This window comes from Thermobia domestica, chromosome 11 (genome assembly GCF_964235325.1).
Source record: "Thermobia domestica chromosome 11, izTheDome1.hap1.1, whole genome shotgun sequence".
Taxonomy (NCBI): domain Eukaryota; kingdom Metazoa; phylum Arthropoda; class Insecta; order Zygentoma; family Lepismatidae; genus Thermobia; species Thermobia domestica.
This window is the reverse complement of record NC_137464.1, coordinates 57,496,534-57,568,622: the sequence shown is the minus strand read 5'-3', so window position 1 is coordinate 57,568,622 and position 72,089 is coordinate 57,496,534. Positions and strand designations below refer to the sequence as shown.

Genomic DNA, 72,089 nt, shown 5'->3' with positions numbered 1-72,089 from the left:
CTATTTGAACAAACTTCGGGAACTGATTTCTGACAAGCAAAAAAGTCCTGTGGAACTTTGGTCAGTGAGGGATAGTTTCAGCGATATAAGGTGCCGAAAGCGTGGGGAAAATGAACTTCAGAGGGATGTAATTCAAAGCCAACACAACGTAAAGAGTGCGGTTTAGAACATAACACTCGAAGACATACCTGCTCCGCAAGTATACTGCAAACTTCTCCAAAGGAACGTAGAGATTACTTGCCAGATTATAGGAGATCCCTACCTTCCTTTGGGGAATTCCTCACACACATGTTGCGGAGGTTTGAAGTATACATTTTTTAATCTAGCAGGTATGACTTCGAGTGTCATGTTCTAAACCGCACTTTCTACGTTGTGTTGGTTTTGAATTAGAGCCCTCTGAAGTTCATTTTTCCCACGCTTTCGGCACCTTATATCGCTGAAACTATCCCTCACTGACCAAAGTTCCACATGACTTTTTTGCTTGTTTCGGTGTCAGAAATCAGCTCCCGAAGTTTGTTCAAATAGTTTCCTACCACCCTTTATATATCTATATCTATATCTATATATCTATATATATAATGTGTTCCATAAACCTTCCGCCATATCGGAACATGAACTTTAGGTACCTCTTGAAACATTAATGGTTAACAGGAACATAAGAACCAATATGCGAATGTACAGAAGTATCCTTTCCCTACTATATATCCATTAATATTTGTGTTTAGTCTCTTGGCAAGTGTTCTTCTTATCTGAAATATGGAGCGGCAAAAAACATTGAATCGTGAGCTCCTGTGTAAGTTTCAAACTGAGACACACAACACGTGATGCAACATGAAATATCTGTGCGGATAAAGGAATCATGCAGCAAAATTGGTAGGTAGAAAGATTCAGAAAGGATAACTATGAATGTTCAGAAAAAGAACGTGCAGAAAGATCACCTACCTTCAATATGGAGGCTGTACGCCAAAGTATGGAGGCAAATTCGAGCACCAGCACTCGAATGTTGGTTGTCGAGATGGGTATCTCAAAACAAGGCCACCGTTGGCAAGGTCGATGTCGAATTGTCGTCAATGATCTCACTCCTGAACAGTCACAACGAAGAGTGGTAAGTGTAAACCACTGTTGAATAATCCCATGACCTGCGTTTCATTAAAGGAATTGTAATAACCGACGAAAAATGGGTGTATTTTCGAACTCCAGTATCAGAATTCAATGGTTGGACCCAGACCAGGAAGTAGGACCCGTGAGGAAATAGGGACTGTTTGAATACAAGTCATGCTTACTGTAAGGTGGTATTTTAAGGGTTCCATGAACTGGAAACTTGTCCTTCATGGTCTTGCTATGAATGCTAAGCTGCACTGTGAGGAACTAGAACGAAATTATCAAACTGTGTTGCAAAAAATCTACATTTCGTCAACCTCAAACGTCTGTTGGTTGACAATGCTTCCTTCCATAGGTCCCGTGTCAAACAAGAAAAATTCCGTAACTTTGAAGATGCTGCACTGTTACCACATCAAGCGTACAGACAGTCCTAACTTCAGCACCTTCAGATTACCTCTTATTTCGTGCACTGGTAATCTTCCTTCCTGGTAAAAAATTCGCCAATGAGAATAATGTCCGGAGTGGGATGCAAATGGTTTTCAACTTGAAGTCCAAGAAATGGTATACATAGGGACATTAGCAATTTGGTGGAAATATGAAATATCCACCATACAGCACAATAATTTGTAGTTTGCAGAGTAAAATATCTTCTACACCGTTTTCTTGTATTTTCGTTTTCCATATGGCGCGTAGCGGAAAACTTATGGGACATCCTGTTGTTTATACATCTATTAGCTAATATTTAACAGTAGATGAATAAATAATTTCTTAGAGCAAAACAAAACTGTTAATTATTATTGGCAATTCACGACGTATTATTTAGTGCCTTAATTTTCAATTTTTCCCATTTTTCTTCAAAAATTGAGCATGAAAATGTACTGCCAACATATAATTTTGTATAGTTCGATGCGATCTGTCGACTGAATGATATATATATTGTCTTTCAACAATATTTAGTGAACCCCTTGCGTACAAGTTATATCGATGTCAATTTCATGAAAATATATCCCTTATTAAGGGTCTATTAATCCTGGAGATGCTGAAATTTGTTAGTGGATGCAAGAAAGAATTAGTTCTACCATTTCTCCTTAGATGACAGCATCTTACTGACAGAAAAAGACAAAACAAAGTGTTGTCTTAGTAGATGGCAGGCCTAAGAGAACATTCAATTACAGCACACATGTGTTTGTTTTGACGATAAACAATTAGCAACTTTCAGATCTATTTCGAAATCGGATAAGGTATCAGTGTTGCCAACCTGGAGCAGCTTAAAATCCCTTTAGAACATCAGAATTTCAATTTTTCAGTGCAAATATTCCTCAATGCAAATACAATTGTTTATTATCAGTAATGTGAATGCTCTCCTTACAATAGGTATGCCCTATACAACGGTCTACACAGTCTTTTAACAGTAAATGAAAACGGTATTACAGCAGGCACATATACGATTTAAACTTTTTGGACTACTTTTTTTTTCTTTTTTCGTTAAATTCTAGTTACATTGTTGAGTAGACTCTAGTATTATATATGACTTCGTTAAACCAGCTTCTGAAAATAGCAGTGGAGATAGCGAAGTTTACCCCAAGTGGAAAACTATACTATTTTCTATTTGGATGAACTAAAAAAAAAAAAAAAAAAGCGGATATATCTAATTGTAAGTAATTCTGGAGACGATTGAAAAATAATGTAACCAGGCCCGTGCTGGCCCACCGGGACGTGTCCCGGTGCGCCCTCCGAAATATCACACTATAAATAATGGTACAAGTTTTTAGTAATACATTCTTACAGTTTTATTGGTAAAGAACCCGTGAAAGGTGCAGTGCGCCCTTTACATTAGGCGCCCTTCCGAGACCACATCAAAGATGAACGATTTCATTTACTCTTCTGTATAGCACAGTTCTGTACAACAAATACAGACAATTACTGTTGGCGAAGAACCCGTGAAAGGTACAGTGCGCCCTTTACATAAGGCGCCCTATGAAACATCACATTATATATAAGTCGTTTTAGTTATCCTGTATACCAGCTTTGTTTAATACATTCAAATACTGACTGGTAGTACAGAACCTGTGAAGAATACAAGGCGCCCTTTACATAGGATGCCCTGCGAAATATCACATTATTATTTTTATTTTATTCTTCTGTATTTCAGTTTTGTATTATAAATTCATACAGTTGCTATTGGCAGAGAACAGGTGAAGAGTATAATCACTTACAAAAATATTATAAAGTTATATAGCTATAAAACGAAACAATGTGATACATCAAGAATAGTTCGGATAGTCAAACGTACGATGCATTTATGTAATACTATATTGACACTAGTCTCTAATTTACGATTTTTACGGCATCGATCTATCACAGTCTTAATATGCATCCATATATCCGAGCATATTGATTGTTCCTGTGTGTTTTAAAGCAGTGTTCGGACAATCAGTACCTGTTGTATTTCTGAAATATAGCTGTATTAATTTCCGTAAAATGTGGTCTTCTTGTCACCACGGCACCGCGCGTCCTCAGGTTGTGGATCGAGGAGAAGGCCTCTGGGATATAGAGATTAGCTGCGAATATACTGAGTAAGCAGTCGCGGACAGACAAGGGGTGATAATCCAGCTTGAGAATTTGGTGTGAGGCTAACAACCTCATCCTGTAAAAAAAAAAAAAAAGGATTGTTCAGATAAGTTCGCAGAATCCTCTGATCAGAACTGATAACTTGGCACGAATTCCGCAAAGTAAAATCGACATAAGATTTGGAACATGAAATGTAAGAAGTCTCTATAGGGCAGGCGCGTTAAAATTTGTAAAAAAGAGTTTAGAAATAGAGGTTGGACCTAGTGGGATATCAGGAAAATAGATGAAAAGGAAATGGAGGAGTCAAGTCGGGAAATTTTACGTTCTTTTACGGGGAACAACTTAAAAATTACCAACTAGAAACAGGGCTTTACGTTCACAAACGAATATATAATATCAGCAATTACATAGATTGAATTTGTTAATGATATATTTTCTTTTACTTCTCTTAAGGGTCGGTGGTGTAATATTATTTTAAATGGACATGCCCCAATAGAAAATAAGGATGGCGATTAAAAAATACGTTTTTACGAAAGAATAGAATGGGTATTTGATCATCTCCTGCAATACCATATGAAAATTCTGTTAGGTGGTTTCAATGCGAAGGTAGGACCAAAGGGTATTTCCAAACCGATTATAGGGAATAAATGTTTGCATAAGGAAGGTTGTGACAATGGCGTTAGACTCGTGAACTGTGCAATATTCAGAAACCTTATCGTGAAGATTACAAAATTCCAACATCGCGACATTCATAAATATATTTGGACTTCATCAGATGGAAAAACACATATTCAAACTGATCATGTTTTAGTAGACAGAAAAGAACAGTCTAGCACAACTGATGTTCGGTCGTTCAGAAGAAAAATGAAATGAAATCTTTAAGTTTAACGTCCCACGGTTATGGTGGTTAGGCTAAAGGAGACGGTGAGAGTGAGAAATGAGCGAAATGGTGGAATGAAGAAAGTGGGAGAAAACGGGAGAACAGCGAGCACGATGTCTGTCCACCACAAAGTCCACACGGCGCGAGCTGGGATCGAACCAGGGACCCCAAGCACCATAGGTGAACGCTCTACCACTGAGCCACCGCGCTCCCCTAGGTCGTTCAGAAGAGTTGATTATGATAGTAAGAGACAGACTATCGTTGCATAAAGGAAATATTCAATATCTGAAAACGAAGCTGTTTATTTTTTTTTAATAGAGGAGAGTCAGGTGAGAGGGGAGCCAGATTGAAGTGTCGAATAGATTCTCGGTTTTAGAAGGTTCGGAGTGCACTAGTGTTCACGATACTTAGTTGAAATTAGAGATAACATTAAAATTTCAGCAAAAGAAATATTGGAGCACGCAGAAATACGTAGCACGCATTCATGGCTCAACCAGGAATGTACTAAAGTAGCAGATAAGAGAAAACAGAAGAAACTGCGTTGGCTACAAAATCCGAACGAAATAACTCATAAAATTTCATTGTCATCTGGCAGTGACTTCTAAAACTTCTAAAACTTTTAGAACAAAGAAACGCGACTTTTGAAAGTTAAAATTAATTAACTTGAAGATAATAGTGAAAACAAAAACATTCGGGACATGTATAAATGCATCAACGAACTTAAGAAAGGCTATCAACTTCGTGCTTATATATTAAAGAAACCTAAAGGAACAGTTCTCACTGATACAGATAGCATCTTAAATAGATGGAAAGATTTCTTTGACGATTTGCTTAACACATAGCCAAAAACTAATGCGCGTGGAGAAAGTGAAATGCATGCAGCATAACCGTATATTCCAGAACCTAACCAGACAGAAATAGAAATCGCTATTTAAAAAAATAAACATACATCTCCGGGTGTAGAAATTCTGGTTGACTTAATTTTAGCTGGAGGGGAAAAATTGTAGAGCAAGATACACAGACTCATTATCTGGAACAAGGAGGAATTACCACAAGATTGAAGAGAATCAATCATTGTTCCAGTTCAGAAGAAAAGCAACCAAACAGATTTAATAGTTATCGAGACATTTTTCTTCTGTTAACATCCAATAAATCCTCTTAAACATTGTATTAGCAAGATTGACTCCATACGCAGATGAAATTATTGGAGATTATCAGAACGGATTTAGGTAAAATCTATCAACTATCGACCATATATTTACCATTCGACTAATACTTGAAAAGAAATGAGAGAATACAACATCCTGGCACATCAATTATTGACTTTAGACTCTGGTAGGAGGGAAACATTGTACAACATGCTTACAGAATTTGCAATACCAAAAAAAGGTAGATGAATTAAGATATCTTTAAATGAATCCCTAAGTAAGGTTCGAGTAGAGAAATTCTTGTTCACGAACTTTCACATTGAGAATGACCTGAAACAAGGAGATGCGTTGTCGTCATTATTATTTACCTTTGTTCTGGAGAACACGATGAGAAAAATCAAAGACAGCAATCAGGTCCTAGAGCTGAATTGTATTTGCCAGGTTATAGCGTATGCTGATGATGTAAATTTAATAGGTAATGATAGAATAATAGAAAGGAATGCAGAATTCTTAATTAACGCTTGCAGGGATATAGGCTTACAAGTAAATGCAGAGAAAACTGAATAAATGGAAGTTTGTCGGGATCGTAATAGTGCATTTTATTGATGCGTTAAAATACCAAATAATATTTTCTTTCGACAAAGTGGATATTTTCAAATATCTAAGATCATTATTAAGAGACCTAAACCATAATCACTAAAAAATTTGAAGTCAACTGAAAGCAGGGATTTCGTGCTATTATTCAGTTAAAAATCTTTTGTTGTCGCTAATTCTGTTGAGGAATTTGTAGCTCAAAATATAAAACGATAACCATGCCTGTTGTGCTGTATGGTTGCGAAACATGGTAACTGACTGAGGGTAAATCGCAGACTGAAAGTATTTGAAAACAAGATTCTTAAACCAATATTCGAACTCCAAAATGAACGGGAATGGAGAAAGGCGGAAACTTCATAAGGAGGAACTGCATAATTTTATACCGTTTACCAGACATTGTTAGGGTCATCAAGTCTAGGAGGCTCAAATGGTCATTTTATGTAGCCAGAATGGAAGAAATTAGAAACGCTTTCGAAGTTGTAACTGGAAATCCAAATAGGAAAATGACCGTTAGGAAAACCGAGGCGCAGATGGGAGGACAATATTAAAATGGTTCTCGAAGAGATTGAAATATAAAATAGAAACTGGGTTCAGTTTTCTAAGGACATAAATCAATGGAGAGCTTTTGTAAACGCGGCAATGAGCCTCCTGCGTCCATATGCGTGCTATATTAAGTTGTTGATACATTTAGCTTCTTTTTATTTGACAGAAATGTTATTACAGGAACTAAAAAGTTTTTCTGTAGTAAAGAGGATTTCGATTCGGGGTTAGCTATTTACGTTAATACTAAACCAAATTTGGTGGTGATTTTGATATAAAATGGCACCCATACTTTCTTTCAAAGTCTCTCTCTCTCTCTCTCTCTCTCTATATATATATATATATATATATTCCCGTTTGCATAGGCGCCCTTTTAGTAGACTTGTCCACCGCCCTCATTAGTATCCCAGCACGGCCCTGAATGTAACGATAGTAGAAATAGGAGAATGATCAGTTTTAAGAAAAAGGAGGAAGATCTGTAATAATAATAATAATAATAATAATAATAATAATAATAATAATAATAATAATAATAATAATAATAATAATAATAATAATAATAATATGTGCCGACCAGTGCGTATGTGATGGAAAAGTAGAAAGAAAATTACGAACTATTGAAACAAATCATAGAGAGAGAAAAACAAGCAGCAGTGTCACGTGTACACCACATAATGGAGAGTTTGGTTTTGTATGGCATGATATTTCTGATTTGATATTGAAACCGGAAGTGGTAGTAAATTTCTATCTATTCTAGCTTTAACAAAGAGGTTAGATTAAAAATGGAATACATTCTCGAAACACTCAATTGAATGCAGGAATCTGCTTCTAGCTATCTATTACCGTTTTGACTCTGTATATGATGACAACTGAAAGGCATGAGTGCCAAAAGCCAATGGCCACGAAGGGTGAAGTGACAAGAGCTTAGAACTTATAATCATAAAATTTATGTATTGAAATAAACTAATTTTAACGTAAAGCATACAGATTCTAATTATATGTTATTAATAGATAATAGAATTGCTATTAGATATAATTAATAAAGTCAATCGCTTAATTCACGTAATAAAATTTAAGATTAACATGTGATAGTCTCAGGTCAGAACGAATAAATAATTCATTTTCCGTAGAACCTTGCATCAGAATACGTACTGCACTTTATTACTCTTAATATAATATGTATTTCGTTTTACTTACTAGGATCATGATAATCGTTCCTACCTACAAGATTATACATACCGCTACCCTTTTGTCTATTCGTTTGTTGAGCTGAGACACTACGTCTTGATCAAAACTTAAGTACATTTAATACCTCAGTTGATATTTACGGGCAACAATGGCTTTAATATCGACTATTGTACTACAGGGTGCGGCACGTAAAACCGGCCCGTCGTAATATTCTAATATATTGTGTTTTTGGCAACACTTAAATAATCTACCTTCCTACCAAGAGATGGCGTGTCGAGGACACTTACGTGACCTGCAACAGTCACGTGCAGCCGCAGCCAGTGAAACTTGTCGAAACCAGTTGAGAAAAAGGCCTCGTTGTGTTAAGCCGGGTGAGTGTCAGTGTGTGATAATGCCGTATTCGATACCCGAGCGTGTTGCCATTGTTGAAGGGTTCATTCTCACTGGATCTTTTGTGAAAACAAAGAATTTGTTTCGGGAGAGATTTCCAGGACGTTCTGTGCCAGCAAAAAGCACCATTCAGGAATTGATTGAAAAATGGCGGCGTACAGGATCGGTTCAAAATGCTCCCAGGAACAGACGACCATCTGTCTGCACACCTGAATTAAAGATGCAGGTGGAGGAGATAATGACAAGAAGTCCTCGAAAGTCAACCAGGAGATTGAGTCAACAGGTTCATGCGAGTGAGAGAAGTTGCAGACGTGTTTTAAGGGGACTGAAGTTAAAACCGTACCGGATAAGTGTTGTGCAAGAACTGAAGGAGCCTGACCTGCAGAAGAGGGTGCATTTCTGTTCATGGCTGTTGAGCAATGTTGCCAGTGGTTTCTTGAATCCACTAATGCTCATCATGAGTGACGAGGCGTGGTTCCACCTGTCTGGGTACGTAAATTCCCAAAACAACCGGTATTGGTCGACAGAAAATCCACACGCAATCCACCAGGTACCCTTGCATGATGAGAAGATTGGTGTTTGGTGTGCCATTTCCGCCACACGCGTTATTGGGCCCATATTCTTTGAGACGACAGTGAACAGTGACGTGTATATGGGAATCCTGGAGGAGTTTTATACACACTTGACCGAAGAGGAGCGTCAGTTATGTTACTTTCAGCAGGACGGTGCAACATGCCACACATCAGCTGCATCATTGTCCCTTGTGCATGAGATGTTTACACCAGAGAGGACAATCAGCAAAGGCTTGTGGCCTCCTCGATCACCAGACTTTTCCACGTGTGACTTTTACTTATGGGGACTGTTAAAGGGAAGAGTATACGAAACAAATCCACACACAATTGAAGAACTCAAGACCAGGATCCAGGATGTCACCAATAGCATTACAACACAAGAACTGACAAGGGTATATATGAATCTCCTCAATCGTGCTCACATGTGTGTTGAAGTGGGCGGAGGACACTTTCAGCACCTGCTGTGAAGGTGAGTAGTCATATTCAATACATTACATTTCATTTATGTGTTGTAGTTAATCATATTCAATACATTACATTTCATTTTATGTGTTCACTTTGCGGGCCGGTTTTACGTGCCGCACCCTGTACTTTACATATGTGTACCATATACAAAGGGAAAAGTCTTTCTAGTGGACATATATCATACCTGAATGGCCATGTTTCACTGGGAATAGCCACAATGATTAATGACTGCTTCATCGACTAACATAATTTTTATTTATAAATGGATGTTGAGTGTGATTGTGGTCACTGTCTTTTCGAACATTATGTATAGATGTTATTGTTTTTTATGCATATTGATGCATATATTGGATATTTGTCTTCTTTTCTGCCATACTTCCATTCTTTCCAGGCCCGTAGCAAGCCCGAAATTGTAGGGGGGCCCGGTGGAAGTTAGGGGGGCCCTATGCAAAAATAGTAGTTCATCCCATATTATAGTTCATTTGCAAGCCTACCGTGAAAATTTTAGGGGGGCGGCCCCCCTAGACCCCCTAAATACGGGCCTGATTCTTTCTAGTTCCATATTTATTATCCTGAGGATTCTATTTTCTCTTTGCGTAATTAAACTTGTACTGCCATTCTTTGAGTATCTATTGTTAGGAACAACGTAATATTGTTCTTGTTCTTCGATATAATATTTGCAAAGAAATTAAATTTAAGTATGGAAATGCGTCTCTCTTTTATAGGGAACAATAATTATGCTTGAGCCGATGGCAAGAGAAGTGGTAACTTTACATAATAAACAAGATTTTTAGGAATGATCCAAACAATGGATCAAAAGATTGCAATCTTGGCCAACAATTTTAGGAATGGTTAAAAAATGCATCAAAAGATTGCGATCTTGGCCAATAGTAAGTTTTTGGATCTATGGCCACAAAATTTTTGAACGGCCCCTAAATCGAGTTTTCGTATTTTCTACGGAATAAGCACATTATACTGAGTTAAGTGATAATTTGGGTTTGGCTACAATGTACGTAGCTCTCCAGATATAAGGCGTACAGGAATATTTTTAAATGAAATATATTTTATCTTTTGATCCAAAAACTGAAAAATATAAATTATAAAGTTAGGGGTAGATCATATAGGAAGAATATTTTAATCATTTTGTTGGTTTCAACAAGACTATTCGTTAGACTTTCAGTCATACACACATTGCTGTATTTCCACACATGTTTTACCATAATTTTTATTATTGAAACGATGTTTTAGGTTGTCCGGGGTAAAATAGGCGACTATGATCCTTACACCAAATAATCCCAAGAAAGATGAACCCGAGATTACTGTACACATCTCAGTTCGGAAATGTTAAAAAAAAAAAAAAAAAAAATACCACGGGTCTTTAAGGCTTAGAAAGAACAGAATCTAACACAACAAGGGTTGTACAGGGCTGCAGAAAAAGCATTTAAAACTTGTTTTCGTATTAATAGGTGAATTTAATAGTTTTTGACTCGCTGATTCTGAATATGAAATACATTTTCTCTCATTAGCCTACGTTTCCCCGCAAATTAACTTTAAAAATCCAACCCGATGCTCTCATATATATTATACGAGGGTCACTAGGAAAGTTTTGAGATACGCATTGTTGGTGCACAGTATTTGAATTCCAACAATTGCATTCGGTAGTGGTATCCAGAGCGAAGAAGCGAAGAAAGTTTCAACTCGCCTCGCTTATCGGCGTGGCCGTATCGCCTTCACTTGTTTATTGATGTGAGCAGTATTCGGCTGTCTAGAATGGAGCTCGAAAGGGAACATTTTCGGGCAATGATCCTTTACGATTTCAAAAGTGGTTTGAACGAGACACAAAGCCTTGACCGTTTGCAGGGGGCATTTGAGGACCTTGCTCGTTTCCGTGCTATAATTTTTCGGTGGTTTGGTGAATTCAGAAGAGGCCGGTCATCGCTTAAAGATGAAGAGAGAGCTGGACGTCCGGCACCAGCTCTGTCAGATGAAAACATTGCCGCTGTGGAACAAATGATTCGAGAAAATCCTCGAACAACTTTCAAGGACATTGAATCTACAGTGAACATTGGATCGCTACCAGTAACAAAAATTCTTCATGATCATCTTCGGCTCAGGAAGGTTTCATCTCGTTGGGTGCGTCACACTTTGACTGAACAGCAGAAACGCATGCGTGTGGAATGGTGTGAAGAAATGCTTGCAAGATTTGATGGAGGCAATTCTCGACGCGTCTCTGACATTGTTTCTGTTGGTGAGACTTGGATCTATCAATTTGACCATGAAAATAAACGAAAATCCACCCACGAAAATGAAGCGACCGCGAAGTGTGGGGAAGAAGATGGTCGCAACTTTCTTCTCCAAATCTGACCATGTTGCAATTTTTTCCACTTAAGAACAAAGACTGTTACTGCTCAGTGATACACCACTGTTTGCCTAACAAAAGTGTTCCAGAAGCTTCGGGAACGGCGTCCAAGAACTGGATTGCGTTTGATCCTGCATCATGACAACGCGTCCGCACACACGGCCAACATCACAATTCAGTTTTTAGAATCTACGGATATCACATGCGTGAAAAGAGATTTTGCAGCCCTGAGGAAGCTGTAGTGGCTTACGAGAATGAACTTTCAACACTTGAAGAAAAAGACTGCCAACACGGCTTCCAAAAGCGCTTTTCGAGGATGCAAAAGTGTGTACAATGTAATGATGAATCTTTGAGAAAATGTAAGTGTTAAATTGATTTTAAATATGTAAGTTATTTCACATCGACAACGTTTGGGAGGTGATTCATGACACCAAGATAAGACGAAAAGTATAGACCAACCTGGGTACAGAAATGCTTCCTTTCGGAGTTATACGCTGCTGAAAATATGAAAAATGAAGTTTAAAGGTCCATAACTTCATAACTATGGGATCTAGCGTGTCGGGTCAAGACTTCACTTAGGAACTAGTATGTGCGCTATTCAAATATGCTTGTTTTGGAATCCTAAGGTACTCATGCAACAATTTTTATAGACGCAGTTTGGTTACGGGCACATAATTTGAAGTATTCACCAACTCCCTCTATAAAAAGTGTTACGGAAGTACCTCAGGATTCTGCAAGATGGATATTTGGATAGGGCACATACTAGTTCCTAAGTGAAGTCTTGACCCGACTACGGTAGCTATAACTCCTAAACGAAGCATTTGTGCACCCAGGTTGTTCTATACTTTTCGTTTTATATTTGTGTCAGGAATCACCTCCCAAACTTTGTCGGTGTTGTTTTGAAACACCCTTATATGGGAACAGAAATACGAAGGGACTATACAGATATCTACACTGAAATATTTATAAATTAATATGTAAATATAAATGAATGTGAATACATTCCCCTGCAAACCTATTTTCATTCTTAGATATATCTATATATGCGCACATACAACCCCACAAATGATGAATATTAAAACAAACAAATGCTTTTAGTTGTTTATCACACCCTTTCTTCTGTAAGCTTAAGTTAATGGTTCAGCAAAAGTCCACATCATGCTAAAATTCCACCTACTCTGGTATCTACAGTATTCTCTATCTCTCATATCCTGGTCATCTCACCTTACTCCTCACTTACTTGACCAAGATTTTCTGGAAGGTAATCCATGTGTGAATGTAAGACATGTATCTTAAGACTCGTATTGCAACCAAGTACTTGAAATTTCAGTAATAAAATTTCTGTAATGTTCTTACAGTCTGAACTCTTGTGGTTGCCAAAACAAATTCTCTGTTAAACTTTTGAATGTCACTCAGGCATCTCTCAGTCAGATTCATTGTTGCTTCAAAATCTCTGCCTTTCATAAGTTTTCGTATTTTGGAACCAACAAATATGCTTTTTTTTCACTTTTCCATAGGACAAGGATTGAAATTTATTACATTTAAACTTGAAATATTATCCCTATTTGTCAAGTGCTTCCACAAATTGTTTGGCGATTTAGGATTTAGATTTCTGGGCTTTCGGTATCTAAGGCCATGTAGCCCTTCGCGATTTGAGGGATGACGTCCCTCAGCGAGCACACAATCCGGAGAAAGGGAAGGAAGGAAGCGGCCTGGGACCTATAAGCTAGGTACCATCCCAGCATTTCCCTGGTGTGAATGAGGAAAACTGGGGTAAAACTCATTCAGGCTGGCTGGCCTGAAAAAGCGTGTTACACTTTTTCGACTGAGTGACCCCACCGGGAATCGAACCCGGGACCGCTTGCACCGAAGGCGAGAGCATTAGTGACTACGCCACGCGGGGCCAAAACACAAATTATTTGTTGAGTCCCAACTTAATGTAAAGAGGTAGAAGTAGTATTTTGTCCTGATCAACTAAAGGTTCATGTGTAGTATTTTTACATTCTGGATCCCAGTGCCCTTAATGGTCACTCTTTTGTTACCGAATACTCACTTTTTGTTCTACTATTCCATTCGCAAATGGAACATGGCATCTTCGTATATCCAGATTATTGTCCTAGTAAAATGACCATACTTCTGATCGAAAATCTAAGCTTTCTTCCCCTCCGGTGCTCGAAAGCTTGACAACAGAAACTTCTCTTATCACTTATGCATGACAAAACTGCTCATGAGGTTGACTTCTTACAGGAAGCTGAAAGATGTGTTAAACTTGTCAGTCTGCAGGAAAAGTGTGCGGACAAGAACACAGAAATCGTTACATAAGAGCAACTTCGCTCTGAAGACTTACAGTGCCAAAATTTGATTAAAAATTTTGAATTTAAGGCAACGCCCTTGACTAAATCAAAATAATTTAGCACACCCTTATTAGTATAATGGTTGGGTAGGGTGTGGGTGGAACTCGAATTGCGGCCACCTCCTCGTGGTGAGTTCCGGGCCATTTCAATGAGAAAAAGTTTAGAAATTGGAGAAGAGCTGCAAAATCATTATGAAAATAAGACGAATAAAATCATTTACATTAACGAATTACAAAAAAACATGATCTCACACGGCTAAAATAAAGTACTTAGACTCTATAAAAATAATAAAAAAGGTAATCTGTATATTTCTTGCGTAACGGTAAACGTTGGTGTTTTTTTCAAACTTTAGGCTATTTGCCTAAAGAGTAATTTTAATAACTTTATGTTTATTACGAAATAAATACAAATATTATTTAAAAAGTAGATAACAAGGAACCAAAGTCATTAATTACCGTTGAGTTCATTTTTCTAGTCGCTGCCGTAACCTAGATTTTTGGGAATTCAACTTCTGGTCACACTGCAATTTCTATGTATAGCAACACTGCCGATTCATATTTTCGGGTGTAGAATAACATTATCTATTATTGTTGTGAGTTACATTTCATTATCTCTTTTCACTTACGAAAAACGGGAAAAAATAGTTAGCTTTTGTATTATTTTTAAGTCTTCCCCCTTAATTCTAACCAATACTTATAAAATACACGAAACTAATTATGTTAGTTTAAAACTAATATACAGTTGAGATAGTATATCAGGCAAATCTTTTTAATCTCGATAATCGTTCTACTATGATAGTTGTATTTGTGCAAGGGCGCCCATGTTGTGGTTTCCAAGGGGGGGGGCAAGTATAAGCAACGTTTCAAATATAGTTTCAAATTTTGCTGTAACTAATGTAAAAATTATATTGTTTTTTCGATATTTCCAAGTACAATCCCCTCTTGGGGGGGGGGGGGCGAGCGCCCCACCTTGCCCCCGGTGATGGGCGTCCTTGTACTTGTGCCTTACATTTTTCACATATGAAAGACAAAACAATAGCTATTATGAGAGACGGACTATCTCTTTACTGACTGTTAGCAAATACACTGAAGAAGTTACACATTAATTCTAATTAATTCGCCTGAGGATTTCTTAAATTCGCTATCTTAAATTTCGTTAGTGACATCATTAACATTAACGCATAAAAATAAACACATATTCTCCAGAAAGGGTTCTACTTTCGTTGAATTTCTTTTCTTTTTTAATTTTTTTTTCATTAATTCCTTATCTATATATTAAAATGCTAGGTTTGTATATTTGTCTCCAATTCTTTCGACAATGACATCTCGAAAACCACAAGTGCTAGAATGCTGTTTTCACTGATCGATTCCAAATTTTGTGTAGATTTTCCAGTTCTAATTGAATACTTAAGAAAACATAGTAGTTACTTCTTTATTACATTTTTAAAGGATACTCTGAAGTGTAAGTGAAGTATCATATCCTATGAGTTGTACAGACACTCACAAAAGTATCCCCTCCTAAGTGCTCTAATTCCATTACTTGGGGTCCAGGTAATCTTGTGAGAACGCCTAGACAGATGCCACTCAACTTACACGTAACTTTTCTCGACACTGACAACAGTTGGTAGCAGTGAATCAAGTCTTTATGCAAGTAAAATTGTGAGTAGATGACGCACGAAACATTTCTCCATTCTGAGATCAATCTCTCTGCTTCAGATCGTGTTGTCCAATGAACATCATATGTTAATCTCAATATTGTTGTGTATGTAATGCATTATTTCATTATATACTGTATATTCAAAGAAATAAAAACACTGATCACACATAAATCAGAAAATGCTTGAAAGTAGACGAAAATATCAAATCTAGAACAACTGCTGGAAATAAGTTTGTAAATTATTGTCTCGATTGATAGACTTTCCCCTATTCTCCTTATTCCAACATCTTTTTCTTTCTAGGGAAGAGAAGATCTTGCTTGTCACTCTGAGTATGCATTGAAATTGAAATTGCAAAAGAAACACTTGAAAAAGTTTCAGTATGGTCGGGATTCGAACCCGTGTCTACCGAATAGAAGTTCAATGCGCTAACCACTCACCTACCGCGCCACTTAACCTTCCACCCAAACTAATACCTAGTTAAGTTCGTTTCATGGAAAAATATAAACAAGATATTCAAATATAACAAAAACAAACAAATATAAACCAAATATACACACAAATATAAACAAGAAAATTTAAGCAATTTGTGTGTCTTAATGACTTACTCGAGATTTCCTTGTTTAACTTAAAAACAAGTTATATAGACGTTCCTCAATGAGGTAAATATCATGAAACGTTCTTAAAGTTGGGGCTACGTCATCGGCAGAGCCGTAACTTGTGAGGGGCAGGGGGCAACTGCCCCCCAGCAAAGCTCCCCGCCATTCGAGGGGGCTCATTTTGAGACAAAATTTTCTTACTAAATATACGATACGAACATGAATTTATTTATTTATTTATGACTTCTTTTACGTGGCGAAGTTAAGGCTCTGCAGCCTTCTCCGAGCACTTAAATTAGAAATGAAGCATCAAATAGGATTGCTACATTACATAAACAAAACAACACACAAAAGGAAAATAGAATAAAAATTAGTTGTGGACCCATTTCAGTAATATTTATTCGTATGGCTTTGAGATTTATCAATATTGTCTCCTTAATAATTTTGTCATGTATGGAATGGGCGCAGGGAGTAATTAACGGAATCGCAAACTTTGCCGTGCGAGAGGGCCCACATGCTCCGGGGAGCCATAAAGATTAAGAGAAAGTTGGAAAAAGGGGGCCCAAGAATTAGAAAAACAATTTTTCTAGGGTGCCCAAATAAGGTTATTAATGCTTGGCCCCCCCAGAAAAAATCCAAGTTACGGCGCTGGTCATCGGTTGCAGGGATGGTCCCGATTTACATTACATTTCGTCTTTACCATAACTTCTAATTTCCAAAGAAGAAAAGACGACAGAAATTATTTTCACATTCTTTGAATTGTATCAATACTTGTAGAAATAGACAGTTCTGTGTTTATGTTCCATAAGTACGAGTTTATTTTCTTACATTCATATGAGGAATTTGTGGCAAATTGAGCCGGTGGCACTAACAGAGTGATCTCGGACGTTCGGCTTCCGATCATGAGGAGCAATCTACTAGGGAATTCGAATTCCTCTGAAGAGCAAGGTCGGAATTTTAATTGTCCTCAGTATTTCTGTGTTCGTGTCCTTGTATGTTTAGAATAGTCGAAAGGACATGAGCTGCCAGTGGCGAAAAGTACTCCGGTTGGGGCGATTTGTTTAAAAAAATTGTGAAAGCAGGAAACTCCCATACCTGGGTTCAAATCCCGTTGTGGCAATTATTTTTTTTCTGAATGGGAAGATAATGTTTATGTAATTCGTATTGTAATTATGTTATTCCTTTATTATTATTATTATTATTATTATTATTATTATTATTATTATTATTATTATTATTATTATTATTATTATTATTATTATTATTACCACAGAAGGAAAGAAAAGTAACATAGTCGAAAGTATTCATACTAACAGAAAAGACATACAGTATGTCAGATGTTTCTTAGGTTTACACATGAACGCAATAATATCATTACGTTTATGGATTTACAAATAGAATTATCATTTTATGACAATAAATGGAATATAAATATTTGTTAGCTGATAACAGTAATGCATTTTGTTTCGCCCTTCTTCTAGGTAGAAGGGCGAGGTGACATCTTAAATAGGACCATTCCCGTGACTAGCATTGTAAGTTCGATCACTATTTCCAATTTGTGCACAGCTGGGAACAATTCCTTGGAACTCATTTTTGGCCCATACTACAGCAGTAAGGACGTGTTTAGCCCTTATGTATTCATCAATTCTTGTCCAAACACGCTACTTCCCAGACAGTTACGAATAAAGTTGATACGGATGACGTAATTTTGTGTTGTTGGTATTTTACCTGTGAAGGATGTCATCTCAACTCTTAGACCGAGAGAAATTGAATATTTTTCATGTTAGTAAACATCAGCAGCATGAGTATGGAAATTATAAGAATTTGCTGAATTGCCACAGCCGGAATCGAACTCGCGTCCCCAACATTATGAAACTAACGCTTAAGCCACTACTCTAAGACATCACTGTTCTGGTAGAGGGAAAAACTGGAGCTTCAGTGAATTCAATAATTACACACTTTTACGATTCCAGTGTAATAATGCTGAAACTTTCTGATTTCAGTCATGATAAAATATTAAAATATTATGCAGAAAGAATAGTCCAGAGAAGTCAACTTTAAATTGACAACACATATGTACGGAGGCGCTTACATATGTTCATGCCTCGGGCCCTGATTTTTCACGGCACGGCATTGGACAGATACTCATATTGATTGGAATCTGGTGTTTCAGGGCACTGGATTATTTTTTTAAGTTAACAAATTTAACGAACCTTCCTCAGTACCTTGTTTCCTATTTTTACACGTTTTACTCACTTTTACAGTTTTTCCACTAACTCTTTAACCCTTTCCGACTCAGTGGTTTCAGTGTGAAACCACAGTTTTAATTCTTTTCTCCGCGCATTCTAGTGGATTTAGAAGGAAACCACCTTTTAGTATGAACTTTGAAAGCCATCTAAGGACAGGGATTTAAATTAATTCCAGGATTTTCATTCGCGCTGAAACTTTCCATACCCCCTCATGGCATTCCAAAGGCATTGTAGGGCTAGGAGAAGATACCGAGATTTTAAAAAAGATGTTAAGAAAGCAAGGGGTCAAAGTGTACAGAAAGGGTAGCAGAACCTTGTTGGACATGGTCAAAAGCAAAGGGAGGAAAAAAGAAAAAAGAGATCAGAAAGGTGTCATTTATTGTATAAATTGTAAGGATTGTGATATGAAATATATTGGGAAGACGGGGAAATTATTGAAAGAAAGAAGAAAACAACATGAAAGTGATGTGAAATATGGCAGAGAAACTATAAACACGTAAAAGAAAAAGGACACGATGTGAACTGGGAAGAAGTTATTGCGCTGGAAAGGGATAAAAGGTTGTGGCCGAGAAAGTGGAAAGAGGCTTGGTGGATAAAAAAGTAAAGGGATGTAAACTTAATGAATTGTACCAAAGGTATCAGCATTAATAAAGAATGGAGAAATATTATTGATAAATACAGAAAAATGTATGCGAATTAATGTATTCAATGTTGTTTGCTCCTTGTTGTTTCTTTCTGGTAGAATGTTGTTTTCCCATTGGTCAGTTCAGATAGATTTCCACGCTTCTGATTGGCTGTTTGAATGGGCCAATGAGACAGCAGATAGGGAGATTAATTGTGTATATACTAGAGATGCAAGGACTCGGAAAAAACCTGCTTTTTTGGAAAAAACTCGGTTTTTTCTGCTTCGCTTTTTTACTTGGGAAATTTTGGGCTTTTTTGAAAATTTTGCTTTAAACTGATAAAGCAGACTTTATTTCGCTTCTCTACAACAACAAAAAAACTCATTTAATTAGTGGTTGATACAGATAATAATATGAAACGAAAAATAAACCATGAATTTCAAAAAAAATTAAACATATTTACATTATGAATTCCAAAGAATTAACCAATATATGTAATAATATTTTAACCTCTTATATGCAATAAGTACTTTTAAAAAATGATACACAAATAACTAGCAAAAATATATGTAGTATTTTTACTTCAAAATATCACATACCCTGTTTCTGAAGCAAAATAAAGAAAAGCATGAGATAAAACTGCACATCAAGAGCTTTGTTTCGGGTGGTTCTGTACATTCTTGAAATTTTTCAGTTAAGTTTTAACTTTCATATACATTGTATGAATATTTCGAACAAAATTTTCACTGATTGATCACACGTAATAATCTGTTACCACCTATCAGGTGCTTCGGATCTGCAAAATCGGTAAAGCTCCAATTTCTGTAATGCACTGATTTTTCCTTAAGCTTGTTCAGAATCGGGAAAGTATAAAATTTTCTGTTTATGGATGATATACGTAATAGACGGTTCATCTGAGCATATGGTTTCCTAGGCTGTAGAATACATAACCACCATCACGGTTCACCCAGTCCTGAAGGTTTCTGAATTTTTAACAAGAAAATTTGACATATCGTTACGAAACTTTTTTTTTTTTTTTTTACAAAAAAAGAAAAACTATGGAATACATTTAAAAAGAGTGGTAGAATCAATCACTGTTCCAATTCACAAGAAAGATGACAAAATTGATAGTAATAATTATCGAGGCATTTCTCTTAACATTCTATTAATGATTGCCCCCATACGCAGATGAAATTATTGGAGATCATCAGTGTGGATTTACCATACCATCGACCAGATTTTTACCATTCGACAAATACTCGAAAAGAAATGGGAATATATTACCCAGTACAACTGTTTATTGATTTTAGAAAGGCTTACAAGTCGGTTAGGAGGGAAACATTGTACAACATTCTCACAGAATTTGGAATACCGAGAAAGTTAGATTTATTAAGTGTTTAAATGCATCCCAGAGTAAAGTCCGAGTAGAAAAGTCGGGATTGGCCTGAAACAAGGATATGCGTTATCGCCGTTACTATTCAGCTTTGTTCCGGAGTACGCTATAAGAAAAGTCAAAGATAGGAACCAGGGCCAAGAGTTGAATGGTATTCACCAGGTTATGGTGTATGCTGATGATGTAAATCTGATAGAAGAACAATCGAAAGAATTGCAGAGGCCTTATTAAACGCTTGCAGGGACATGAGTAAATGCAGTGAAATTTAAATACAAGGAAGTTTACAAGGATCGTAATACGGCAAATTATGAATGCGTTAAAATATCAATTAATACTTTCGACAAAGTGGATACTTTCAAATATCTTGGATCAGTATTACCAAACCAAAATCATACTCACAAAGAAATTAAATCTCGACTGAAATAAGGAAATTCTTATTATTATTCAGTTCAAAATATTTTGTCGTCGCGAATTCTGTCAAGGAATTTAAAGCTTAAAATATATAAAATGATAATCATGCCTGTTATGCTTTATGATTGTGAAATATGGTCGCTTACGCTGAGGGAAGAACTCAGACTGTATTATTTGAGAATAAAATTCTGAGACGAATATTTGGACCCAAGAGGAACGGGAATGGGGAATGACGGAAACTTCATGAGGAGGAACTACATAATTTATACGGTTTACCAAACATCGTTAGAGTCATCAAGTTTAGGAGGCTCAGGTGGGCAGGTCATGTAGCCAGAATGGAAGAAAGTAGGAACGCTTTCAAAGTTTTAACTGGAAATCCAATCGGGAAACGTCCATTAGGAAAACCTAGGCCGAGATGGGAGGACAATATTAAGATGGATCTAGCAGAAATAGGAATACAGAGTAGAAACTGGATTGAATTGGATAAGAACAGAAGTCAATGGAGAGCTTTTGTGGCAATAGAGAAAGTGAGTTAAGCACAACTGCACAACAAACATGAGTGAGTGGTTAGCTTTCGCGCTTCTGTCGTGATGTCCGGGATTCAACCCCGCATTCGACCATTTTGACAAAAGTTTTTCTTAATTCCATCTGTGCATGTAGAAATAGTGCGTGTACTGTGAGTCCTGGCAGACTTCCTTTCTACCCGTTTTTATATCTTTGTTATTTCTAATTACCAGCAGTGATGGATTTGCGAAGAGGGTTAGGGTGGGGATGTCTTTCGGATTGAAGCCTCTACCCCGAAATTACGGAAAGCTGGACTTAAAAATACAATAAGCCTATGGTAACGTTTTCAATAGTAGGACCTATAATTACGTCTTTCTCCTGTTGTCAGTAAATGACACATAATTATGATTATTCTGCCGGTAGGAACTCAATTCCTTTAAAATCTGCAAATTAATTCTTTTGTTTATCAAAAGTCTTGTGGTATCTCTTATTTCATATTCCTTATTTATAATTGTGGGCGTTGAAATGTACTAATTGTGTACGTCGAAACTGTCCAGCGCGAATTCTTTTTAGACTATTATCTCTTCCTCCTCCTCAACCATTCTCACTTCGATAGTGATAATTTCGCACCCTGGCTATTACGTTACATTTTCGGCAAATAACAAATCAATAGCAAACAGAAATGACGTTGTCAATATCAAATCTTTAGTTTAGTCCACATATTTTTTTTCTAAGTAACTTAACTATTTATACAATATTGTGGGGTTTACCTGCGTTACTCACATCCATATATACTGTATAGTCACAACTTTGGGCAAGAACATAACAGGAAGAATGGATATGTTAGAAGTATTGATTTCAGAGCAGAATACACAAAGTGCTTCACACCTGATTTCAAGGTTTCCCGCATCTATGAAACACAAACATGCGGTATGTTACGTCAGAATGGAAATACCGTTAAAATAAAAGATAACTAATAATTTCATGGTCAATGTCATGTTTTCCTTCACGTTTCTTGTAAAATTGATATCGTAATGCTTTGTTTGTACTTCTAAGACTGTCACAGTTCAAACATTATTTCACAAAGGAGCGAACACCTGTTTTTTTTTTTTTTTTTAATTCAATTGTCCTAATGCCTGCGTGACAGTTCTTCTGTCTAGTCATTCAAGGCAGTGATGATTTCAAGGGAGTGGGCCGGGCAGGAAATTTCGTCACGGAGCTACAAAAATAAAAAATAAAAACATCCCCAAGCGCAATTTTTCCGTTTATGCTTAATGAAAGTCACCAGTGTATTGGCAGTACCATTTTTCACTTCCCATGCATTTAAAGCTCCCGCCAAGGGAAATATGATATCTATGATTCATGGAAAGTTGCGCCCCGTTTTTAATTATTTTCCTCAACATCCTTTTCTTCGTGTTAGAAATAATAATACTATGATTACACTAGACTCTTGCTAATCTGGCCATTCCTGGCACATATGGGTGCCGGATTAGAGGAAGTGCCGGATTATTGAGTGTCTGACATATATTTGATTTTTCCCAACTCACTATCCATTTGTGTTGAGTACTGTCGAATAACATCTTCTTTCTTTTTGAGGTCTAGCGTAACGTGTTTCCTTTTAGAAGACATGATTCCGAACTGTAAAGAAATATACAATCTCGAATACGTACACTATATAAAGCATTGTTTAACTAAGCATTGTTGCGCATGTCCACGATAATTCATTGTGCACGTGTTTTTGGTTGGATGTGCGCCGGATTACTGAGAGGGCGAACTAGCGAGAGTCTAGTGTATAATAATGAATTAACTTAATTGAACTGAGTAAAAAGATAAGTGGAAGTGTTAGTCTTCGGTCTTTCTATCTCCTTAAAAAAAGAATGTACTTCTTCAGACTTACAATGTCAACAATATACCTATTAAATGTGTGTCATCTCAAAATGATCTAGCTGTTGTCTTTGATGAAAAACTCTCTTTTACGGATCACATCTCTTCGATCGCACCCAAAGCTATCAAATTACTTGGACTACTTAATAGATTTCCTGAAATACAGTCTCCTTGCCCTTAGAATGTTTTTATAAGGTTTTTATTTCCCTGATCATCGAATATTGTTCACTTGTATGGAATATGGCTGTACCTACTATTCTATCACACATTGACTCGATCTTAAACTTCTTTGTAGCCATAGTTCGATTTAGAAATTGCGAGTTACGTGACCACTCGAGACAAGAAATAACGTCCGTAATGAACTTACGTACCCCACGCCAAGCTGCAGACCTACTTTACCTATATAAGATTGTCAATGGTAAAATTGATTGTGAATTTTTACTATCGCAGATTAACTTTCGAGTTTCTTCCCAGCGAACTCGCTCTCTTAATTTGCTAACTTCCAAATCGTAAAACGCTCCTTGTTGGATCAAAAGATCCAATATATTTCAGGCAAAAAATTTCTTGTAGGCCTTATGTCTCGAGAACTACATATAGTGTAGCCAAACCAAAACTATCACTTAACTCAGTATGATGTGCTTATTCCGTAAAAAAAATACGAAAACTCGATTTAGGGGCCGTTCAAAAATTTTGTGGCTCCTGATCCAAAAACTGATTATTGGCCAAGATCGCAATCTTTTCATGTATTTTGTTTGATCATTTCTAAAATTTTTGGACCAGATAGCAATCTTTTGATTCATTTCCTTTTTTTTTATCATTCCTAAAGTTCTTGTGTTACAGATTACCGCATGATTACAATACATTCCTAACAACACATTCCGTTGTAATATTTTTTTTAATTCTGAACTAAACTTTAGAACGCAACTAAAAAGAATATTGTAAATTTAGAGGTGAACCTTTTGTGTTTGTATTTTTTATTTTATTTTTTGTTTTGTTTTGTTATTGTTATGTTGTACAGTTTCAGTCAATTGGCCTAATGCTGTATGAAACTATAAATAAATACATATGAAGAAAAAGTGACTTCTTTGTAAACCTTAAAAAAAATCGATGTTGTATAAGAACCATGCTACTTACTGAGTTGTAACTTAAATTGAAGTATACATTCAATTAGTTTTTCAAACCTCCCCGATAATCTATTAGCTAGTTCGTGTACCTTTGGTGCACATGGTCCTACGTTCGATTCCCGGTAGCAGAGCACATAAAAAAAATCAATTTCAGAATCATTCGTTTTCATTAACCATCCATCTCTTTCAGCCTAAAATGCATAACTGTGGAACGACAGACTAAATAAAGTTCATTTCATTTCATTAAAATCTTCATTGGAGCGCTAAACAAGACGACAGTCTAGATCAGCGTTTCCCAAGGCACACTTCAGGGTAACTTGAATTCTCGCGGCACACATATTATTATTATTATTATTATTATTATTATTATTATTATTATTATTATTATTATTATTATTATTATTATTAGAAAATATAAAATACTGTAGTCTTTTTTTCTGGTTACTCACATCCTTCTCACAGACAAGAAAGCTCGATCATTGATTTTTCCTCAAGCTAATCACAAGCTCGATCACAAGCTAATCATTATGCTTATTTTTCATTTTAATTTAAAAAATAGAAAACAATTGCAATCAGATATAGGATTCAAGTTGTTAAAAATACACTTTCTTTTTCGAAAACTGTATCCAACCCTTCATTAAGGAGGAGGATCACTAAATAACGAACGAACAAACAAATCTCTTTTACTTTTAAAACACAAATGTAGGTAATTCGTATGCATGTTTACTTTGCCGGAAGGATCGAAGAATATTTTAAAATTTCAAGTTGCAAAATAATCTGCAACCATAAAGAAGCAATAATGGTTATAACAATGATAACAAATACTTTTTTTCAAAATTACAAATGCACAGAAAAATGTTCTACAGAAAATTAAAAATGTTCTACAGAAAAGTAACACAGTATGAAACTAAATTTTAGATTCATAGTAGTAATGTGAAATACAAATATTTCTTTTTCGCTATGTATTGCAATTTGATTGCTATAGAATTAATAATTTTGTTTCGATTTCCTCGTGGCACACCAGCGACCCATTCGCGGCACACTACTGTGCTGCGACACACCGGTTGGGAAACGCTGGTCTAGATAATTAAATATAACCTAAAATATTATCATACATCTCTCAACTTTTACTTATTTTTTGCTGGAATTTTGTTCAAAGATAAGACATACTATATCAGTCCATAAAGCACATCAGCTAAACACAATAAGCACGCTTTCGGGCAAATTGTCATGCGTAATATATGAGAAAGTAAAATTTAAATAAAACAAACTTTTGTGACGTTAAAAAAAATGTCCTCCGTTGCCAACATAACGACAGTTTTTATCGTCCTGGAAGAAATTGTTACTTCTCTATTTACTGCATGCGTAGTCTACCAGACTGCCCTACTGTTGTTTGTCTTATCTTGACAGCGATACACATATTCCTTTACTCAATGCAGTGGCGTATTTATGATTTTGTTTCGGGAAGGGGGGGGCTATGCACAACCCATGAATAAGCACTTATATTTTTTCTTTTGGGTGCCGACAAATTGCAATGAAGTTGTGCATATAACAAATTTATTTCGGGGGGAGGGCTTCAGCACGATTTCCACCCCCTAAATAAGCCACTGCTCACATGCTTTTTTTTAAAAAAAAAAATAGGTCTGACAACTATAAAGCAAACAAAAACGAGAGGTACATTTAAATATCACACAATACCAAACACAGCACTCTTACACAGTTTGCAATTGGAGCAGTGGAGGAGGTCCTGGGTACAATACCCGATGGTAGAGTCTTCAAATTTCAATGTACGAGTACAATGGTGATTTGGATTTCACATGAAGTGTTGATCTAAGTCTCATGTAGCCTGGAGTGTTGGAAAGGATGCCTACATCAAATCCAACCACCTGTGGTTGACAACATCGTGTCTCTGGGTTTTCTAGGTGTTCCCCCGTTTCCTCCCACATCCTCATTCCACCAGATATTTCATCATCATTCACCTCCCTTTATCACCCATGTCCCTTAGGCATAAACGTGGGATGTTAAACGGGAATATTTCATTTCATTTTATTTTTCCGATCCAACCACCAACAATAAATCTGCAGAAAGCATACAGATAAAATACTTGCGATAGACCACTATACTGATATTAATATTGGTATTATTTCAAAATTTTTGATCGTATGTCTTTCCTGTATGTGTTGCGATATAGTACTTGTGGAAAACATATAAAAAAAATTTTCTCAACATAAAACAACAATGGAACAGCGACTCAACTAGGCTAGTTGCCGCCCGGGGCAAGAACTCGCTTTAGCCCCCCCTCCTTCATGACTAAGCACACCAAAACGCTCCCTAATTACACCTGATATTGACATCACGCAGTAATTCTCCTAGTTCATTTTTTCTTCAACTGGTAAAGCTTGATTTCAAAATTGCAGTACATAATTTAATTTTTAGTACAAGATAACATATTAAACCACATTTCTGACCAGAACAAATTGAATTATTTAATAACTATACTATTTTTGTTACAGTTTCAAGGACCTAACGTCCTCTTCATCAGACATTAACTTACTTAATGAACAGGACAAAAAAAAAAGAAGAAGAAGATTTGCTGTCGTCTGTCTTTTCTCAATGTCTGATGAAGAGGACGTTAGGTCCTTGAAACTGTAACAAAAATAGTATAGTTATTAAATAATTCATTTTGTTCTGGTCAGAAATGTGGTTTAATATGTTATTGTGATTATCCAGAACCATGGAGTTTATTTATTAGTACAAGATAAAACATCAAACTAATTAGTATTTGATTGCCAAAAAATTTGAAAGTAGCATGCTTGACATATCCTTATAGTCTTATCATAACAACTGCAAATCACAATGTTTTTGGAATTATATTGAGATGTGTATGTGTAGAATGAATCAACAGTCTGTTGCTCTAGAATCAGGCCCGTAGCCAGCCCAAAAATGTAGGGGGGGACGGTAGAAGTTAGGGGGGGCCTGACCCAACCATATTATAGTTCATCACCATGTTATTGTTTATTATTGTTCATTTGCAAGCCTACCGTGAAAATTTTAGGGGCCGGCCCCCTAGCCCCCCGTGGATACGGGCCTGTCTAGAATAGAATATTTAATTAGGCTATCACAAACAGTCAAGCTGTTTTTGTCTCGAGTATTAGCCTATACTCGGACATTTTACAAATCTCTTAAATTGATGTAAGTTGCATGAGAACACAAAAAGCTAGAACTAAAATGTAACTTCGCGGCCTCTTTTGGCAACAAAGGTTTCTACAATGTCCTCAAAAGATAGCTCTGAAGCTAACTTATGCTCTATGGATATAATCGTAAGGTTGGTGAGCCGTTGTCCTGTTAAGTTTCTGAGGTATTTTTTTTATAATCTTTAGTTTGCTAAAATTCCTTTCCTTGTCTTATAGCAAAATAAATATTTGTCCAGTTTTGCGCTCCCTCCAATCCGGCACCCGGGGTATAAGCTCCGTTTACTTCCCTTAGTTACGTCACTGCATTTGAAAATTGACAATTTGAAAGTAATATTAAAATCAATCCAGTGAAGCGTATAGTCAACAGATCACAAGTGCCTCATTGGTATGGATATGACTGCTGTAATTCAAAGACGTACGGAGGAATACACATGTCAAGAACAATTTCAGACTGGTTGGAAAACATTTCTTCTTCACCTAGAAGTCCTACAAATCACCCTATCTCGTTCCCGATCATGTCAAGAAGAATTTCAGACTGGCTGGAAAACATTTCTTCTTCACCTAAAAGTCCTACAAATCACCCTATCTCGTTCCCGATCATGTCAAGAACAATTTCAGACTGGCTGGAAAACATTTCTTCTTCACCTAAAAGTCCTACAAATCACCCTATCTCGTTCCCCATCATGTCAAGAACAATTTCAGACTGACTGGAAAACATTTCTTCTTCACCTAAAAGTCCTACAAATCACCCTATCTCGTTCCCGATCATGTCAAGAACAATTTCAGTCTGGCTGGAAAACATTTCTTCTTCACCTAAAAGTCCTACAAATCACCCTATCTCGTTCCCGATCATCTCTCTTTGCACTTGCAAGTCTTACTTTGCTGTTTAGAACTTGGAGGAGGATGATGTAGTCAAACAGTCCGCTACCATGAGGTTATCATCACAGGTAGCATTGTTCTTCAAAATATGGTCTTCCCTTATGATAAGCGCCTCTAACAGGGACCGCAAACGTATTGAAACAATCAAAGGCGCACTTCAGTATACAATAAACTGTTTTGTACATCATATTTTGTGCTTTCTAATTTTTCAGCGAGACTTATATTTTCTGAGTGATCCCTGTAATAATAATTATTATTATACATCACATTTAAATTTTATCAAATATAAGTCTCAGAAATGACTTCTTAGCACAGAAACACCTATAGGTTGAATTTCTTCCGGTTTCAAATTCAATTTCTTGGGATATCGATGATGCTTGTATTAACGTTTTTTTTTTAAGAACAATAATAACTTACCTGTAGAAAATCGGTTAGGGAAAGGATTTAAATTTCTATATTTTGTATGTTACAGTAACCACATAATAGAAACACATTAATTTATTCTCATAGGTTGTCAAATATTGAAAGAATCATTCACCTATTAATATTTATTGTGAGTATTATGAAGCAAGGCTTTATTTAAATATATTGTGTCATGTAATACAGTTGCAGAAGGGTAAAACAGGTACTCGATACGTTCCTTCTTCAGAAGGAAGTAGTTGTGTCTTCTTTACTGTCCTGGTAGAATATTTCAACCTGTAAAGAGTTTTAAAATACATTTAGTGAGACAGTCCTCTTTTTCTTTCTTTTTTCAAAAACTTTGAATTTGAGGTAAAACAAGTAACAATGTCACATTGTATACCAGGTGAACGAGTTTGGTTTGTTTTCTTGTAAACCAAACTCCTTACCTTTGTAACAAGATTGGTTGGCCGATCGTTGGAATTGACTGGGATTTGATCAAAACGGTAGGTATGGTCGGTGCGAGCCTATAGTGGAAAAACTTACGTTGGCCCAATGTTGGTTAAATGTATGGTTCGCCAAACAACTATTCTCCCGACATTCACGCAACGATACTAGAATTGACTGTTTTTCCAACCAAGAAATACGTTACTTTAGCGTTGGTTAAATATCGGGGAACCGCTCTTTTAGTTGGGAAATGGTTGCCAAAGTGGCCAAACCTGACGTTGGGTTACTGTAAGTATGTCGCATCGCCACCATTTTCCCAACGTTGGCCCAACGTTAAATAATCCTTGGCTAAATAATCCAAGTAAAGCAAAACTTCAAAAAGAAAAAGGAAGAAAGTATACTGTAACATTAATTAACAATGCGAAGATTTGCTTTTATATATTGACTTCTGAGTGTAATGTAATACTACGGTACACTATACATATTTCTTGACAATATTCGGTTTTAAGCTACCCTACACCACCTAACACATGAATTAATAACAAAAATTTAATAAATTGTAAACATGAGTCATATGACAAATCGATTCTCGAAATTATACAGTTATAATGAAAGGAGACGTGCTTTTATGCAGCGAAATAAAGTACATAATGGAAAAGATGTCAAAAATGCAATGTACAAGTATTTATTCTCACCTTTGTTAATGGTTAAGTTTGTCTGTTCAGTTCATCTGACCATTATTTATTCAATGCTGACGTCACCACAATTCTGGTAAGTTTCTTGTGGTCCACAACCAGCGGCTGAAGTTCCATCATCGCATTGTCCCCATGTAGTAGCTGGAAAGAATAGAAAACAATTATTTAAAAATCCTCGAGTAATCGAAAGTTACAAAGATTATGAGATGAAAATAAGCGTCAGAAAGACAAAAGCAAAAGGGTGAATTGAACGAAGTGGTCGGCAAGAAATAAATAGGAGACAAGAAAGGCGAACAGGCAAGGGCGCTCATGCTGTGGTTTCCAAGGGGGGCAAGTATAAGAAACATTTCAAATATAGTTTCAAATTTTGCTGTAACTAATGTAAAAAAATCTATTGGGTTTTCGATATTCTCAAGTATAAGTTCCTCTTAGGGGGCAAGCGCCCCACCTTGACCCCCCTGATGGGCGCCCTTAGGAACAGGTGACTTGTTTTCGTGTTTGTGTAGTATTGTTAGCGAAAACATGAAGTGGAACGTAAAACGAAAGCAAAGATAGGAATGGTGGAAGAAGCATTTAGGAAGAAGCAAAGTCTGTTTTAGTTGCCCTTGAATAAAGTGTTATGAGAATGACTAACAAAATATTTTCGTATGAAAAAGTATTGTACCCTATGACATTGGTTTCTAACCGGTATGTCGCGATACACTGATGTGTCGCATAGTTCCGTAGGGTGTATTTTTTAAGTTTGGAGTTTAAAAAATGATTAGGAATTTAATAATTAATTAAAATGAACTGTGAGAGAATTAACGCCTCTAGTAACAACAAACTTGGTCAGTACTACAATGGAGGATCAGAAACTAAGGTTACATGGCCGATATTTCTGGAGTTTCGTCTGTTATAGAGGAATGAGAAACAGCAGGGCCAGCAAGAGAAGGTCTCTCACAGCTCGCAGCGACGTTACCACTACTCACGTGTCAAGGCTGTTTCCGATGCATTTATAATGGCAATTTAATTAATGGTGTAAGATAGAGTGACCATGGTTGGTAACACTAGCACCAAAGTAGGGGATGCATTTTCCCTCCGCATATAGTAAGAAACTTCAGAGAACATCTCTTGTTGGCCCTGCTATAGTTACTGTGCAGAGTTTCAACCACTTGTCATTTACAGCGCTAGTTGTAGATAAATAGAAATAGCGACTGGTTTGGAAAACTGATCTCGCGAAGAAGTCCGCTCAGTTATTCGATTTCTCTGGGCGTTTTGCGGGCGAAACATGTAACTGCGGCTAAAATTCACCGGCATCTGGTAGAGGTTTAAAGAGAGACAGGTATTGTTTCGTCAACATGACGCAGAATGGTGTCGCTGGGCCGTCATCGACCACGGTTCTTCAGCCCGGACCTGGCTTCAAACGACTTCCACTTGTTCCCGCACTTGAAGGAGCACCTAGGAGGCCGTCGCTTCGCTTGAGACGAGAAGGTGAAACAGTTCGTGGCAACGTTGTTGAACATGCAAGAACAGGACTTTTACCAGGAGGTTATCTTCAAACTCATCTCACGATGCGACAAATTCTTCAACCGATATGCAGACTATGTTCAAAAATAACCTAATGTATGTGCTATCTGTCGACTGTATTAACTGTATGAAATAATATATATAGACGTTTTACTACGGGCTTTGTAACCTTGCTCTCTGATTACCCCCCTTATATTGAGTCACTACTTTACGGAAACTTATAATCTTACCCTGTTGTAGTTTATATTATTAATAACAATAATAAAAGCTAGCAGGTGTGCGCAATATCGTAGATTTAAAAAAAAAAGTGTGTTTCAGTGATAAAATAGGTTGAGAACCACTGCCCTATGGGTGGAAACAGCGACATTATACAAAATTAGCGAGAAAAGACTGGAAGCTTTCGAAATATAGCTGTGGAAAGGATAGACGAAAGTTTATTGTGTCTAACGGAAAACGATTGAAGAAGCACGATTAATAAAGGATTTGAACATTGACTGTGGCAACAAAATTGTTCATATTAGGAATAGTAGGGAGGGAAAGAACAATTTCATATGTAATTAGAAATATAGGAAGAACAAGTGAACGGGGGGAGATTGGTGGAGAAGTATTAAATCATAAAAGACACCAAAGAGAGTCACGCAACAGATTGTTTGTATGTATTGCAGCTCTCGTCATGTGAAGCTCAGAATGGAAATGAGCACTGGCGGATGGGTTCAGGGTAATCACATCGGCAAAAGTAAAAAAAGACTACAAACTAGCGGAAGATGACTTCCCTAGTGATCTAATTCTTAGATACAAGACTTAGTACATATTTAAGTTTTCTCCCCTTAACTTGTAAATATAAAAGTTTAATTTTTACTGATACGACTTCTTTCAAGAGCCACCACTGAAAATAAGTTTCTCGAAAGCCCTATCTTATCTTACTTCTATTATCATGGATTGCAAATGACAAGTATAGTTCGTACAAAACAAAACATTGTATTCAATCTATGAACATTGGTTTCTGTAAATATTGAAATGTTACCACATCGTCATCATCATCATCATCATCATTGAATCCGATTAAAATACTAAGATCTTCCAATCATGACAGTCACTTATTTTCAAAATCTTTCATGAACAAAAAATTGCCTCCAAAAAATATTGAGAATTATCAAGAGCCTCAATCCTTATCGGTTTGCAGTCAAGGCAACGCAAAGTTTGCATTTTAATTCGCGATTCGACATCGAAATTGATTTTGTAATATGACGTCATTGATACAAACTTTGCGTTCTGGAATTATCTTTCACAACAATTTATTTTCTACACCCACTATCAAAAGTTTTTAATGCATCATTTTGAGTTGTGGCCCGCAAGTATTTGCGAAACCTGATACGGAATGAGGCTCCAAAACTTATTACTCTTACCTGTAACATACTTCCATTGAACGACGCACTGGCTGCATGTCAATCCAGCAGGAAGCTTAACATCAACATTGAATTCACCTGAGTTCCTGTTAGGCAAATGGAATTGGGTTCCAGAACCATCGGCAAGTTCCAGAAGGTGTTGGTCGAAACATTCTTGTGTCTCAAGCTTCTTAGGGTCGTTGGTAGGGCAAAGACGGAATTCAAAATAACCGCCATGGTTGGTGGTCAATTTGACAGTGAAAGTAGCCACTTGTCCTTCTTTGTAGTTTTCTGTAATGATACCGGTACCATATTTGCCACCAGATTCATTGGGACGTGGTCGTGGAAGGTCATATCTATCTCCACATTCTCCACACTTGCCTCCATTTGTTCCCCATTGGATCTACGGAGAAACAAGATATATATATATATAGACTAACTTTTTTATACTTATTTTTTGTCGGTAACCTAAAAACTTGCATTATAGTTGTTTAGTAATACTTGTAGGAGACAGATAAGTAGTAGATACTTTTCAAATAATAGAAATTCTGAAAGTTCCAATTACCCAATACGTTGTTTCTGACTTGAATATTAACCATGATTCACTGTGTCAGCGATTTAAATAATGTTATGAGACCTGTCTAACATTGGTCATCGCTGGTTTCGTTTCAATAAATCGCCAGCTAACAAACAATAAATATATTTTTGAAATAAAAACTATATTGCTCATGTGAAAAGTAATTATCTCGATTATTTGAAACTCATGTTGTCTAATGCATTAAATATATGAAATAAAAACAAATGACACCCTCATCTAAAAAAAATTGGCGAAATTGTTTGGTCTAAATCTTGTCCAATGTTTACTAAGTCGTCTTAGAATCCTAAAGAACTTGTGCAGAAACAGTTGGTATCAGACAATCAGAAGATCATAAGTTTTCTCACAAGGCACATAAAGGCAATAATATTTTTTTTAAATGTATTTTTGATTAAGTCGCTTCCACTTCACAAACCTATCTATTCATCTTTACTAATCCCCTTTCTAATGCTTTGAATCTTGATTTTCGTGAAATTCTGTAAAAATAACCATCACTTAAGGTAATTTTGGTATTCTTTTACAGAAGGATGCTAATATAATAGGTAAACATATAAAAGTGAATCGGCAGTACAGGGAGAAAACTGTCTTCATAGGGTGAATTTTCAAGATTTAGCGTGGAAAAGTTATACGTAACAAATCTTAGAAATTGCTTGTATGGCCAAAATATTAAAAGGTTTTGCTTTGTAAAATTGCAGAAATGTTCATGATATTGTAAAATTCTGTTCAGGAGAAAGGAGAAGAAAAATTCTTATTGAATTCATGTTCTAACGATAACTTGTAGAAATATGTATGTAATTAAGGATAATCGTTTGTATCTTATGATATCATTTTCTATGGTCTGTATCGTATGGTTTCATTCCTTTTTCTGGTGGCCAAACATGTACCGCCTTATGCAGAGTCGTTTTGACGTACGATTAGCGCAATACTAAAAACCTGACTACTGCAGGAAATATACGTTAGTCGAACTCTTTAATATGGCACTAATCACTCATCAAAACGACTCTGCATAAGGCCTGTAGATACTTGTTTTTTGTGGCATAGTTCTATATAATAGGAGAGGAAGCTATAGTGGTTGCATGTAAGTTTATTTAAAAAGAAGATTAATTATAAAAATAATAACTTAAATGCAGAAAATCCACGAAAAATACAGTAGTTCAAATAAATTCGATTCCTTGTGTTATCATTTGAACAGTTGGTATATGAATTACATTTGAAATATTTCTATAATTGTAATATAACGAACTCAGGGATTATTATATAACCTAAAACGTTATAATGTTCAATGAAATGCGTTAATAACTCAACAGGCACCGGTACATTCTATCCTATTTCACATTATCCCATAGTGTAAGCTTGTGTTCGCCGGAACAATAACAAGACATCGCATATCTATCTTTTATTCCTTTTTCGATCCTAATTGTTTGTTATATTGTAAAAAGTAATGCAATTTCATTCTTTTAGAAGTAACTATTATCTTAATTTTTTGAATACACATTATAGTGGTGTAATATTGAAGCATGTAAAAATGAAATGACAAATTAGCTGTATCTAAATTTGTACACTTCAAAATCCAAAGCGCAATTAACAAGTATGCATTAATTTTGATTGGTTTTATGTACATGTATTAAATTTTCTTGTACTTACACCCTGTCCTCCACAGAACAGTTGCATATCATTGTAGTTGGCAGGAGAATTGTACCCAAACCTCCAAAGTGAGGATCTGCTGGGAGGTACTGTCATATACCCATGACCAGAAACCTGATACGCCACAAGAAGAGCAGCGAAAATGACTAGATATCCCTTCATTTTAGTTCTTTTACTTGCTTCGGAAAGGTAATGCAATTTAGCTTTAGTACCAGTATTTATATGAGCAAGTTTTTTTCAATTAACAGAAAACGTGGCATTGTCTACCGACAAATCCGATAAGATATGACAAAGTCTTTATATTGTCTCTTCATTAACAATTTTCTGATATGCAACCACTTGTTTCCGAAGTACACAAAAATATGTTTACAACAATTTTAAAGGACAATATTATAGCAATTAACAGTACTTTATTTAGAAACTGAAGTAATTATTTTATATATTGGTTTTGACTTTAGAATTAAACAAAGAACTTTGCATTTTCTTCATGTAGTTAGTTTATCTCAAGAGTGTGTCCTCACGTTTTAGATACAATTAGAACATGGTTACTTGGCTATTAAGATAAAATGATTGCTGTCATTGAAAGAAAATAATAAGAAATGTGAAGAACTATTGGGGATTTTTCCATTACTTGTTTCTTAAGTATATTAAAAATGACGTTAAAAGTAAAGGGTCAAGTGGCACCTTGATTTAATCAACAGCTAAATATTTCATTCATCATCTTTCTAACAATAAACACAAAAAGAATAAAACGCAACACACGGCTTTAAATTTGAGAATTAATTTGCGATAACGTTCATGAAATACCATAAAGACGTTATTTATACTTATGACATATCGAGAACTCCCAAACCTTTATTGAGCACATTGTGTAACCTGTATAGCTATTCTTTTTTAACGGTTTGGTCGAGACCATTAGCGAGTACCGTTGTTGTTAGGAATAGTGTACCTGTCTTCAGTAGAGCTCTGGGTTCTATTCTCAATAGGAGTAGGCTATATGTGTTTAAGGCTTCATATAGCCTCGGTACTAATGATAGGTTAAATTCGAAACCAAATAACCAATAAGGTGGTTAAGAACAGGTTAATCGTTGGACTTACTTTTGAGGATAAATATACCAGTGGTTCCCAACCAGTGTGTCGCGACACCTTGGTGTGTCATGCAGTGTCTTAAGGTTTGTCGCGAAATTTTAGAAATTAAAAATCGTAAAGCATCATAAAATCATAATTAGTTAAAATCAATTTTGAGGCAAACTGTACCAGACAACGCCTTCAGTGGCAGTAACTATGTTCACAACTACATAGCGTCACTACTTTATAGAAACAAAATCTTACACTACACTATTATTATTATTATCACTACTACTACTACTACTACCACTAGTAGTAGTAGTAATCAAACAAGTTGTTTGACAAGTTGGAAAAGCGTATCGTCACTCAAAAAAGGCTGAAAACCACTAAACTATATTTTTTGAGATTGTCACCAACACGGCAATATTGCGTTTCTTACTGAAGAGGTAAAAATTAGATTTCTAAAGTGAATATGAAATGTTCTTGGCTAGTTGTCAAAATTTGGAAAAGTTTAATTAGCACAAACATATGAAAAATGAAAATAAAAAATGGATAAGAAAATAAACAATTATTTCTTGTATATTTTCACCAGTGATCCATAGAGTATTGTGGGAATATAGGAAGGGAAGGTTCTAATATGCTCCCCAGAGTTCCTGTTTATTTATGCAGTATATAGTGTAATGTTTACGGGTAGAGTCAATGATGGACTGAGATTTATCCCTTTACAAATTTTATTGTAAAATTAAGTCTTTTGTGTCTACAAAGGTTCTAATAACAAAGTTTCTCTATAAGGGTTTGCAGGTTATAATGTTTTGTAAGGGTAAACCCCTTAGTTTCATAGCAGCCTCCAGGGATTAGGATAGGTTGCGATCAGTTGGTCGACTGATGCCAGGTCCCTCGGTGGTCCCTCTTTTATTTGTCCTCTTCGGGTCTTTTCATGAGGTCCGTCTCCTTTCGGCTTCCTCCGGTGTCTTCCGTGTTAACTTCTCGTCTGTTTCATTGCTTGTAATCAATAACACGTGTTGTATTGACATGTGCTTTTGTCGTGATGTGGAGATCCTTACAATAGCCATATTCTAGCTAAAATCCCTAATCTGCAGCGTCTATGTCAAATAATGCAACCAAAGAGCTAGATAAATATTTTTGAAATGGTCACAATTTTTTTTTCAATAAGTTGAAAACCTTGATTTTGTGACAAGGTTTGTAGCTCAAGTTCTAACGTTTCGGCTTAATTTTAACTGAAATCAAAAGATGTTAATAACCATGTGTATAAAATGATTTGTACACAGTCTCCAAATAGTCATCACAGGGTCACTTATAGTGTTTGTTAATGTATCATGATCAGGCTCAGATACAAAAGGATTCCTATATTTATATAGGCCTATGTATAGACTATATATGTTTCATTTAGTAGAACGTTTCTCATGTAGATCTGAGTGCACAATAACACTTTTCTTCAAATAGGCTTGACGTTTCAGTGTTCAGCTTTGTCTAGTAAAATTTTACTGAACGAAGTTCCCTATTACAGTGTTGATAGTGAAAAATTTTGCCCATACTTAAGTATTCTGCTTCTAATTTAATTATTTTACGTTATTATTGAACAACAATATTGCAAATATATTTGTTAGTACTTCTCCACCTTTGAAACCTTTGAAAATTTAGAATATATAAAGAAAAAGGAGATATTTTTTGATAAAATGTCATTTGTGCGATACGCAACATTTCCTTTTGCATATAGCTGTTTAATTTTCAAGTCTGCCTTAAATTTCAATTGACGGAAATTAAAAGGATTACTCAACGGTTATTCTATGCTGAAGTGTGATTACTAAAATATGAAAAATCTGAGTCAAAGTGCCCAAATGTTCTGAACTTATACAGACTAAATTTGAAAGAACTGAAATGAAAACATTCCGTACATGCCCCTCCTCATGATGCATTAACAATACCATATAAAAGTCTAACATTAGTGTATTGTGCGATAGATGAGACAAGCAAAAAGTGCACAACGGGTAAATAGAGAAAGAGTTTTGTAATAGTGGTTTTGTGGCGTAGTAAGAAACGTCTCGTGCATGTATGTTTGTTTTAAGATGGATCACTACCCGGAAGTCAGTACCGTACATATTTTAGCTTATTTCCTTAAGTATTGCGCAATGAAACGTTGCATATTATAAATATTGTACTATAAGATATAGTTATGTTTCAGCTACAATATAGGACACTGATTTATTTGGTTGTGTCTTCTGATATTGAAAAAGGTAACAAATAAAAGGAAATATTTACATTGTTCGTTTTACAATGAGCACACAAGATGCCACTTCCTGTTAAATCTTACTAGAAGTGCTCATTTTTATGAAATGTTATTTCTATAGCTATGTAAAGTATGTTGAAGTAACAATTTTATTATGAAATAAATATATTATTTGACCGTTTTTCGTGTTATGTTTCACATTTTATTTAAATATTAATTTACATTTAAGGAAATAGATTTTGACAAGAAACTTGCGAAGAACGCCATAATACGTTGTTGCCAAATTTGTACGTTTAATTCCTGGATTCTAGCGTTGCAGTTTGAAAAGCGAAACTTAGTCGTGAATTCCGGTAAGGGTCTAAAATTAATTTCTCCAGTAAGTATCTAAACAGAATTCCATGATAATTTTCTTTATTATCTGGCATAAGTAAACACTGGGCACTATCTGGCAACGCCACACTGTACAAGCAGCATTTAGCACAGCACCGCGAACACCTGGTTATGCACCTTAATTTCTTTTAGCATTGGTTGAATTCTGTCTTCTAATATTACTATATTGTTTGTAATAAATTTACATTTATAGACAAAGAACATGATTGCATGAGTGGCCTCTTATCTGAAACATCCTGAGAATGGAAACCTATGCAGAAGAATGGCTATAATTAGTATAAATCTTTTAGTTTAACGTCCTACGAGTATGCCCGTTAGGCTAAAGAAGGCAATGGTTAAAACAAGTGAACGATGATGGAATGAGAAAGTGGAAAAAAACGGGCATACCCATGAACACGACGTTATCAATTACAAACTTACTTGGTCGGGGAACGAACCAGGGACCCCACACGCCAGAGGTAAGGACTCTACCACTAAGTCACCGTGCCCTGAATACAATGAGTATAATGGAGACAATGTGCAACAACATATCTTGGTGGAATTAAAACCTATCCTTGTGATAAAAAGAATTTGCAGGTTAAGGGCATAGAAACAAAACCTCTTCATTAAATGCTATCCTGTATTAATCCAGCTCAGTTTGAAACGTGGTTTACCATGGACGCCCTCAGCGCAGAGTGGGAGAGGGGGGGAGAAGGAGGCCAATTGCACTCACTTGGATTTTCTAATGAGGTTCGATTTTTCGAAATATACTTGAAAGCATATTAGATTTCCTTATTCATCCAAACAATATTTAATTTATTTATTGTAATTAATAAAGTTATTCGATGTGAGTCAATAGTAAGTGTTCTACATGAAGTATTATGTGGATCAAGATGTGTATATTCATGACTTCACTTGTGTTCCAGTTTCTTGTTCCCTCTTGAGAAAAAATCCTGCGGGCGTTTCTGTTACCCATCACTTTAAAATCTTGTTTTATATGATGCCGCCAACATCTTAGTTTGCCTAAAGGCCTCTTTCTCTCGGGTTTCCCAACTGGAACCCTGTGCACCCTGCCGTGTATTCCTAACGTTTAGTAAGTGTCTCACTCATATTAGATAAGTTTCTCGTTCAGTGGGCAAGAGCACAAAATTTGAAATCCGAACCCAGTTGCTAAATCAGTGTTTGGTCGCCATTTTTCTCGCACAGATCTAGTTCATCCAATATAGGTCTACACGGTCTCGGGCTGAGCCTGCGGGCTTAAGCTCGACCCGGCTCGAGGGCTGGACTCGGGCCTACAAAGCATGTATAACTTCGGGCCCGGGCCGGGCTCGGACCGTAAATTTTTAAATATACAATAATATTTCTTGGGCCTTTTCGGACCTAACTATGTAAATATACTGTAGAACGATATTTATTGCACCGGTCTTTCTGCAGAACTTTTAAAGTACAACTGCAAAATTAAACCTCTAATTGCTGTAAATAAAACTACAATTTTGCGTTGATTATTAAGTTTCTGTAATTCGGGCTTATTTCGGACTTATTTGATTATAACACGAGATCGGGCCGGGCCGGGCCCGTGCAGATTTCTATCATCCAATAGTTTATCGCCGAACTAAACTATTTGGTTGCCAACTTCGATCTGGCGACTGATAATTTCACGCCTTTTCTTTGTAATATATCTGGGGGTCTTGGCGTATTGTTTCTACCATCACATTGAGTGACTTCAAGCTCTGCACTAGTCCCTGTTGGTTCCAATCCTCTCACATTCACATGGGAGTGCTTTCAACGAAAAAAGAAGTTTGTATTCTACTGTATTGTGCAAATTTGAATTTACAGTATATTGATTAAAATAAATATTTACTCTCCTTTACATGTGGTTCAGAATTGGTATTTTAAAATTCTGATTTTGTAGTGTGAGAAACTTTTGGTTATAAACGATATTATACTTAGTTTTATTTTCAATAACTTAAAACTACTCAGAATCTTCACCGTTCCCTCCTCCCTGCAGTAGTACGTCCTGAAGACACCTGCTGAACTATTTTTAATTATTTCTTTTCTTACTTCCAGTGCCTGAAAATTACTGACAAGATAACCAGTCAAAACAGACACTTTATAGTATTTTTTTTTAAAAAAGTTTAACATTCCACGTTAATGCATCAAGACTAAAGGAGGCAGTGATAATGAGATGGCTGTGGAATAAAGAAAGTGGGAGGAAACGAGAATAAACTGAGAACACCCAACGCATACGGTTTCTGTCTACAGTAACGATAACTTGCCGGAAGCTGAGATTAAACCAGCGATCTCGCATACCAGAGGAGACCGTTCTATTTCTGAGCGACTACGGCCTTATTTTATAGTATAAAAATGCTTGTCAATTTTTGAAGTGCTAAAGATCCTTATATTCTTTTATATTATTGGTTGCTCAGGAAATCAAAATTGTCTGAGTTTAAAAGTACTGGCTCTCTTAAATTTTTTGTTATTACTTGCTCAGATCCACGAAGGGTTTTACATAATGAGCAGTTGAATTTAGAATGTAAACTAGCTATAACTTATGACTAAAACACACCTAAATTTCATGTATTATAAATCGACTATAGGAAAATTAAGTGATGAAAAACTGGGCATGTGAACCAGAGGAAAAATAGTCGACGGAAAATTATTGGCGAAAAGAATTAACAATAATGTATATTTGAAATCACATATTACTTTCTTTGGTGGTTGGAGAGGAGGAGGCAGTTCCGTAAGTATGGCCTAGAGTGACAGAGGAAAATCTCACATCTGAGGTGAGCACTTTACTATTGCGACAACGAACCCCGCCCTAGCCTAGTGTGGTGTATAATGTTATTGTGTGTGTACATTTCGTCCTAAGTTTTTAAAAGAAATGTTTTAAATACACAGAAGGACTGGGAAAATCACAATATATATCACAATACATCTTTGCCTGTAGAAGAATGCGTCTTAGTGTTGCAAATATTGCTAAATTAGAATGAATGAACCTTTTCTCTGGTGAGCCGTTTGTTTGTTTAAACTAGTTTTGTTATGAGGGGAAATTTAAGATAGAAATTGAAATTTTCCAGTTCTATTAGGACGACTGTGTTCTGCATATTTTGAACAGAACCACTGCTACTAAATTGCCACGTTTTATAAGTAGATGTTGGTTAGGGTCTATATAAAAATTAAAGTATCTATTCAGTACAAAGGCTATATGAACAGTCGCCAACCATTTAAGATAAGACCCAAACCACCTTTTTAACCCATAGAATGTGATTTCATTAGAAATCGAACCTGGAACAAACAAACAAACAAACAAACAAACAAACAAAAAAACACATATCCAGTAACGACGGGGTTAGGGAGGGGCAGATACATTTTTGGGGGGACGGTTATTTTTCATACCAAAAATGGCAGCTTTATTATATTTGATTTACATTACAGTACAACATTTATTTCGTCGTTGTTCTCATAATATATAATTATAAATTAAACTTATTTCAAGTAAAATTTGTAACCAATAAATAAAGTCTGCACATGAAATATTTTTCAATGCAATTTTTGACAGCCTAAACATTAAATTAAATTAATTTTGCGCATACTACAAGTAACACATTCGTCTATATCATAGGTACTAATATATGCTATATTATGAGGGGCTGATGAAAAACTCGTTGCTCAAGCCCAAAGGAGTGTAGGTAGAATGATGAAATTCAGTTTTGAACAACATATTTCTCTATGTGCAAATGCGAATTTTCATATTAATACTGAAATTCATATTGTGTTTTTCAGGACTCTGAAGTGATTGTGTGTGCCCAACCAGCGAATTTCACGAACATAGAGATCACAGCTGGCATAAAAATTTGTTTCACCGAAGTAAATTCATGAGGAAATCCTGTGAAACACTACGGGACTCTCCTCCGTTACCTACAGTGGTCAAGAAGTGAGTGACACAGTTTAAACGTGACGATTTCTCAACAGATAATGCTTTACATTCAGGATGACCAAAAGCAGTGACTGTCCTAGAAATCATGGATGCAATTCGTAACATTATGCTTGAAAATTACAGAATTTCAGCAAAACGTGTGTCAAAGATTGTACACAATTCTCTGGAACTCGTCGGTAGCACAATTCATAATGATTTAGGCATGCCCAAGTTCTCGGCTAAATGGGTTCCCAAAATCTGTCAGGAGATTAAAAGAGTGAAAAAGTGACGGTATCAAGCAAGGGAAGTCTTCTCCCATTTTGACCTAATGCCGATTAATTTCTATCACTAATAGTAACCATGGACGAAATATGATTGTACCACTACGACCCTGAAACGAAATAACAGTGGTAGTACTCATTTTCCCCTCGCCCCAAAAAGTTCAAGAGACAGAAGCAGGCTGAGAAAGTGTTTGCAACATTCTTATGGGATAAAGATGAGGTCGTACACCTAGACTACCTGTACAAGGGTCAGACATTTCATGCAGAATCTCTGCATTACTACTCACATAATTGAAAGAAAAATTCAAAGTACAACGCCTCGGGAAATGAAAAGAAAGGAATTCTGTTCCTTCAGGAGAATGCATCAGTTCATCAAACACTACAAACACAACTGACATTGCATTAGTACAGCACAGCGCTGCCCGGTACACACCATCCTTAACCGGCCACCGTGGATAACTCTCTACTCTTCGCCCTCAAATAATATAGCTTTGCACTATTTTATTTGTGGGTTTAGAAAGTTTGTCCCCACGACAATCGTCCAAGGAAGGCGCGATACACCTCACCGTAACGGTCCAGATTCGGACGGAATCACCTGGGCGAAAACCTAAGGCGTGTTATGAAAAATAGATGAGAACATCACCCACTTTCATAGATTACTTACAACTGACATAACAACCATAATCTTACTTCGTAATGCAATCTAGAAAAAGAGAAAACAAACAAATCTAAACATTAGAGTGCCATTTATTCAATAATTAAACATACCTGTAACACACTGATTATTTTGAATATATTGCCCCAATTACGTAGCAAGTTCGTAAAAACGTTTTGATATCGTTTACAAGAATAGTTCTAATTCGTCGTAGCGCCTGTTACTGTAATCACATTTTGGTAGACACACTACGAATCCGGAATAATCTTCTTGTAAAGATTGTCCTTTCTTCCAAATTTAAGAGTTTATGTAGCAGTCTTTCCTGGCTGACGTAATAACATCATTATGATGCAACTACTGTTGAAGGAACTATGTTATTCAAACATTTTTACTTTAGTCGGTAATCATGAGTCCATTACCTTCAAGTGCCACTTGCGAAGTCCTTTGTTTCACTCGTAATCTCCATCACGCCCCCTTGTCGTTATAAAATATTACTTGGGGCTGATTTACTTTGACGACGACTTACGTAAAAATCACCAAAACATCCACATCAACAACACTATTTTTACTGATTGTTTACGTGGTTTTACGAATATCGAAGTTTCTTAAAAAAGTATATTATACCTATATATTTTCAAAGTATATTGGGTTCTAGGCTCGACTTTGTTCTAAAATTTTTGTCGAGTCATTCTATGCACACCCACACTTACATCGAAAAACTAACTATTGCCTCTCATTTCTTTCCTTTTCCTCTTCTTCTACTCTGTCTTTTAGCACCACCAGGCGGCAGCACGATCAGTGAGAAACATATACCACACAAAGTGTACAAATTCAGATGAACGTCACATAACGCACTAACGCAGAATTTGTGTTTATACGAAAAATATTTTAAGCAAAATTTTGGTACAGTTACAGCATGATCTAGGATTTCAATGTCTAGATTATCCTCCTTATTCTCCAGATTTAAGTCCGTCTAACTATTACTGGTACTTATTTCCCAAACTCAAATAACACTTGAAAAGACGGCATTTTAGATCTGATAAAGGTAGTGTTACGAACAGTGGTGCGAGGAGGTCTCCAGATTTTTAAAACTGGTCTGCAAAAACTGGAGCACTATACAAGGAAGTGTATAGAACTTCAATTAAAATTTCATCATTCCACGCGCACTCCTTCTGGATTGGAGTATGAAGTTTCCAGCAGCTCCTCGTACATTTGTACTCAATATGGTAGCCGTCACGTCAGTGCTTTGAAGCAAAATAACTAACAAGTAAAAGTTCTCTCCCAAGAATCGGGGTTCGTACATGCATGACTTTCAACAGAAACATTCCATGAATGATAAATGGACCAAGACATATTTAGTTTGCTGTAACAATGTATAGAATAATAAATAATTATGTAACGAAAAATATGTTTTGATTTGCGCCGGGTTCGAACATAGGACCCTTGGATCGTAAACCACGATGTTACTTGTGTAGCCCGGTGCCAGTGTTGGCAAGGGCGATTTTTGTTATATGTATGGTTTACAAACTTTAAGACGCGTCTTCTAGGACGTTTGTGGCTAGTGTGTTCTAGATCTTCCCAAATGAACAGTATACGTTTGTTTGTAACACTTCAAACAGATAACACAGGCACTGGCGACATTTGTAACTTACTAGCATTTCACCTGCAAAATCTGTTCCAGTGAATTGTAAATGATTTTCATGCGAAACCACCTGAACTGTTTACAGTGTATATTTTATATGCGTATTTCGCGGCTATATTGGATACACGATGTAGAAATTGTGATCCATTTGTATTATTTTCCTCACCTACTAGTTGTAATGGACCTTTACACTAAATTTCGTTTTTGTATTGCGAGCTGTTTGGTTCAGGATTTGTTCGGCCATATTGGGTTTTAGGTGGCGATAGTTTGAACTGTTTAATGCTTTTCGTACACATTTAGTGATACTGTACTTCCATAGTACAATTCGTTTTCCAGAAACGAGTCGTTGACACACTGACGTTTTGATCGGCATATTGGGTGCAATACGTCAACGTCCGCGAAATTTCAAACCAATAGATGTGTAGTGTTCATCAGTGATTTATTTGTGGATTTTGTAGAAGGGGGGAATTTTTATGCAAGATTGTGTTCCGTATAACAGAATAACTTTAAAGTCGGGTTGGGACTTATTTTTAAACCTACCTATTTTGAAGTTATGATAGATACTAGTTTGATGGGCGGTCCCCAAGTTCATACTTTTATTTACCTTTTTAAAAACAATTTTATGATAAATACTGCGGGTAGGTACGTTAGATAAGATTTGGTTAGGTAGATTAGATTATATGCGTTACTTACTTGCTACTTTTCGTCCTACTGCAGAGGACAAGTGTACAGCATCAAGAAAAAGCCCTATAGTTACATTGCAATCCGCACTACTTGTCGTAACAAGTGCCACACTCCTACGTAAAACAATTTTGTTATGGCAAATAATCCTTTAGTCCGTTCTGATCTGGTCTTTGAAAACAAATTCCTCGCCCGAACAATAAATATGATAAAAGGTAAGAATTTACTTTGGACAGAATAGTAATAGGTGCACATACACTTGAACCTGATTTTATTAAATAAAAGGGGAAAGACGGTACTAAGTGCCATTCTTTATATCATAAATGAGTTTTGGCACTTGCTCCTTGTACTTAATAAAATTAGATTCAGGAGTGCTTGACTCTAACACTGTTCTGCTGAAAGTAAGCTTTCTGGTCAACAAAATATACTTGTATAAAAACGAATCCAGAGACTAATCTGGTCTCCGAAGAATCATGAGCATGTATTAAACAATTACCAATATGATGCTACCTAGGAAAAACAATACTTTACCTTTTCTTTCACTTTCACTCTCGAAATTGAAGCAGCCATCGTAGCCTACAATATTTACAGTTTTTACAACAAAATCACATGAAAGGATTGACTGCCGATTTCACCTTGAGTTAAGCTGAAGCGTGACTTACGGAGTGTTATCTAACACTGTCTTTAGAAATTAACAATACTTTTACACATAGGCGTAGCTAGAACTTTATATTTGGGTGTGCACAAAGACAACAAATTAGATCTTGTGCCTTTTTAATACCTTTGTAGCTATGCAACACAATCAATTGGCTCTTTAATTCCACGTTTTAAAGGAATATAAATTCAGTAAATGAAAGAGTTGAAAATTTCTGGATATAGCTATGTAGTGGAAAAAATCAAATTTCATAGAAATTATACACACGCCCAATGTTCATAAATGTTTTAAACAAATACATCAAAATGCACATAATCTGTAACAAGAGACGTCTGTCAAAAGGTACAATGTTCTTAAATTCATCAGTAACTTCATCTACATCAATAGACGAAGCCTTTTCCTGTTCAACAAACATCAAGAGCAGGGTTTTTAATCTATCCTGGTCCTGAGTTGCTCTTAATTTACTTTTAATTTCAGTAAGTTTGGAGAAAGCTCTCTCACACGTGCAGCTTGTAAGATGTATAGAAGCACCGTATTACAGAGTAGAATGCAGTAAATGTCTTCTTTCTATCTTCTTTTTCCAATCACTGAAATCACTCCTGTATCATAACAGAAGAACTTCCTTTAGGTACTGACGATTTTACTTTCAGAAGTCTTACTTCTGCTGCCAACAGATTTCCCACGGCACTGAGGACCTCAATAGTTTCTTGGCTAAGCTTCTCATCAATACCACAAACAACTGAGTCTAAAAAGAATAATAACAAGAAATTGTCATCTCCTCTTTGTTTCGAACAAATACTGCAAGCCGACTTGATTTATCAAGACTTTAAAATTTTGCGCCCTTCATTGCATGAATTGAAATCTCCAGACTATCACAGATCTTAACAGCTTCGTTGTAAAATTCCATTAACTGAGACGAATTTCTCATGGATTTCACAGTTTTGCGAAGCGATCTGACATTAAATACAGTGGAAAGTAGATTTACATCTGGACATTGGAGTAGCTTGAGGAAGGGATGTAGAATTCGAGGGTATATTCAGCAAGTTCATTATTTCGAATAATTTGTACTTTTAATAATTTTGCCCTGGAAAAAGAAAGGCGCCGCCAATTTTTCTTTATATTGAAATATGTGTCTTTAATTCTCTTTGATAAAGCAGCCCATTAGGGTGTGCCTGGGCACACCGGCACACTCCGTGGCTACGCCTATGCTTTCACAGCGTACCTCACTTTAGAATAGTGAAGCAATAGTAGATTGGATACAGTCTTTTTTTAGTTGGTTTGTCGGTAGCAGCATGATGTCCACTTTTTAACTAGTTGAAGGCATAGTTTTCTGCATTGAAAGAAGTAATGTTTAGTTTATTAACGTTTATAAAATGAAGAGATTTGAGGGTTTTTACAAATAAACGGATTCTAGCGTCAGTATGCTGTAAGTTCAAGCTGGAAAAGCCTCTCTCACACTCTGCAGAAGAAACTGGAAACAATTCTATGAACAATTCTTCGGGAAGCAATGCTATAAACAAGATCAAGATAGCTCGCGACAATCAACATACTGAAAAAAATAAATAAATAAAGAATCGCTACTAAAACACGAAGTTGAATCATTGTACTTCAAAACAGATTATAGCTTAAGAAAGGGGGTATATATCTTCCCAGGCTGGGAAGATTCAATTAAATCTAGAGACAGGGAAGTCAAAGCTTAGAAGGGGGGAAATTCCCAGACTTCCCTGGCTACAAATAAATCCCTGGTGTTCATACATGTATCAATCTGCAAAACATTAAGTCAATCTGCCCATGGGAAGTGGATGAGAGTTGCTTGGCATGACCTTCGGGCGGACATATTGGATTTGTCCTCTGCTGTCGGCTCGGCATATTTCACCAGTATTCATTCTTGGTCCTCCTCTATCTAAATATATGCGTACTTTCCGGATCCCCAATTCTCGGGAGAGCACCTTTACTTGTAAGGGAGCACTAGTACATACCAATTACTAACTAAAGATCAGCACTGACAATACATTTTTTTGGGAGTTAATTTAATTCCATATATTTATTATTATCATCATTTGCAATAAGGGAAAGCACAATTATTTTTATCTCCTCCAAAAATTAAGCTCTGGTGCTATCAAATTAAGCTATTTTAAGCCCATTTTATGAATATTAAATGCCGATAATAATATTTCATAATGCCGATATTGAAGCTTTAAATAAAACAAAATGTGTAACTGAAAACTTCAAATCTGGATAAATAGAAACGAGTTATTTAATTACCTTTTCTGTTTCTAACCAAAGCTGATCCAATGTTAAGAAAACAAGTCGATAGACCAACTCCAATATTGTTGCTAGGCATAATGAAAGTTCTGTTTTCAGTTGAATCGGATCTACAATGTTGTATATTCTCATTGTTGGAAATTAAAAATCAGAGGAAGGAATTATGACTAAAATTTACCGGAAAAAGCGAAAAAAATTAGAAAACAGAAGTATCATGCATACCCAGACGCTCAAAGAAAGATTGAACACTAATCTGCCACGTAGTAAATGAATGGTTAGTAAAATCTGACAATAAGATTGGTTATGATACTGACGTATATTTAGAATGTATTAAGATTGTAGGAGTCTGGGGGGGGGGGCAGTCAGGGGGGCAGGAGTAGCCACCTGGGGGCGCTTGCCCCCTTACACCCCTTCTGGCGTCGTCACTGTATGTTTAGTACAAGGGGTCCAGAAGCACGTAAAAAACGCAAAATTTACAGGAGAAATGAGTGATGCAAGTACTTAGACGTAACATAACGTAACCAAATCAACCTAACATAACAAAAACTAACGTAAGCTAACCTGAACTAACCTAAACTAACGTAAAATTAGTAGAAATAAGCGAAATTCTATCATTTTTTGGAAAATTATGCGGTACTCCTACACTAATATAACATAAACTAAACTAACCTAACGTAACCTAAACTAGCCTAATCTAACTTAAACTAACCAACCCTACCCTAAACTAACCGAATGTGAACAGAAATTACCAAAATTGTAACATTTTGTAGAAAAAAGAGCTGGACCCCTTCTGCTAAACATAGGCCATATTTTGCTACGAAAGGCCTCTATAGACTATGACTGGGTATTTTGGTACAGGAATACACAAAATTGTCCTGGTTAATACACATTGTTTGTATGTAAGTGTTCTTGGTCTTTCAGCAAAAATGAATATTTGTTTGTGGAGAGAGGTGCTGAATAAACGCAGTAAAAGAAATTAGAAGAACATGTCTAATAAAGTTATAATCTTGGTGACAATGGAAAAGAAAATACTTCGAAACGCAACTACTGACTGTTGTCGCAGAACCTTCATGTGAAACTCGAGCACCAATACGCAGAACGAAATTGCAAACAAGTTTCTCGATCGCGTAAAAACTTTGCTCAAGGCTGTTCAGATGACGCCAGTGACTAAGCACTCAACAATGAACATTGAAGAGTTATTTCAGGGACAAGTGTATAGATGTCTCTGATGTTAAGTATTTATTGTATATTAATGGTATGAAGTGATTAAATCACTTCCCTTGTACGTGCAACAGAATAGATTTAACTCAACATTGCTCGTTAACTCATTATTATTATTATTATTATTATTATTATTATTATTATTATTATTATTATTATTATTATTTTAAATAACAACGATTGAAACACTTATTTGAGTTTGAAAGCTAAATGAATCATAAATTCAGTCCTACCAACCTGGGAGGAATTTTAGGCGGGAGACTCTCGAAATATAAACTATAATAGTAGCAGTCGTCTGAGGACAGATAACCTGTCTCTCACTCACTCTCTCTCTCTCTCACGCACACCACACATACACACGCATACGTGTAAACATAACTCGGCCCTAAATTCGATCCGTTAGTTTTTACTGTGAGGGACCAACACAGAATTGCCTAATGATGGGGAACAGGTACCCACTATTATTATTATTTCAACCGAAAAATAAATTAGGTGAAATTTGTACAGTATCTATCTATTAAAATGCTACAATACTAATTTAAAGCGCTTTTTTTTGTCCATCGTCCCGCTAAAGGGTTTTGCCCTTTCTTCGGGTTTTAAAGCGCCCGAGTCCAACCTATAACTTTGACTTTCAAATCTTTCATTTACGGTTATGTGTGATTTCACGTTTAACAGAGACAAACATTTTAAATACGAGTACTTTAAACAAACCAGTTAACTAGATCTTTTTCATAAAGTTTATGATATAAAATTATTGTTCAAAGCCTTTGTATTTTAATAAGCCTTCTCTAAAATCAATGCACATGAATTGTGCTGCCATCTTACGAGTTCTTTTAAACTATATGTTGTCGAAATTTATATGTTTGTGGCCAATCCTTTCGACAACGAGATCTCGGAAACTACAGGCTCTAGAAAGATGACGTTTTCACTGATCGATTCGAAATTTTGCGTAGATTGTCCAGTTCTAATTGAATATTTTAAAAAAAACATGGCCATTATTTCTTTATTACATTTTTAGGGTACACTGGAAGCGTTGAAATAAAAAAACTAAAGCATCATATCCTACGCATTATACATTCCAACACAACAATGTATATAGGGGTTGCATATGTCTCAGGCGTTTATTTCATGGCCAAATAATAATGAGAAAAGAACGATAACCATTTCTCCAGTCTAAGCAGTAAGATGAATATTTTTGGAGTGTTTTGCCAATCAACACCATATATAACTGCCATTATAATTAATTGTGTATGTAATGTATTTGCTTATTGCATACTGCATTCAAGAAGGAAGAAACCGGAAGTAGGCTGAAATCTTGCAAACGGTGCGAGATATTGAGAAAAAAATAATCGATAAAATCTCCCCTTTATGATACGCCTTGCCGATTTTTTTCAAGACTTCTTTCACTTGTGTGTGTAAAGGGACATGTACAGATGTGAGAAATGAGAAGGATATTTATGCTCATATGCGAATGATGCGCTGTGTAGAGAGCGCAGGTTCAGCTAGTTTTCTTTTAAAAAGAAAAAGCACGTTAAGCGGTTACTTTTCCCCTTACCCCATTTCGACTATGCGGGTGTTGCCTACTTCGTTGCGGGCGAGCGAAAGTGAACGTCGAAACGCGGGAGAGTTGGTAGGTCTGTAAATTAGATTATGTTTAAATTAGATTTAGATTTTAAGTTCCAATGTAAGTAATGTATTTGGACAGATGAAAAGGAGGAACATGACTTGTGACTGGTTCTAACCTCTCTTTTCTCCACGGACTCTGCCTGAGTTCAGAGCTTTCCAAATGGTGCGATGTAGTTAACCTTTTCCTTTTAATGAGGTTTTGACGTGGGGGACTTGTGTTCAATTCCCGGCGGGAGCTCATGTGGTTCGGATCTCACGTTAAGCTGTAGGTCTACGTCTCATGTAGCCTCACTTTTGAAAGGGGCACTAAATTAAAATCTAACTAATTAATCTTTTAATAAGGTACATCCAAGTACAAAAGTGTGTTCCTTTTCAATGAAACATTTGAACATTTTGAGGCCAGATTGTATAGATATCGACACTATTTGCTTGTAAAACGTTGATAAAGTTCTTCCATTGGCAATTTCTACGTTTTTTTAAAACGAGAACAAACTTTTGTTCTTGTATGTACAGTACTATGAACGCCAGCGTGAACACACGTTTACAAGCGACACGTGCTATTATTTATAAGCAGCAGACGATACACAAAACCAGGAAGATACGAAGGAAAACACGATGGGAACTGAAAAAGAACGAGCCACAGAGCCATCTGAAGAGGGCCTATAAAAGTGGAGCCAAAGAAGACAGAGACATCAGTTGATCACTGATCGCTAACTCACTCCGACTCTGGAGGTCGCTTTGGACGAAGGAGCTTTACCCTGCCTATATCCCTGGATGCTGCCTTGAAGCAAAGGGTATTCCTAATCACAAAGCATACCTGACAAGACTGCCATGAGCCGAGGAGGATACCTAAGAACCATAAGCGAAGTCGCTACAAGACAACCCGGTGGCTGCCATGAGCGAAGGGGTTCCCGTATAAAACATTCCTTCCTTCACCTCTGGTCATAAGGAATATTTAAGTTATTAACTTTGCAGAAACAAAGACTATTTCGTATTTTTGTAAAATAAATAGATGAAGGGTCAGAATCCCGAACTGTGATTGTCTCTACCCACACAAATTATTGCAATATATATGTATAGCTATTTCAGTCACTCGTAGTACCGTGCCCTGGGAGAAAGGACGAGCGGAGCGAGGGAGTCGGGCACTGTAATAAGGGGGCGCAAAATTCGGGAGAAAAAAGAAAAAAGGAAAATACTTGGAATATATGTATGGGGGCACAGTCGTATACTCTCGCCCCGGGTGCTGATTTCCCACGGCACGGAACTGGTCACTTCCCCCTAACTCGAAAGTTAGAAAATGTAACGTACCATAATGTTTCTCCAAGTCGCTCATCTCAGTAATAACTCTATAACATGATGCAAGAAAATATACAAGGGGTAATTTGCACTTGGGGATAAGTTCTTTTCAGACAATTTTCTCATATTTTTTACATTATTCGGGCGATTATTAAAGTATTAGATAATGTTCTCAAAAACGATTCAGCAGATTTTACTCATATATTTCACAAATAAATGCTTAAACAACAATCCTGCAATATACCTAGGTAACATAAGTCATTTCTGCTTAGAAAGAAGCTCAGTGGTGGTGGTTTACTATTGAAAGTGTGTCTTTAGCATTTTTTAAAAATAAAAATACGTTTTGTATATTTCATAAATAAAACCGTATTTCAATAATAAGCATACTAGAACCGCAACCAGGGGGCTTGCCCACCTCCAGACCCGAATGGGTCATTATATGCTAAGTGCTATACAAAAATACAATTTAAATCTATATAAAAGATTTAAGAAATGTAAACAACTAGGAACGAATGGTAGGGAAATAAAGGGACACGTCTTTTCACTAAATTTTCAGTACTATTTTCTTGGTAATTTTTCAGTGACATAGTAAATATGAGGAAGGATCAGAAACTGAGGTTATAAGGCCGATATTTCTCGAGTTTTGTCTGCTATAGAGGAATGAGGAGTGTGCGGTAACATGGAGTTGGCAACTGTGCAGAGTTTCAGCCATCCATCACCTAGGGCGCTAGTTGTACGTAAACACAAATGGCGACTCGTTTGGAAAACTGGTCTCGAGAAGAAATCCACTCAGTCATTCGATTTCTGTGGGCTAAAACATGTAATTGTGGCTAAAAGTTACTGGCAGCTGGTAGAAGTTTACAAAGAGACTGGCATGTCTCGTCAGCATGTCACAGAATGGTGTCGAAAGTTTGCGGTTGGTAGAGGAAACGTCACCGACGAGGAGCGTAGTTTCGCTGGGACTTCATCTACCACCTTCCGTTCAGCCCGGACTTCGCTCCAAGAGACTTTCACCTGTTCCCGCACTTGAAGGAGCACTTAGGAGGCCGTCACTTCATTCAGACAACGAGGTGAAACACTTTATGACAATGTGGCTGAACAAGCAAGGACAAGATATTTACCAGGAGGGGAACCTTCAAACTCATTTCACTATGTGACAAGTGCTTCAACATATATGTAGACTATGTCGAAAAATAACCTAATGTATGTACTATCTATTGGCTCTATTGGTTGCATGAGAAAATATATATGCGTTTCACTGCAGCTTTGGTAACCTTACTTTCTGTTCACCCTCGTAAAATATAGCGAGTGGAATGAGGTAATTGAATTAAGTGGAAATAGCGGTAATTGTGTTAAGTGGAACACATATGGATTTAGAAAATGCCAAAGTCAGAGAGGATACAAAACCCACGAGCACGGTGTTTGTAGACCACAAAGTCCACATGGCGCGAGCTGGGATCGAACCAGGGACCCCAAGCAGCGGAGATGAACGCTCTATCACTGAGCCACCGCGCGCCCTTTCCTTAATCGAAAACAAGCTTTTTCTTTTTTAATCAAATGTACAGTTTTAGTGCTCTCATGTGGTTCGGAATCCACGTTAATCGTTAATCTGAAAGGGACGTTAAACTCAAAATCAACTCAACTCAACAGTTTTAGTGCTATCCCCTAATGCTGAGCTTAACAATACTAACTTATTTCCTAATATTTCTTGTGTGGAGTATTTTGGAGGTTGATTGTTTATCGTTTGATATTTTCTATTGTTTTTTTTATTCATTCGTTCATTTAATTATCTTTTTCCTTTAAATGTCAGAATATAATTTTCATCATTTGGTGATTGATTTTTGAGGATCAAGACACTCTATAAATCACCTCCTCAGTAGCATAAAATTTCCAGAACAGAAATAGAAAACTCCTTTAAAGTATGACAACAAGGCTTTCACGCTTATTATAAACTCATTATGTCTATTGTTTGCCTGTAGAAAATTTTGTTCGTGTGGAGTTGATATAAGTGAAAAATTCCATATATGTTATTAATTTCGAAAAAAATGCCTTAACCTCTTTTCAGGAAATTAATGTCAAAAAATCCCACTAAATGGGATTGTTTTCCAAGGGTAGAAATCACTGATTCTGATGTATTTCTGAGTAGACATCTAGGAGCTAGCATGAGAGAATGAAATCTGACAATTCAATGAGACGCAACAGGGGTGTTTATTATTATTATTATTATCATTCAATTGCTAGGGTCGAGGGATAGGGAAATTGATATAATTCAGTATCAGATTTAATTGGTGCTACTTCTCGAATATCAGCTTCAAATTTGCAAAATTTTGGAATAAATTTGTTACTTTACGAAAAGATAATGCTACTCAGTGGCGTATTTAGGGGGGTGGCTTCCGGGCTTAAGCCCCACCACAAAATCTTACTTAGTATAGTAAAGTAAATGAAATATCTTGCAGAAATTTCACATTTCCAGGCAAAGCCCCCCCCGAAAGTTAGCAAAGCCCCTCCCGAAACAAAATTGTAAACGCCACTGATTCTACTGCACTGTAGTTATGTAAGTTAAAATGAGAGAATGCATAATTTCGGGAAGGTTATGCAATACTGTTTTCTCCTAACTTTTCATAAAACCCATTTCAGTGGAGTTTCCACACATTTTTTGTACGTCCCATCCTCTTCTTTTATATGCTAATTTATTTCTCTGTACACTTACTTTCAAGCGTCGGTAAGAGAGAAGGAAGTATGGAATTTATGAAAATAATCGAGGTTTAAGATATAAACGAATTTACACGTGTCATGACCCCCATGCCGAAAAGTGAATTTTGGATGGTTCTTCGTCTGTTCTTCAGTTTATTTGTTTTCCCGATGGATATATACATTCATCGGGAGGCTATACCGTTCAACGTATTCAGACCGAATTTTAAACTTAAGTATTTTCTAAGATTCTCTAGAATTTCTAAGAGGGTTTTTCGAATTTTTCTTCCACTCCTAGAAATACTGGAGGATGAAAATCAAAATTTGCGATTTTCTTTGCAACAGTTCTAATCAATAGCGTAGCCAGAATGTGTGTTTGGAGGGGGGAAATGCTGTTATAGGTACATATAGTGAAATTACAAACAAAAATATATAAAAATTACAAACATCAAAGTACCAAAGTACATTGTCGGACCTCTTTGGGGGGAACCGGCCCCTCTGGGCTCCCCTTCCCTACGCCACTGGTTCTAATAATTTTATTTTTATTTCATAAATGAATATACCGTTAACATCCCTTAGTACACTATGTCATTTTTTCTAGAAAACATTTTAAAGGGGGAGTGTTCTTTCACGATTGTCTAAAAAAACGGCTGAGGCATTTCCCCCCATAATTTATAAGTAGGGATGCACGCGAGACGCGAGAAGTCTCGTCTCATCTCGCGTCTCGTCTCGCATTTGCGAGACGAGACACGAGACGAGACTCAAAATTTTATGCGAGACGCGAGACGAGTCTAAACCATGCGAGACGAGACGCGAGACGAGACTCGGTTAAGTCTCGCACGAGAAGTCTCGCGAGACTTCTCGCAGTCTCGCAACATTTATGAATTACATTTAATTGTATATTTAGTGATTTTACATTTATTGAGTTTTCTAAGTTGAGCGTTAATGTCTCCAGTAACAAAAAAGTGATTGAGGCAATAGACATTTTATGAGATTTATTATTATTCAAGGTTGATTTTCAGAATTAAATCCTTCTTTACTTTGCAAACATCATTAAAAAAAAGAAAAGCTTTGTAAATTGGAAATTTATTACAGCATCGATTTAGGACTTTATTTTGCGACACAAACACATACACGCGGGCGCGCACGAATACATGAACTTCTGTTTTTGGTCTGAAAAGCGAATAAGACTCCCTATTGCTGCGAAATGTGATATTTTTGTTGTTTCTGTCTTTTTCACATTACTGCTAGCGATTAATGTTGGGGGATGGCGGGGAAATCCCCTCTCGTTAAAGTTTATCCCCGGTCCGGTTCGCAGAAATAACAATATTTTTACATGGAGTAAGTATTTTTTCTATATATTTATCAAAAACATCCCCCTCTAGTTCGGAAGTTTAATTCAAACACTGGTTTGGTAGGATGGCCCTATAGGTTTGGTGGGAGATGGTAGGAATGGCCCTATATCTGTCAGTAATTTTATTTTTTAGATATGGCAACAATATATAAGTTGAAAGCGAAAGTTGATAAAATGCGATAATGCAACATTGCTATAAGCGCGAATGAACCAAAAGAATTGGGTCGTATTCTGTTGTGAGGAGTTCTTTTGTTATCTACAAGCGCTTTTGGTGGTCTAAAAACATCTTTATAATGGAAAATCACCCTTCAAGGAAACGACCAAAACGTGTAAATGTTGATAGTGGCGACGATATTTTAGAAGAGCCAAATGGGGACCCAGTTGAAAGTGAAACGGATTCAGGTCTGTTTCTGCAAGTTCGAGTCTTGATCCATCCGAAACAGTAGGGCGTAAAAGTAAGTTCCAGGATTACTTTGAAATTGCGACGAATGCTGAGTTGGCTATTTGTAAATTATGTAAGCCTAAGAAGATAGAAATGAAAATGCATTCTCGTAATATAACGCGGTGAAGAAACACTTGCAAAATATTCACAAGAAAGAGTACGCGATTTTCTACTCCGACAGCGACAAAGATCAGAAGAGTAGCTGCAGGAAGGAGGATATAACAATATATTTCCCTCAGAAGAAGGAAACTAAGGTAAGTGCATAGCATACTTGACAGTGTCTAAAGTGTTGAAAATTAATTATCACTATTCCCCGCGGCGAGCCATTGATATAATTGTTATTAATATATAACATAATTATGTTGTATATCAGTTATTTAGGTTAGTATATTAGTATATGTTATCCACAAGTCCGTTCACACAAGTAATGTTATTCCTTGGTGGCTGGTGTAAAGGGAGATAGGCGACAATAGATGGCAACACTGTTCTCCTACACAAGTAACGTATTTTTATATTTTCTCTGCTGTTTTTACAAATTTAATGCTAGAGAGATTACACGTTCTGAAAAGAAAGTTAAAACCTATTCTAAGGGAACAATCCGTGTCAATTTTGGATATTGTGACGTTAGAGCATTCCTCGGACTAGAAGCAGGCAAAGACAAGGTTGAAATCCGGTTAAAAAAGACGAAGAAATTTACATATAGATTACCACATTTCGCTTTCGACAAAGCCGACTGGCCAGGATATCGAAATTACCTTAGTAGCATTTTTGCAAACTCAACTCTATCAGAAACGGAGGAAGATCTTCATAATTCTTTGGATAGAATAACTACAGCACTCCATGACGCTACCAGCCGTTTTTTACCGACTAGTACATCCCATAGTTATCACCCAACGCTCCCACCCCATTATTTACCAGACAATCACGAGCACTCTACAGAGATTACAAACGTACAGGAAATGTAGAGTCATTGCATTTACATCGTCAATTTCAACGTACAGTTCACAATTATGTTAAAGCATATAAACTCCGTCAATGGATAAAAGCTTGTAATAATTTAGGAGACGATGCACACCCATCCAGATACTGGAACCGTTTCAACATGCTTATTGGTCGCAAGACCCACACTACCTATCCTCTCCTAGAAAATGAAAATCCTCTTCACACAGATAAAGAAAAAGAAGACGCCTTCGCAACCTATCTACACGCCTATTTTCACGCCATCTGAAGCAGCCATTCCTCACAGGCATCCCACACATACCTTTAACATAAATTCACCAGAACTTCAACCCAGCACGTCTCATGTTTTACCCGACTATCCTCTTGCTACGCCTATCACTGTAACAGATATCAACTCCGTCACGGCTCGCGAACGCAATACTGCCCCTGTTCTGGACTCAATCACTTACCGTCATGTCAAAGAAGCGCCTCTCGCCTTACTACACCTTTTAGCAACTATATTTACGTTTATTCTCCGCACAGGTTATCTTCCCCCTCAGTGGAAGACTTCCAAAACACTCATCTTACAGGCCCATACAATTAACTCCGACTTTCAGCAAAATATTGGAACGCATCCTTGTCAAAATACTCACTTAACAGCGAAAGAATTGCTACCTTTACATCAAGCTGGTTTCCGACCAGGATATAGTATTAACGACCAGTTACTTCGCCTCACCAACATGATCACTAATCATTACAAGTCTTCCAAGCCTGCCTGTTTAGTTTTATTCGATCTCGAAAAGGCATTTGATAAAGTATGGCACCTGGGACTTTTATTCAAGCTTGTGTCTTTCCGTCTTCCTATCACGTACATCCGCTTCATCTTTAATTTTCTTTCAAACCGCCTGGCTTCATCTACATCAATGACAGTGTCTCTTATCATGTTTTTCTCCATAGCGGCGTTCCGCAAGGCTCTGCCTTGTCCCCACTGCTGTATCTGCTTTATGTCGCTGACATGCCGTCCTTACCGCAAAACATTCATACTTTTCAGTACCCCGATGACACGGCTTTCCTGGCGTTAACGAAAACTATCTCTCAAATAAACAATGCGATGAATGAAGCTATCCGTCGCTTTAGCGATTGGTGTCGGACTTGGCGCTTAACAATAAACGCTACCAAAACTCAGGCCATAGTCTTTATTCCACCAAAACGTCGATCACGAGTTCATCGAAACCCAGCTCGTCTTGCCCTTACCGTCAATGAGACTGCCATACAGCACTCAAAGACAGTGAAATACTTGGGTATAACATTTGATCATCATCTTACATGGCGTCCACACCTCGCTACCGTTGTAAGCAAAGCCAAAAATAGATTAAATTTACTTAAATGTCTTATAGGTACAACGTGGGGTCTCCATTCTTCTACGCTCATCAACACCTACAAGGTCTTCCTCCGTCCCGTTTTTACATATGGTTTTACCTCATCGGTATCAGCAAGCGCAAAATATTACGAAAAGCTGTTAATAATGGAACGACATGCTCTCCGCCTAGCCTACCGCATTAAATTACCAAGTCCAACCCGTAAATTGTACGACCGTATCACATTTCCTCACCTTCTTTATCATATTGAAGCTCTTCGTATTAAATATATAACTCAACGGTATGACAGCGAACACGCTTTATTTTTTGAAACCGTTTGCAGCAACGCTCCCTACACTCACAGCCATCACCACACGTCTACAACTCTCTCACTGCTTTTCCCATTATATAAATATACCGTACCTCCAAATCATCCGGACTATAACATCATCAGTATCCTCAGCACACCACACGTACCGGTCCATATCTCACCTTCATATCATGCACAGTACATCCGCTTGTTACTCACATGACCTCCTCACGTACAACAAAAATAAATAAATAAATAAATAAAACTTATGGATGTTTAATAAAGTTAATAAATGTCTCTTTGCCCAACAGAAATTCATTTTTTTCGCCATAATAATGTTAAATCTTTTTCCCAAATAGAGGGTGTAGGCCTCCCAATGGGTGCTAGCTACACCATAGCTAGGTAACTTAAAAAAAATACATATTGATATAGTAAAAGGATCCGGGTTTGGTTCAATGAGTTCAGAAAAAACATATACGGAAACGTTATATTCTTTATATCCTAATTACATTGGTGACTTCTTTTTTCGGGGCAAAAATGTGCCCGCATGGCATACTGGAAAATATTGCTGGAGAACTCTAAGCTGGAAAACAATGTTGGATCCAGCAAACAATTTATGCTGGTTTTGTTGTAAATTATGCTATGCGAAAATTAATGGTCCAGCAATCAAATTCCAGCACAACTTTTCTTTTAATTTGGAGCGGAGTGGACACAAGTTCGGATACCATGTTGAACTCTAGGTTCCGTCTCCTTAGGATGTTATGAACATTCATCCCATGGAAAGCAATGGCAAACCACCATGGGTTCACCTTGCCAAGGGACTTTTAGGTCAAATATCTGCCTTCGGACAGAATATCACATCATCATTCATTAACAGCCATAGAATAAAACATTGCAAAATTTTAACCCAGAATATATGCGAGACTGCGAGACCATGCGAGAAAGTCTCGCGCGAGACGCGAGACGAGACTCAAAATTTTATGCGAGACTTCACATTTGCGAGACGAGACGAGACGCGAGACGAGACCAACATTTGAGGCTGCGAGACGAGACGAGACTTTTCCATTTCTCGTCTCGTCTCGTCTCGCGTGCATCCCTATTTATAAGGTGTAAGTCATTTCGTCTTTTTTTTAAAAAAAATCCATAATTGTTATTTTACACCTGGGGCGTTTTCTTGGATTAGTTTTTCACAAACAACTGATTCGATTTTGTTCGTATTTCATAAATACCTATCTCATTAATTATCCTGTAATATGATTGAAGCCATTTCCCTTGAAAATTTTCACAAGGGCTAGTTTGTTGTTGGGAATGAGATTTTTTTCCAACGATTTTCTCAAAAACTTCTCTGATGATTCTGCTCATATGTCATAAATATATATTTCATCAATATCGTTAAAACTTGGTGTCAACCGTTTCTTCTGAAAGGTCAAGGGGTAATTTACTATTGTGTTGAATTTTATTCAGATGATTTTCTTAAAAGCTGCTCACAAAGCTTTGTTTATATGTAAGAAACAAAAATTATTAACCTTAATTCTCTGAAGCTATTTCTTCTGGGAAAACAAGGGGTTGGGATGAATTCTATCAAGCAATTTAGAGTGTCTAATAATATTGTAACTCAGTAGCATCCTACTTCAGGAGTGCCTCAAAGATCCAATTTAGGACAAATGTTGTTTCTTATCTTCACAATTGATTTGCCATATAATGTAAATAAGAAAAATTCTAACAAACCTTACTTGCGAATATTCTTAAAACGCATTTTTCAGTAAACATACTATACTACTGAAAATGGCTTCCAGGTAACGTAAGCACTGTAGTTACGTTAAATAGAATTTACAGCTTGCTGATCAATAGTACAGAGTTGTGATTTATGATCAGGATTTCTGATTTAATAAACTGTTCAAAAGTTAGTATATCATATTTGTACAAAGTTCTAAAAGACAGTCATTATTTAGAACTCCCGTACATAAATGAATTCGTACCACTACTTTGTTGAAGATGTTTGATGTGGCGGAAATCTAACTAATATCCAGCTTAATATAAGAGTCAATCTTTTAAACTACAACTTTAATAAGTTAATTCTAGAAATGATGAAAAACAGGCAGAAAGTATTATTTTTATAAAAGTTACACAATATTCAGGTATATTGTACTATCTACTTAAAGAATTGTAGAACTCAAGTTCCAATGATCACAATTCAATCTGAAAATTTCAATTGCTTTCATTCTGACTTGTATGTAAAAATCACAAGTATGATAACTGGATACAGCTTACAACACACTTAATTGAAATCAAGACTGAGCTGAACATTAATGTTAGCAATATAAAATATTCAGAAGGCGGACATTTATAACATAATATGAATTTTTGTTTACATAAAAGTTGAATTTTAAAACGTAGGTACTTACATTCAAACGGATAATATTTGTATCATCAGCAAATGTTGCGATGTGTAAACTAAATTACATATCTTATTAACAGTGACCATTTAAAAAAAATAGATCTTTTTCCCAAGAATATTAAATACTGATGAACGGGCAGACACTTATAGAAACATGTGCGTAACTTTTCTTGTTTCTGCTTCTTAAGAAAAATAATATTTTTATTTTATTTATGGATATTCAATTTCGTGTATTCTCTTTCAAATTTCTATTTCTATTTAATTTTTTTTAAATATTTATAGCCCTATATGTATATTGTTTGCTTGAGGAAAGCTGCAGAGTCTTAAATAAAGAAATATTGTCTATTATTACATAGCCAAGATGAAAAGGTTAGCGGGAAACTAATTCATAGACATTTTACAATTTATAAATGTGAATAGATTTACGACGATTGTACACATATTAATACTAATACTTCTGTTAGAGTTAAAACAACCGTTTACAACACTAAAGTTTGACATCATTTTGCACTTATAATGATACGAGACACGCATTATTCAAATCTCAAACCGGAACCACGTACATAAAAATCACACATAGTTACCGCTCAGGTACCAGTCTTATCTACAAGTTCATGGTGAAGTCATGTTTTGTCAACCGTTATTTCACAAAGGCTTGTTCGAAATATTGATTGTTTTATATTTGTAAAATGCTATTATGTTTTATTTTTGAAATATTTGCATGTTGATATATTTATAAAGTCAACGAACAACTTTTAATATCACACAGAACAAAAATGTATTACAATATAGCGACCAAATAACGCACTGCCTTTACAGCCCGTAAAGTGCTATTACTGGCTATGTGGCTAATCTCCATAAACCTGCTAAAACGCAGCCCTTCACTTGACTGATATTAGATAATCATGATCTCTAATTGGACGCATTTTATAGCGCTGAGTCAACTTGAGTCGATCAGAGGACTTAATTTCTTGTGGGCTGTCGCAAACCGACAGTAGAAATTTTATGGTTGTTCATTTGTAGTCTGGTAAGAAATCTACACTAGACTGATGTTTATAGTCATGCTGATATCTAGTCTGTAGTCTAGTATATATATGGAGTCTGGTAAGAAATCTACACAGCTTTAGCTGACAAGTACTTATATAGCGATGACTGCTCATACTCTAGTTGATCGATGTGTATAACTCGACACCAATGGCTTGATTGATGCCTGAGAGTTTGAAATTGCGGTGAACACAACGCAGTGTTAGTACTGGCATCTACTAACATCAGGATGATCATGAATAGTTCATTTGTAGCTATTATATTTTGTTTTGGATATGTGACGGTTTCCTTAGCTTTAATTCTAATTAACCGAGAGATCAAGTCATTATTGTCGTTTATAGTAGCATATCTGTTCCCATTGTCTTTATTCTAATTTGGTGTCCTTTCTATCTCTTATCTTAAGTAGTTCTTCCACTATAATATGGTGCCGGGACAACATTGAGAATTCAATGCTTCTATTGGGAATAATATCCTGGATTAGCTATTCATCTACATTGCATTACTGAAGTTTACTTCTTTTAAAACAAACATTAACTATTTCAACTACGAATACCAATAATGCACATAATAGCCCAAAACCGTGTAGTGCAAACGGGCCCATTAAATGTTCTGTAGTAAAAGCAATGTTAACATCTCTCTTCTTATACTTTAGTTTAATTCCTTCGCTTAGTCGAAAATTGTAATAGCTGTCACTTTTCCATTTAATATGTAAACCAGCTTCGAAACATATATTAATAATACTGTTAAAAATGCGAGTGAATGGAGAACCACGTCTCATGTAAAACACCGTTGGAAGAGAAAGTATATTTTGGGAGCTCACATGAAATATTGGAAACCCATATGCATCAAAGTACTTGTAAGCAAAGATATCTGCTAATGTCTGCAAACTTACAAACGCAAAATCTCCCTTTTCAACTGTTCTTTGATAGGATTTATTAACATGCTCTTCTGTAATCCAATTGTCATATATTTTTCTGGTCAATGAATCACTTCTGGAATAAAATTGAGATCTTTCATTACTAGTTCCACCGAATGCCAATCCAGAGTCTACTATATCTTCTATTGTATTAAGGTGAGAATACTTCTTAGGTTTTGTGACAAAACTGAAGAAGGCAGCTTGGTAACTAGTGTTTATAATTAATGACACAATCACCCAGGCGATGAAAAGTATTCTGATAGATGATTTGGGTGGAGGTTCTTCAACCGATATGCCCAATAACACGCATAAGTTATTCAATATAGGATATTCACATAGGTAATGCTTTCTTGAGCACCAAAGTGATCTATATAATCTGAAGAAAACTACCATAATAATGTAAGAGAATAATATTGATAGCCAAGGGAAGAGTTGAAATGGAAAGAACAAATTCATCCAAGGAGGGTAGATCTTCGGTAGTGGCGAAATCCACACACTACGTAAATAAACTCCTGAAAGTATGAAGTCAAAGTAGGGTAATCTATCCGTTGTCGCATAGGAAACTTTAAACCCACCTTCATATTTACCAAGATATATATCTATCAAATCGCCTGTAATATTTGCACCAAATACCCATCCAACATCAAGTTCTGTATTGTAAATATCGTTCAGCTGTAAAGTAAAATTCAGGAGCTCTTGGAAAATGGTTATGACGCTTCCAACCATTCCTGAAAGTGTACGGCGATGACTGTTGTTGGATGTTTCAATTTCGAAAATATATGGCGAAGCATCAACAGATATAATATGAAGATTACAGTTATGCAAATTGTTCACCTTATTTGGAAACAATTCTTTTCCTTGTACAAAAGAATTCCCATCAAATTGATCTAATACTATATTGCTCTTAACAGAGGAGCAATGAAATGGTGAATATGGGAAATACGTATATATTAACACTGGACGGTGTCTTAGAATATCATGTTTCATATTGTGAGGTTCATTATACTGATTACTTTGAACAACTACAACCGAATTTATGAAATCCGAAGAATAAAGAGTATTTTGAACACTGATGATGTCATTATATGTATAATTATCTGAAGTAATAACAACTATAGTTTTCAATGGAGGACTCCAAAATATAAAATGCTTGAACTTTTGAACTATAGTTTCTAGTTGAGATGGTTTATGTAACACAAAAATATAGTTTACTGCTGCACCTTTTTCATCAAACACATATTTTTGTAGTTGATACATATCGAAATTGACAACAGTATTCACACCAATTCTGAGCATAGGTATCAAGTATCCTTTGCTGATGAAGGTAGCAACGCTGCCGGCTTCTTCGTCTTGAAATGTAACTAATATTCTAGAATCCTGAAATTTCTTTTTTATTATGTTGCAAGCACAATTTATTAACTCTTGTTTCATATTTATTATTGGTCTAAGATTATTATATTCATTCTGTATCGTACCAGCACAATTAACAACATAACATACAAATATTATTTTCCAAGAAGACATCTTTAAGTTAATCTGTAAAAGAAAAACATTAAAACAAAATTTAATTAATTTAAATACACCTCATTAGGTACAATACAATATTTCTTTTACTTTGGATAAGTCAACTAATTTCATCAGTTCCGGTCATAATGAAAGTGCAGGGTCCCCAAAGTTCCATTTTCGGTTTCAAACTGTACGGCTGTTAGATAGGTAAAGCAAAAGCCGGTATATAATTCACATTTATTTTCATGCGATGAATTTTCTATCCTTCTTTATCTTTCGTGAATAATTTAAAGAGATGGTTTTCCGAAACTCGTTTATATGTTTACCCTGTCTATCCCTAAGTTCATTCATCCGTCCGGGAGACAAAAAAAAAAAAAAAAAAAAAAAAAAAAATCAAAACCTACTTGAAGGATGATCATCAATTTTGTCCAGGATGTAGAGGGTGAAAGCTGAGGGATCGAGTTCGTTCATGGAGACAATATTCAAACCGGAAATTGTAAAAAAAAAAAAAAAATCAACCACTTCCAGTTTTAACGTTGATCATTATGGAACAAAAATGGCAATATATAGCGAGAAGCAATTTTCTGCAATTGATTGTCACAAGAATACATTTAATCCCTCTACTAAACCCGGAAGCGATAGAAATCTATTAATATAACTTCCGGTTTCAATATTGATGTACAGGGAAGAAAAATGATGAGGGATAGGGATAAACATTTTATTTGAAATCAATTTATCATTGTAAGAATAGGTACAATCTTCTCTCTTTACTCTTTATTCCAACTGGAGCTCCCTCGTGGCTAAGCGGTTAGCGTACGCGCCTATGGCGTGGGAAACCCGGGTTCGATTCCCGGCGGGAGCTCATGTGGTTCGGATTCCACGTTAATCAGTAGGTCCACGTCTCATATAGCCTCGCTGCTGAACGGGACGCTAAACTAAAATCAACTCAACTCTTTATTCCAACTGTAAATGGCACAAGTCAACCAATTTCAGGTTTAACTTTGATCGTTATAGAATGCAAAAAAAGTAATAGATAGCAAGAACCGGTTAGAATCAACAATGGAATATATTCTTGGGTCCGCAATCAATTAGGTTCCCCAAGAATAAATCATATTTCTACTTTATTAATCTCTCTACTACAGTAGAAACGGAATTGGTAGAATTCTATTTTCACTTCTTGTTTCAATATTCGTTGAGGGTATATCACGCTATACAAACCAAACTCCTTTACGTGCTGTACATGTAACGCTGATATTTATTTCTGTAGAGTTTGTTGTTTTGGAAATTTAAATAAAAATTACAAATACTCATGTAAGTTCATCTTTTAAATATGCCTATTTATACATGAAGGAAACATAACCACTGTAAGTTTCATGTATGATACATTTCTTTGGAAGCCATCGAAAACAAATGTTGCTAGAAATACACCGAACTTAATTCATCCATAAAAAACCAGAAATCTTGAACTTGAGAGCAAATTTTAAAGACGTCCTCTAAGTGAGGTAACTGGCAGAAGTTCTCAGTTAGTTGACAAATGCTATTATTTTACCACTAAAAAGAATTCTAGGTGGTAATGGGTTCTTGATAAAGATGCAAGGATTTTTAAAAAGTATATTTTCCTTAAAGAAAATGAAGATCTTCTTTCGTTTTTTTTTTTTTTTTTTTTGCGTGCGAAATTTTAGATTTGTTGTTGCATTTTAACTTTAACCATTTCGCTGCGGAATTAAAGGCAATTATCGAGTAAAAAATTGATTTTTTAAAAATTTTTCTGGTTATTTGGTTTTAAGACACTTTTAAGTCGTTACAGTTCTACACAGGAATCGTCTAGAATCTTATTGTTACTGATATAATTTTGAATTTATTTATAGCTTTTTAGAAAATTTCACCCTGAGCAAAATATTGGCCGGCCGATTTCGACTCTCCAAAGAAGTTACATAACTATTTCTTTGTAACTTGTCTGTTCTGTTCTTTTTTCTAACGTTGGTATTTCTTTTCTTCAGAATACAGGAATATATTATTGTCGATTGAACAGAAACCGAAGTTTGATTTTAAAAAATATGAAAAACTGGGCTTCAAACAGAAAATAAATTTAGATTAACCTGCCGCTATAAGCGTGTTCCATAATTGCATTGTTACACGCGTGACCTGATTTGGAATAAATTTTAATCAATAAATTATTTACACCGATCAGATTAAATTTAGTGTATGGTATACTTTGACCTTTAGTCTAAAAATTGTAAGGCTTATGCATATATGCATATATTTAATTGTTGTATTCTGCTTCCTGACATTACACAACATTCCGACTTCTAAAATTAAAAGAGTAACGTGTAACGGCGACTGGTTTAATGTAATTATTTTATATAATTATGCATGCATTGAGGAATATATCATTACATACCAAAAAGCTTGTCCCAAACGGGAATTGATCACATGACTTTATGATTAGCAGTCCCTTTTTTTCATCAGTGAGCTAGCATGAACACTTCTGTCGAGCTTCTTCTAAAAAAGGTACTTGACTTTCCGAGACAATGGTACTCAAAATCGTTGCAAATACTGTTGAGTTTTTCTTCTTTATCTTTTTCATTCTATTATAGATGCAAGAAGTATGTTCGCTGTCTTTCCCTTTTATTGGAAATTCTCTTTTACGTATGGAAATGTAGCTAACAAAACCACCACATTCTTTACATGTATACATAGTTTCGACATACTATATCATTATGTATTTCCACGAATGCTACATTGTTCTACACTTAATAACATTTAAACATGTATTGTTACACTTAAAAAAAAGATAAACATATCTGCATATCTTTTGCCTCTTGCGAAGGTTGGCTTGGGAACTCGAACCTTGCATCTTTTGGTTTACTCTTTCCGAAGATACCTGAAGCTGGACTTAAGAAATTTTCAGTTCAAAACAGCCATAATCAATGCGGTTAACCGTTTTGGCATAGGATGCACAAATATACTTTTAAAATTTAATAAAATTTGAAGCAATACTATTAATAAATTTTTGTAAGCAAAGGACATGTAGTCTAACTTATAGAAGAAATAAGTAAAATCACATAATTAAAATTTCAGTTCATTATATAAATCAATGGATTAAAAACGGAAGATAGCACTTCTGCTGTGACTTTAAACAAACCTAAACATTTCAATTTATCAATGCATACTGAAGACATGCTTTACTTTGAATAATGTTTCAAAAAGTAATTAAAATATTAGGGTATGTAAACAATTATCCATAACTTGACATAACTCTTCTTATATTGTTCGTTCTCACCTTTGTTCTAATTTATTTTAGTGTTATGTTGTTGTGGTCATGCTATGAAAGTTTGATCCTAATCCATCCATTTGTCTCCCTTTTGTTGTACATAGATCATGGCTGCTCTTAGAAGTTTGCACCAGAGAGGAACAACGAGTAGTGATCCGGTTTTTGTGATCGGAAGGTGTGTCAGGAATTATGACTAATTTACAGACGATCTGCCACTTCATCAATAGTCACTCGTCTGTCTAACAGAACCATATCATGGTCACGCTCAATGTTGCCATTATTTGTGGCTGTAGATGGTCGAAAGGCTAATTCCTCGTACGTAACACTTGTGCGACCATTTTTTATTTTTTCAATCCATTCATCGACACTGATCATATATTGCGGCAAGACAGTGATCCTATATTGTGCCGAAAGTCTTTACATCTTCCGACCACAAAAATCGGATCACTGCTTGTTGTTAATCTTTGGTCCAAACTTCTAATGAAGCGGCCATGATCTATCTGCAACAAAAGAAACACAAATGGAGGAATTAGAATCAAACTTTCATAGCATGACCACAACAGCATAATAATAAAATAAACGAGGACAGAGGTCAGTGTAAACAAAGCAAGGAGAGTTATGTCAAAATTGCGGATAATTGTTTAGTTACTCTCGTAAAATAAAATTAAGGCAAGTACAGTACTTAAAAATTCATTCAATAATCAACAATATACCTTGTAAAATCACTAATTACATCGATCTTTACATAATTTGTATCTGTGACATATTATATAGCCCTACTTCAAGAGTTGAATGCAGGTCGAGTCGAGTGCACGTAAAGTCAATCATATTAGTAAATGATATTACCAATCACTAGTACAAACCTCGTTCTGAACTTCCATCAGTGCAGTACTTTTGTTATTATTATTTTTGTATTTGCCTTTAGTAAGGTTTTGCATTCAATTTACATATATGAAACAAATTCTTTTATATTATACATATTTAAACATCTGCAACATAATTGTAATTTCGTCTTTTTTATTATTGTCAATCTAGACGTTGAGGTATGAGATAATGTTGTTTTGCAAGCATGAATAAAAATGCGTTATGTAAATAAAGTTCGTATGAAACATGACAACTGCTTTTTTTTTCCTTCTTTGATTTTAATTATAGTTCACAGAGTACACACGTCAATCAAATTGTTTGTGTGTTATGAAATATATTGATTGAAGTTTTTTTTCAGTGCTATTTTTGTTTAAGCACGGTCAGAGAATGAAATATATAGATGAAATGAAACTAATTATATTTTGTTTTGAATTGAAATTATTTCGAGGAAGAAATATGAGCTATCAATCATTTATCTTTTTTAATAATATATAATAAAATAAACACTTCTTCCATGGAAGTTGAGTCTTTTGGCTATAATAATGATTTTCGTTGCACGTTCAAACAGCGAATTCAATATGGAAACTGGAAGTAATTTTAGTTATAAAGGTTAAACTTCCCAGTCCTTCATTTTGTGCGTCACGCTAATTGCTAACAGTAAAAGTCATTTTAATAGGTGTCACTAGCTTCGCTGCCTGTCTCCTAAAGTCAATAAAGATCATGCAAACAATTCACTGCTACAAATATTGATAGCAATCAAACAATTCACTGATATAAATATCGATAGCATGCAAACAATTCACTGATATAAATATCGATCATGCAAAAAATTTACTGATATGAATATCGATTGCATGCGAACGATTCACTGATATAAATATCGAAAACATGCAAACAATTAACTTATATAAATATCGATCGCATGTAAACAATTCACTGATATAAAACTATTGTGACGATTTAATTGCAACTTAAAAACTGTATTGTTTCAATTTAATAATTTCAAATAGGAGAAGGGGTTGTAATCACATTTAGATTTTCTCTACATTAATACAACAGTTGGTCTTGCAATGTTCTGGGATATTGAATTTATTACAATACAATGAAAGCATTTTAATATTTATAGTATAGCCCCTAGTGTTAGCAGACTTCTTACCAATTTTTCGAATAACTGTCAATATCACATTTTCTTCCCTTAGAGACGAGTAAGTCGGTCACTGCTGTTTCAATCTTCTGTTGGTTGATGAAGCATCATGATTTCAAGAAGTATGGCATTGACCAAGATAATATTTAGTCCGAAGAGGCAACATTGGGGCTATGTACCGAGTGTAACATCAATTCCATGCCACCAAGTTCATGCATTTTTGTTGCTTTTTTCTGATCTGAGTGTGATTTGCGTTGTCGTGTTGCAGCAGGGTGCCTTTTCGGTTCACTACTTTAAGATATTTTTGGCGTAGTGTAGCATACATTCACTGCAACTGCTCGGAATAAAGGTCGGCGTTGATGGTACGACTGTTAGAAACAAATTCTAAGTGAATTATCCCCTCGTAATTGCACCATACACAGAATATGACTTTATGCTCGAAATGACCCTATTTGACTAGCGGTTCTGGATGTTAACTCTTGTTCAGCTACTATTTTTGCACATTTAGGTGATCAATTTTACGTAACGCATAACACACGAATTTTGCAGCAGTTGTCGGTACACATCTCCTCTGGACCT

General features: G+C 36.0%; 1 protein-coding gene across 1 annotated transcript; it reads right to left on the bottom strand.

The window, feature by feature from the left end:
• Positions 1-29,223: 29,223 nt before the first annotated feature.
• On the bottom strand, positions 29,224-35,531 carry LOC145663568 (uncharacterized). Its single transcript, XM_081729675.1, has 4 exons — positions 35,348-35,531; positions 33,130-33,511; positions 30,218-30,358; positions 29,224-29,372 (listed from the first exon to the last, which is right to left on the bottom strand). The coding sequence occupies exons 1-3, from the start codon at positions 35,507-35,509 to the stop codon at positions 30,264-30,266; spliced, it is 639 nt and encodes a 212-aa protein (XP_081585801.1). The 5' UTR covers positions 35,510-35,531; the 3' UTR covers positions 29,224-29,372; positions 30,218-30,263.
• Between the last annotated feature and the right edge of the window lie 36,558 nt (positions 35,532-72,089).

What these genes read in the sequence shown, in the direction of transcription:
- LOC145663568 (XM_081729675.1), bottom strand. Translation starts at nt 35,509, where the DNA reads ATGAAGGGATATCTAGTCATTTTCGCTGCTCTTCTTGTGGCGTATCAG. An exon ending in TGTTCTGTGGAGGACAGGGT is followed by an intron (nt 33,512 to 35,347) that starts GTAAGTACAAGA and finishes GTTTCTCCGTAG; the next exon opens with ATCCAATGGGGAACAAATGG. An exon ending in TCAATGGAAGTATGTTACAG is followed by an intron (nt 30,359 to 33,129) that starts GTAAGAGTAATA and finishes TATTCTTTCCAG; the next exon opens with CTACTACATGGGGACAATGC.